We start from the raw sequence: 72,089 nt of genomic DNA on the forward strand, positions 1-72,089 counted from the left end.
AAATGCCCCTTTCCGTGGAAATGAATGAAGACACCATTTGCCCTCGGCTAGTATGAGCCACCATTTTTCCCTTTTTCTTTGCCCTTTCCTACCAGGGCAGCGGGAGCTATGGTAATGGCTGGGACAGTTTTTCTCTTTCCCTTCTTCCTCTTCCAATTTCTGGCCCTCTTGCCTTTCGCGTAAGAGGTCGAACCCTCTCTTACCAATACTACTAGCGCAAATTTGTGGCTCGTTCCCTCGTATTGAACCAGCATATTAATTAACTCATGAATAGACTTCTCAAGTCCATTGATGTTGTAGTTAATAACAAGCGGATCCTAGGATGTAGGAAGTGATTCACGTTGATGTACATGTCACTGTCAAGCCCAGCTTTGAAATCATAAAGCTTCTCCACTAGAGATAGCATCTTGACCCCATGACTTTGAATAGAGGATCCTTCAGTTATCTTGGTCCCAAAGAATGCTTTTGTGGCAGCATATCTAATATGCCTGTCAGGAATCGCATAAACGTCTTTCATGCGAACCATTATTGAGGGAATATCTTCCACCCTATCATATTGCTTTTGCATGTCATTGATTATTGAAACTAATATGATACTGCGTTCTTCGAGCGAGGATTTCTTGGGCAAGGTCGCTAGGAGTAGCTTGTCCAAGACATAGTCCTGGTTCTTGAAATCTAGAACAATTCTAAGATTCCCCAACCAGTCGTTGTAATTCATGTCATTGAATTTGTTAGTCTCCATAATCATGGTTAAAGGGTTCTTACTCATTGTTTTACATAATGAAAATTAAAAGCAGAAATTAGCAAATGATTGCATTATTATAAATAAATTTAAGATATGGTCTTTAGTCTTTAACTCTGCCACTATTCATATGAAGTGGGGTTTCTGGAAATCATTTCCGAGTGGCCTTGGAATCCACAAGAGCATCTTACCATGTCCCACTTTTATGATTCACATGGAAAGAGCCTTGTAGGAGGTGACCTATACCATTGTCATTCTATGAGATTACCAAGATGTTTTTGCCTCACCTCTTCACATAATCCCGATGACTCCAAGCTAATCATGTTACTCAGTGTTAGGCCCAACCCATCAACCAAATCAAACTTCACTTGTTGCCTCCCATGACTCATGAGATAAGAAAACAACGAATGCGTTTCTTTGTTCACAACAATAGTGCAGGTTTCCTCCATTCCAAATGGGCCACGTCTCGTGAGACCACATTTAGGTAGTGGTAGCTTCCTCACCACATTGTTGTGGATGGAAGGCTTGTACAGATTAAAACAATTTTGATCTAAAAACAGTATTGAACTTAATCTAACCAAGTGGGAGTTAGGTTTGAGTGTTTGACCGAAACCTCATCACATAATAACACCGAATGCCAAAACAATAGATACCAAAAGGTGTGCCATTAGTATATTGATTATTTAATCTATATTTCTCCTTTTCGAAGAGTATTTCTAACCCTTTCAGCAAAAAGATGAGGAAGGCCATCTTTGAATTTAGATTTTCAATGAGTGTCATTCGATTTTGAGCATTTCATTACTCTACTAAGGAAGACGTCTTTGTACCATTTAAATGAAGTTAGAGTTTTACATTCTCAACTTTGTAATGAGGTCCTAATGTTTTCACTATTAACAAACTATCTTCCTGTAAAATGTTCAATGATATTTATAGCTAGTGTGTATCTATATTTTTTTCTGAGATATTATTTTTAATTTTTACTGTATTTAAAACCTCATCTTTGTCAAATTGACTAAGATAATTTTCCCACAATCCTTTTAACTGACCAGTGAATCTTGCTATTATCATTTTAGCAATAGCTTTATCAGAATTATTATTTCCTTAACATATAGTGCTATACATTATCATCCTATGTATAGTAAATTTGTCTTTCGATAAATCCATCAATATTTCATTCTTAAATTTATTTTTCATTATAACTATTTTGGTCAATTTTATCTTGTTCTTCATAAAGAACATTTTGGGGCATTTGTCTGGAATAATCAAATTTTGTCTGTACTGAATTTCTAGCAAATTTTATTAATTTGTTTATTTCTTTTGAGAATTTTTCTTTGTAATATCTGGTGGTGGTTGAATAGAAGATCTAGCAATAATTTCTCTTTTTGTTCCATTAATTAGTGTTTTATTAGATTTATCAATTTTATTATTTAATTATAATTTGCTCTCCTATAATATTTAAATATAGATTGGCATAATTTTATTTTTTTAATAATTCATTTATTTGTGTTTCTGTTATAATTAAAGTGTCATCTTCAATTAGTTTGAAAAATAATTTGAAATTAATTTCTATTTCACTTGTAATTCATGTTGAAAGGACGTTGAGGGGCATATACATTATTAAGGACTTTCCCTTTCTCCATAAAGTATTTTCTTTCCAAGACATTTAAATATTGTTTTAAATATTTGGTTGTAAACCAAGGAACAAAAGCAACTTTCTTATTTCATATAACTAATCTTTTATAAAAATAATTTGAAATTCTCTTTTGTTTCTCCAATGGGAAATTTTCATAAAATCATTTTCTAAATGGTTCCATATTTTTTCTGAAAAATCCTCTTTAATTTCTATGCCAAAATCTCTTAAATTTGAGTTATCTAATAATGGGATCCCTGTTTCAGGATCAACTAAATCTATTATGTTCATTTATAAACAAAAGTTTGTTTCTAAAATTAATTCTTTATTTAACTTTGTATCCTTACAAACCCCTTTAATGATATTATTCGATTGTATTCTAATTTTTTTGCCCTAATTATAATTTGAGAAGTTGATGCCATGGATAGGGATATTACTTCCATGAGTGAGAAGTAAGAGCCTGTAGATTATCTTAAAAATTACTCTTTAAAAACTTTGGTTGATTTACACTTAATTAGGCTTTTTTTTTTTTTGAAATTTTTGAAATGGAGCGATGAAATATATTAAAGAAACCAACAAAGAATCCAGTACAAAATTCACTCTGTCTACTACTGACAGTAATGTGAAACCTACTTCTAGATGCCTAAGAATGAAAACAATACCTATTTCGACAACATATAAACTTAGGCACTCATCACATTTCAGCTTCCACGAACTGCTCAACATAGCATTTTGTCACACATTCCATGGGTCTTGAATTTTACCTTCCATAAGCCTCCTGCAACGATGCATCCAAAGTGCCCTGCATAGAGCAAAGAACCATGCCTGCTCCTCTTTGTCCAATTGTCGAATCACATATAAAGTCTATTCTGCAGGACCCCCTAACAAATTTGACATATATCCCCATGCTATATTCAAAAAATTCCATAGCTGTCTACCGAACGAACAATCCCAAAGAACATGTCTTTTATTGATTCCAATGCCACACCACACACTACACAGACTGTATCAATACCCTCAACTCGTGATGCCAATTCCTCCAATGTCAGCAAAGCTTCCATACACATCTTCCACACCCTAACCTTCGAGGGGGCCAACACGGCATACAACCGCCTACAAAGACCCCCGCCTCTTGGTTAAATGTAAATTCAAATAAGCACTTTTGATTGAGAAACATCTCGACCATTCGTAGCGCCATTTCCACGTCCCTTCTTCATCTTGCCAAAACCCTTGTAGCAAAACCTGTCTCGACCGCCATATACCCCGCAATGTTTGTGATGGTCTAGAGCCCACGTCTGCTTCTTCAAATAATGATGTTGGAAAGTATTTAGCCTTTAGAACTTTGCTCAATAAGGACTCCGGCCTAGTTAGAGTTCTCCAACCTTACTTTGCTAATAATGCCACAGTAAAAGCCCACAGTTCGCAAAAACCCAACCCCCCCATCGCGGTAAATGACACAAGTTCCTCTATGCTACCCAGTGTATGCTCCGTTCTCCTCGACTATGCGACCAAAATCCACCATTAATGCCTCAAGCTCACCAATCAACCCTACCGACAACTAAAAGCATGACATTAAATATGCCTGTATAGACAGCAAAATTGCCTTCAAGAGCACCCTTTCCTTGCCTGTGACAACATCTTAGTGTTCCATCCTTCAATCATTTCCCACAGCCGCTAATGAATAGTTTTGAGAAGTACTTGTTGTGAACCCCCCCCCCCCCCCCGCCACAGCCGGTAAACCCAAATACCTGTCACGGACGCCCAACAAAGCACCCAAGAAATACTTCACTGCCTCCAGAACACCCCTGTTGACTGCCATGCTAGACTTTTGCAAGTTAATCTCCTAACTAGACCTCCATGCATACAGTTTAAGAATCTATCCGATCTCACCAATCTACTCTATTGTTGCCTTAGAAAATACCAGGGTATCGTGAGCGAATAGTAGATGGGACACTAGCAGTGCTTGCCTGGCCACCACCACCCCGTTAAGTCGGCCTCGACGTTCGGCATCTTGGATCAAGCACGTGAACGCCTCTACACAGAAAAGAATAGATATGGAGACAACGGATCACCTTGTCAAATTCCCCGCTTTGGTTAAAAGTACCCAAATTGTGTTGCATTAAATGTGAGAGAATAGGAAACAATCGTAACAAACAGCATAACTAAACCCACAAACCTATGATTGAATCTTGATCGAAGCAAAATGCTCCTAAAAGAACGCCCACTCCACCCTATCATAAGCCTTGCCCATATCAAGTTTGAGGGCTACACATCCTCCTTGAGTTTGTCGTGATGACTTAAAATAATGATTTAATTAAAATCTAACAAGACGTTATCAATGATGAGCCTACCAGGAATGAAAACAGACTGAGATTGAGATAGAGTAGAATCAAGCATGGGTCTTGTTGATTAGCTACATACTTAGACGTATGCTTTAATAATAACATTGCATAAACTAATCGGGCATAGCTAATTAACTATTTTCGGCATGGTGCATTTAGGAATCAGAACAATATGAGTGTAATTCATTTTAGTAAGTAAGACATGATCAGTAAAAACCCGAAGGACAATATGAGTAATATCATACCTACAATAGATCAAATCTTTTGAAAAAAGATCAGGGGTATGCTGTCAGGACTATGGGATTTAAGAGGAGACATATTGAATATAGTTGTTTGAGCTCTGCTTCAGTGAATGGAGCTATAAGTTCTTGGTTCATTTCCTAGGTAACACGCGCTGAACTAGCGACTGCACCTCATTTAACTATAAGTATGTATGATTACTAGAAGCGAACATAGCCTGAAATTTTTGAAGGAGAATCCCCTGAATGTCATTGTCCTATTCCCGCCACACCCCCTCCGCATCTCTCAACTGTTAAATACTATTCACTCGACATCTATTAGAAGCCTGATGATGAAAAATCCTTGTTTTGCTATCCCCATCTCTAAGCCATTGAACTTTGCTCAATTCTTCCATTTAATCATTTTCTATGTATGGCACTCTTCAATTTGAGCCCGACATATGCTCTAACTCTACATGTCCCACTTTATCTAACGGACCCCCTTCTAGTCTCACGAATTTCTCCTCCAATTCTTGTAGTATGCGTTTGGCCTTGCAACACACATCCCAATTCTAGTGAATGACTCTAATGTAACATTCTTGTATTTTACGCCATACTAGTTTGTTTGGATTGATACACTCCAGTATTTTTCAAGCTGCTTCCACTACCTTCTTGCATTCCTCTGCCTATAACCATCGTGCATCAAACCTGAATTGCCTCTTACCTTCCCCCTAAGTGTCCCTTCCTCGCTCTGCTGAACATATAACATTACATGGCCCGAATATTGTACTGCTTTGTGTGTGACTACAGTGCTCGAATGCGGTTCGTACCATAAAGTGTTTCCACAAGCTCTATCTGAGTGTGCCTATACCGTCTCCAGAGCCTGACGTCTGGAACACCATGTGTACCTAACACCCCTAAACCCTAGGTCACTGAGATCACAAAGTCTGAGCACCCTCCGAAAATCCTCAGTCTGCCACATGTGTCCCGGAATCCTTGTGTTCTCTTGTTGCCTTAGGATTTCATTAAAATCTCTTGCACATAACCAAGGTGCATGAAACTGTCTGCTTAGCCAAACTAGTTTCTCCCATACCTCTCTTCGACTCTGGTTCCCCGTCGAAACTTGTGAACCTGAAGTTTGTCAGCCCCATCCCATCCATTATATCCGCATCAATGTGATTAGCCGAAAAGAACTGTAACTGAACCACCATGTCCTTACTGCATAGTAAAGCCACTCCTCCCAAATTCCCCCACCAAAGGCACACACACTCTATGAAAGCAAGGAAAAATGCGAGTGGATCGGCCTTGGAACGCGCAAGCAGAAGAGGTAAATAAAAAACTCATAAATTAATATCAAAACGTAGTACCATGATTCCAAGGGGTGTACCCTTGGAGTTCTCAGGCGTTCGATGTAGTTAATAATAATAAAACCAAACGGGGTTCATTGGAAAATTAAAAAAACTGAGGTACAGAAATCGTAAATCACTAATTACCTCTTTGATTGATTTACTTCGAACCTCCTTAGTTTGATTCGTTCACGCTAGACTTAAATATAGAAGCCTCTAAAGATGACCACACCGGAATATGAGATCTACCAATTCAATTTGCTAGAAATGAATTAGGGAGAAAAACACATACGTTTTGAGAGAAGAGCGGTGGCCGACTTTTGTGTTGTGTGTTATGTCTTCATTAGTTATGCCAAATAACTAATATACAGATATATACCTTGTATGGATGTAATAGAATGTGTCTAAGTTCATTCCATAATGCATAAGTAATAAATCCTTTATTCCAAATAAAGAATGACTAACATAGCATTTTTCAAAAGTGAAATTGTTAGCCAATTATTCCATTTTCTAGAATTTTCCAACAACTTTTTTAATTAGGTGCTTTGGCCGATTTTATTAGGAATAAAATACAAGGCCTCATTAATTTTAAATAAATCCAATTTAATTAAAATTACCTAATTAAGACCATTTAAGTGATAAGCAAAACTTTAGTCCTTTATCTTTGTTACAGATTAATTTTGGTCCTCGAACTTTGACAATATTAGTTTTAGTCCTTTAACTTTAAATTTGGCGTAAATCTAGTCCTTCAGCGTATTTTATGAATATTTTACCCTTTCAAAGGAATAGCTTAATAACCCATTTTCATGCTCCTAAGACGGCCCAACATGCTTCTGAAATAAATTAAGATCCCATAAATTCATACCTTGCTTTTACGGCTCTATTTCAGGGTATTCCAAGTCCTCGATTTTATGGACTTCTTCCCACCACACTACCGCAGCAGATGGTTCGCAAGTACTTGGCTCCTTCAATAACAAAACAGCAAAGCCTATTTGGTTTCCTAACTTAGGCGTAAAAGGGACTGCAATACAGGAACTTAATAGAATTTTGGAGAAACAGGTTGAACAGAAGCCTAACCTTTATTAAAAAAATATAGAGAATATTACATAGATATTATTCCTCTGTTGGAGGAGACAACTGTTTAGCCTCTCATATTAGAGGACTTGACTCGTTTGGAAAATTTCCATAAACTGAAATATTAAAATAGTACAAAAGATTGAAAAGACTTAGGATTCTAATGCTCTAAAGAGTAGGAGAAGCTTTTCTAATGATCCCCCTCTACTTCACTGCATCTTTATTTATAGGCGTCCGTGGACATCAAATTTGGACTCCAAGCTTGTTTTTTTATGACGTTATTGCATTCGTCATCATCAGGTCTCTTTTGAATGAAGTCATTGCATTCATCATTGCCTCTTTCTTTCTAGCTGTTGGTCATAATAACTTGCCGACCATGTGATTTCCAGTTGTCTTTCCTACTTTGTTGACTGTAGGCTTTTGTCGTTTTTTGTCGACAGTTTTATCTTTGATTTTTTACATCCTTTAATATTTACTTCTGTTTGTAAATATTTTTCTTTTTCCATTATCCTGGTATGGTTCGGGTTCATTTTGCGTTACTCAAATTTTTATCCCGAATAGGGGCTTTTCTTGTTTTTAACAGCAAGGGCATAAATGGTTATACCATTGCCCAACATGCAACATGTTGCACATCATCATTCTTGTTGTTTCAGTCCGACAACTTATTCTCCAAGATTAACATCCTCCTCTTTTCAAATAAGTTTTCTGCGAACTCACTGCTTTTTCCTGTCATGGAATTTAATAGGAATGATCCATTCACCTTGTTGGAGAAAATTTTGAACGGAGACTTGACTTTGTCCATCTCCGTGAGACGGACCCACAATCCTGAAGATCTTCTGGTAGAGATACTATCTTCATTAATGACTAATACTAGGGGAGCTTCTCTTGAGTTGGCTTTGATTTTGTTGAAAGCCACCATGTATAGCGTTTACAGCTTCATGAAATGAAATGCTGAATGAGACCCTTTTCCTGCAATTTCTGGAGCAACTAATATATATTCTATCTCCAAAATATCGTCTATCTTTAAGTGTGGGTTATTTTGCCACGAATCAAAGACCGCCCCACTAATCCACTCCGAAAGTTTTGAGATTTTCGAAAAACTTGGTGACCTACAATGAACTGAAGCAAGAGCTCCAAAATCATACCATTCTCGAATATCTTCTAGTTTTGAACCTTCTAACATCTAGACCCTATTATATTTTTTGGATTTTCCGATAATGGTCTTGCCTGGGTTCACTCTTTTGCGAGAAAATAATTTTTTCCACATGTGCTAATAGTCCTGCCAAACAGAAGATGATATCAATTTTTTAGTATTAACCTTAGAAGTGTCTGTCATTGCACTAAGGTTAATCTGCCCCTCTTTAACGCCAGACATACTGGGTTGACTTGAACCTACAGGAGTTTGCACTTCCTATGACTCAATTGTTGCCGTTTCACCAGAGTCTGGTGATGGCCTTGTGCAACTGGTACTTGAATCTGATGCTACACGTCTAGACCCCTGTACTCAGAAGGCATGTTTAGGGTCATGCTCCCTCAACTCGTGCGTCATCAGCGAAGGTGATGCCTTCCCAATTGGTTCTCGTAAGTTGTTCCATAGCGATGTGGATGCTTATAAGGAACTTCTTATTGCAACCTGGATTGTGTGTAGATCAGCTCTTTGGTTTTGTCTGGCAACTTGGGCATTAACCTCTAGTTGTCCAAACTTTCTGTCAAGCTCCTCGAGATTTTCCTAAAGGTGGGTGAGTCTCAACACGATGGAGTTTGCTTTATATGCCTGAATCTCTAGTGAGGAAATGTGCAAGAATATTTTCATGAGATTTTATACGACAATATATTACAACAATAATATTGACATTCAACTTGCCATCTGATAATACGAGTTTTCTCTATTTTTTATTCTATTTACATTAAAATTTTAATTTTCATACATGCTGCCCAAGAATGATATCAGAGCCTAGGTTTATTGAATATATGATTATATTATATTTTGATATTATTTATTCACTAATGGAATCCTCTTTGAGTGGAAATAGAATCGAATGAAAGTTCGAGTTACAATTATAACAGGGAATATTTCCAAATTCTTGAAATATAAAGAAGAGAATTTCTTATGAAAATTATTGACAAGTGTTATAATGGTCCCAAGAGGATTGATACAAAACTTCTCATGCCAGAAGAAGAACAAGAATGACTGAGAAATTTTGAAGTTCGACAAGTATTACCAGGAAATGCAATGAGGCTTCTACACTCCACTGAATAAAATGGTAGAATCCCAGCCAAGAGAAGCGGAACGGGTAAATTCCTGCATAATTACAGTTCTAAACATTATGTTTAAAGGAACTTAATGGAAAAAACTCGAGCCGGATACATCAAAGATCTATTAAGATCTGAGGAAGATTCAAAAGACAGTTCAAGACTATGGACATAGGTTAATTCATAGACCCATGAAAATAGAATCTTTGAGCCAAAAGATAGATGACGTTCTTAATATCCTTCTGGATCTACACAAGGATCTTACAGATCTAAAGGCTGAAATTGCAGATCTAAAAAAAAACCACAGGGAGAACCCTGAAATATCAAAATCCAGACAAGAGCGAATCAAGGACGTCCTTGGAATAGTACCTCTTCTACACCAGAAGGGAAAGCCCACGGAGATTCCAAAGCCGAAGTCTAGAGAAGTTCTGATTATGACATCTATCAGATCTATAAAATAATGGAAGTAACAAAAACAAATCTATCAGATCTACAAAAATTGGCAGAATGTTTTTTCCCAACTCGAGATTGTGGATTTAGTCAATATCTAAACAAATTAAATCACTCCAGCAATACCACCGCCGGAGGGACATGTTCTAATGATCCTCCACAGGATCAACCGATGAGAGAAAGTGTGGATTTCCACACTAATACCACTCCACGTTTGTGAGAACTAGGCTAAAGGAAAATCCAGGAAGAAATACAAAGAGAGTGCCAGAAAATACACCTTGGGCAAGGACCATACTCCAGCCCTTATATCCATACGACACTATACTTAACCTGGATATTATCGATTTCCGAAATACTGAGAAATTGATAGATGAATGGGTTGCAGCCATCAAGATAATAGCGACTATCCTTGAGCTCGACAAAAAAAACTTCATAAAGCTTGTTGAGTTGAGCTTGGAGGGATCTGTGAAGAAAAGATGGGATAAAACCCCAAAAGATACCAAGGCCAGCATCCTTGCTAGAGATTCAAAAGGCGCGCTAGCATACCGGCTAGGAACGCTTATCAAGATACACTTCACCGGAGATGGATACTTCGAAGGAAGTAGAGTAGGAAAGGCTAGAGATTATGCACAAGCTCTCTTCAGTATTGAACTAAAAAGTATCTACGTAGTAGATGAATATATCTATTTATTTCGCAAGTATTTGTTCGAGAGTGGAGCAACAACAGAAGTAGCAGCCCCAATGTTCTTCACAAAGATATGCAGTCCATTGAGGAAAATGTTGATCCAGTCATATAAAGTACCTGAACGACAACTAGATTCAGTGGCGCGAAAAATGTCTTTCCTTAAAGACAAACGGAAGGATTAGTGTTATCAAGCATCCATCCAGAAGAACATGGAAAGACTGAGAGGTAAAATCAAACAAACTCCTCTCTGTTGTGATAACAATGATTTTCCAACCATTATAGGAGAATCAAGCAAGCCAAGGAAAAGGATAAAGAAAAATAGTGACTCCTACCCCAGGAGTTCCAGAAGAACCTTTTCCCGATAGAGATCATGGTGGTTCAACTCCAAAGCAAAAACATACAAATTTGGATAGAGAACAAGACCAACAAGGGCTTCATCACAAGGATCTAGACGAACAGATGTAAGATCCACCGTGAACAACCACTACAAGAAGAACTTCCGTACGAGCCCATACCCGGGCCAATGAAAGTTTGAAAGACTGCAATTGCTGGACTTGCAGAGCAAGACAACATATATCTCCCGTTGCTCGCAGAAAAGTGGTGAATTATGAAAAATTGAAGCCATGAATGACATGTTGGATGCAGTCTACTATGGCGATTTGGCACCCATTTACCAATTCGAAGACCTTCCATCAGACGAAAGTGTCTATGAGGAAGAAGTAGAAACAGATATGGATGGATATTCAACCGAGTTAGAATAACTAACGAGGGTGATAGGCTTCAAAGCTCCGAAAGCCTATCAGGATTTTTTTCCAAAATGACAGTGTCCAACAAAACTATGGAAAGAATCATGCAGTAAGATTCCAACCTCAGCCCGTACGACGGATTTAGGATTGGAGGAATTGGGAAATTCCTGAACCACATAGGACTGAATTAAAGAAAGCATCACATAATCTACAAAGTAAGTTCAGGTGAGTTTGCTATATCTATGGAAGTAGTTGTTACTATGAAATGAATCCACATAGGAACTATTGAAGTAGTAATAAGAGCAACTTTTAAAGAAGGAATTGATTTGAAAATACATTTATCGAAAATGGATAGAAGAATCAATTACATAAGAGATGGTTGTCTTGGGACAATAATAGGTAATTTTTATGCAGAAAAATTGATGTTTGACATTCATCCAAGGATTGCATACTACCTAGCAGATCAGGATTTCAGTAGAGTCTTAACCCTTCATCAAGATTTTAAAAGAAAAGATCTAATGAAAGAAGGTAATAAACCATATTCTATAACTTATAGAATAGCTTATGCCCTTTCCAACACACATCATTCAAATCTGTTTCTTAGGAAAGAGTATATCGAGAATCCTAGAATATTCAAAGAATTTGGTATGGTGATGACACAAGATCCGATTAGGATACCTAGAATAGGTGGTGTCGATATTGCTATAAAAGATCACCCAGTTTTAGATCGAACACTTAGCTCTAGAACTGAGTTCAGTAGCAGGATGTCCTTTCTAGAAGATAGGATTACATGCTACAAAGCGAAAGAAAAAAGAGTTATTAAAAGCTTTAACTCCTAGATAACCTAAAAATTAGATGCCCTGAAGGTGGAAAGAAATACACAAGTTATATTTGACATCACCAAGAAAGAAAATTTTTTCCTTTGTGATGACTTATATCATTTGCAGCAACTTGTTATCAGTAGATATGAAGGCATGTTAGAAATAGTAGGCCATGAAATTCTAGTTGTAGGTGTTGTGGGACGAGAAAATGGGAGTATGACTTTGGGCTTAAATTTCATCGAAGATCATAAACCATGGGGATTTTTGCAGGAAGGGATTTTCCATAAAAAATCCTAATACTCAATAAGGGTATACGAGAAGCCAAGATCATGATCGGAGGAGCATTCGGATCGCCCTGGTTTAGGGTAATAACACCTCGTATTTATTTTAATGATAAAGGTGCCGATATCTTGATAGGTAACAATTTCATTTAAACATTTGCAAGATATATGCTAGATAATCAAAGGAATCTATTAATCTTTACTACTAACTGTGGTAGTGAAATACAGGTGTTGCAAAGAAAAAAAAATTTAACAGGATAATGCCAATAAATTTTCGCAGCAAATGTGGTGATTTTGATGCCAGATTAACTCATCAAAAAATGAAGGATAAGAGAAATTTGGAAAAGTCCTTTTGTCTTTCAGGTAACAGGGACTCATACACAGCGATAACTTCTATAAGGAATCCGAGGAGGATATTATGAACCTTAAAGAAGCGCTACTGGAAATTAAATTGATAGATATCAACTAGGAAAGCAGGCTTTCTTTGGAGAATGTCAAGAGGCTCATCCAAGGAACTTCAGTGAAAACCCTCTGGCATGGTGGGATAGGAACAAGATCGAAGCTACTCTGAAGGTCAAGGAAGAATGCCAGTACGAGTACGTTCGATACAAATCTATCCAGATGAACATGGAAGACAAGAAAGATATGCAGATGATCATCAAAGAGCATATCAATCTTGGACTCATCCAGCCTGGAATCTCTACCTACAGCAGCCCTGGGTTTCTGGTTAGAAACCATGGTGAAATTAAGAGAGGTAAACCCAAGTTGGTAATTAACTATCAAGGTATAAATAAAATATTAGAATTTGATGGTTATTACATTCCTAGCAGAGAACACTTAATTGATTGCATTAATAGAGCAAAAGTATTTTCTAAATTTGATTGCAAATCTGATTATTATCAGATTAAGATGGAGAGTAAATCAAATAAAATTGCTGCATTCTCCACACCCCAAGGACAATATATTTGGAATGTGCTTCCAATGGATTTAACTAATGCACCACAGATATTTCAAAGAAAAATAGATAATCTTTTTAAATATTATTTTAGGTTCATGTTCGTCTATATTGATGACATATTGATTGCATCTAAAAGTATGAAAGTACATATTAAACATTTTGAAATATTTTCCTATACATGCCATAAAAAAAGTTTAGTACTTTCTGAGAAGAAAGCTACTATTGGTTAATAGAATTGAATTTCTTGGAGTTCTTATTTACGAAACAAGAATTGAGTTATAGGACCATATTATGGAGAAAATTCATAATTTTCCAAATATGCTCAAAGACAAGAAGCATTTATAGAGCTTCTTGGGAGTTGTTAATTTTACAAGAATCTTCATCAAGGATCTTGCAAGATACAAGAAGGATTTTCGACCACTTCTAAAAGAAACAGATAGTTCAAAGTGGAAATGGGAAGAAATCCACACAAAAGGGATTCGTGAGCAGAAACAGGTTTGCAGTAACCTGTCGAAGCTTGTTATACCATAAGACGAGTATGAATTGGTGGTCTACATAGATGCCAATGACTACAGATGGGCAGTAGAGCTCATGAAGAAGACAACTACAGATGCCAATGACTACTAATGTCAAGATTTAAAATAAATTAGGACTAAAATAGCTCTTTAAAATCTGTCCGAGGGTAATAATATCCGAAAATCCATCTGTGGTCCCAATTTAAGCCATTTTGAAAGTTACAGGATTAAATTAAAAATGTGCAAACTTAAAGGACTAAAATTAATCGCATGGAAACTTCAAGGACCAAAATGATATTTTTCCCTATTTAATCCAATTAAATATATGAGCCCAACAAGCCTTTAATCCAATTACTTATGAAATTAATTCTCAATCAATTCCTCGTCCCTTCTCAATGATTTGTGTGACTCTTTAGGTTCACCTTTCAGCTAGACTTGGGCTAGTGTGAAACACAATTAAAAATTTTTGATTAACCCTTGATCAAAAAAGCCTGTTGCCATGGGTGACCCTCTAGCAGCAGTCCATGGCACTAGAGATTAGGAAAAAATTCATGTGAACTTTTAGGCTCTCAAGTCCATACGGGTACAGTCCTTCCATCTACTGTCCCCCAGCTTAGTCTAGGACATGAAATTGAGTGTCGGCTCCCATCCTAGATTAGGTGTCTATGTTTAGTACTTGAGATCATGTTACGCCAAATTGCTCAACGTAAGAACCTCTTTTTTCTATTCAACCAATGACTGTGGCCACAGTTTTATAGAGCATTAACGCATCTCCAAGTGAATAAGAGATACCTCTCTCAGATATTGATAGGGGACGGATCCTATTCATGGAACTCAACGTCCTCACTACACACTCCAACTGCACTGGATAAGGCTTATGATGATCGTGTCTGTGAAATAATCACCTCTAGCACAGACCTAAGATACGGTCATCATATGCACGTGACTATCGTGATTCCTCAAGTCAGGGGACTACTCCCGTACTATCGGAGCCGGGAACTCAAATCATACCGACCAAGCCTCTAAGGCTTACATATGACGATCCCCGCGAGTCAGTTCAGTCACTTGACCACCTTGTCAACTCATCCATTCAAATTGCATAGACGTCCAACGTCTGTCGCTAATGAAATGCGGCACTCATCCAATGAATGCAATACTCGATGCAAGTTTCAATCTCGATACCCAGTCCAGGCCCTTACTCCCGGATACACTCTCCGAGTTTCTAAACTGTCGAGGCGGACCCTAATCCCCAACAGTTCCAAGCTAAAGTACTTAATGTTCTCATAGGGCTATCCCATAGCCTCCTCCGATACTACATATTGATCATCACTATTTCTCAATGAACTCTTCTTGAGTGGTCGCTCTCCCACCCCCGCTCTTCTCTTCTGCTTCCAATCACCTTCACCTCCCAATATGCCACCTCTCCTCCAATTCCCTATACCTCTCCGTCCCCCCCCCCCCCCCAAGTCCACAACTCCTTGCCATAAAAACCACTGGTACTGACACTAATTATTTCCTCTATATCCCTCCATTAGCATGTCCTCCCTGGTTTCAATTGAAGGTAGTTCATCACCATGAGAAAGAAGAAAACTTTCTAAATTAGAATCCTTACCTAGAGACTTACTCATTTGAGAATTGGGTTGAGGTAAATATTTGTTAATCCACCTACTTTGAGCGTTTGTTTCCCTCTCGGAGAACCAGGTTGAAGTCCCATATCAGTCAAAGAAGGTATCTATGAACTTGGGTATGTCGCTTGAAGCGATCGCATGAAATTCAACGATGCAGTGCTAGTTCCTTTCTATACTAGTCTACTTGGGTTGATCCTATTTCCTACAACGGAGTTAGAGACCTTGTCTATATCAGGCCTCTTTAAAGAAGAGCATCACTTGACTTAAGTCCAATTAAGAATTCCGGGCCTGTATTGTAGTTTCAAGGACTACGCCTATCCGAGCCCTTATAGAATCGCTACTCTCCTGTCATCATTCGCAATTTTCGGACAATTTTACCCATATGTAATTTTTTATAGGCAGTTTTAGCCTATATACACTCATAGGGATAAAATTGTTCGAAAATCTGTCAGATGACTAAAAGTAAACAATTTTGTAAGTTACTAGACCTAAACAAAAATGGACATAGTTATCGGATTAAAATTAAAATTAGACATACTTAACGGACTAAAATAATACTTTTTCCTTCAAAAAATATACTCCTAGGAATTTTAAATTCTTCATAATAATTTTCTTTTTCGGATTTAATTGAATATTCTTATATTACAAAGTCTCTTAGAAAATTAGACTATTATTTTGAACTATATTTTGAGAAATATTAATAAATTTCAATTTCGTTTGATACATTATCATGAAATTTTTCTTCAAATCCTTATAAATATATTGTTGGTTATGCTATACGTGGCAATTTGATTAGAAAATTGTTGACTTGTATTACGTACGGCAATAGATTTTACGGATATATAGCTCCTTTGTTTTTTCAATATTGTGTTCCATAAGACTATATTTGAATTGATAAATTTTTATCTGATGAAAAAATTTCAAATAATTTTATATTAAAACATTTCAATCCATTAATATTTAATAAAAATAATTCAATTTAAACTTGAGAATTTGAATTTTTTTAAATTTAAAATTATTTAAATAAATTCAAATAATTTTTTATTAGAAATTTGAAATTTATGACTTCAAATCTATGAATATATGCGAAAACCCAAGAGAACAAAACGGAAAAAAAAAAAGAAAAAAACACATGTAGTTGTCTTTTGTGATAATTAATTTGGCCAGATTACTATTTGCTTATACAATAGCAATTGATTCTGTGGACAATATGGTATGGATTGGAGTTCAATAAGTGCCCTAAATTTTAGGATAAAATACATTTTGCCCTCTAAATTATATGTCATGTAATAATTATTTTCTTATACTAATAAATATAACATTTATCCCTTACAATTAAATTTTTAGATAATTTTACCCTTATATATATTTAGTTCAAAGAATTTCTTTTTGTCTAGTAATTTTGTATTTTAAGTTTTATTAATTTTTTTTAATTGGAAAAAATATCTATATAATTAATGAGCTAAATAGTTCAAATTTTATTTTTTTTTACAGACACAAAGTTAACTAAAAAATGAGTACAATAAATACACAAAAAAATTCATAAAAATATTTTCTTAATTTAGTTACAAAATTAAGTTACTAACTATTTATTCTTTTATATAAAAATGAATAATTACATATCTATTTTTTTAACATATTTTTTTAAGAAATTATGGTAAAATATATTTATTTATGTTTTTCTAAAAATGTTTAACTTTTGGTTAAGCATATATATTGATGTATACAAGTTCAAGGAATTCCGGCCCAAGAAAGAAAAACAAAGCCTGGGGGCCTCCTGCGTCAATCCGACAACCCATGAAGGAAACAACATTCCAAGAGACCTACAGATCTAGCCCAAGAATGTGGCCAAATAAGAGATGGTGGGACCAGGGCTCATGTCCAGTCATCCCCACGTGGCATACACTTGGACTGCCAAGTGTTCCACTTAACCAACATGCAGAATACGAGGCAAGAGAGGTTCCCCCAAAACCTTGGACTCCTAGATGAGAAGGACTCCTTGTTGATTAAGAGTCCTCGTCAATAAAGAATCTTTCTCAACGTGGAGATAGACTTGCATTAACAAGATCAGCAGGAGGTAAGAGTAGGTTATGACATATCCTAATAGCCTTCAACCACTTTTCCCGAAAATAGAGGGAACGTGCAGAAGCCCACTGAAGGAAGACACACCCCCTATAAATACAGGTTTGGTTTCCAAGCGGGGATACCTTACAGACTCAGAACTATTGCTATCAATTCTTACTTTGCACTCCATTTGCACTTTTAACACAAAAACTCTCACGAATTTCATCATCATATCTCGATTTCACATTTTGATTTTCTTTTTGTAATTATTTTCTCTTAAATTCGATATTAACTTGAGTATCTGAATGCTAATGTGTTGTTTGCAGGGCCCAAGTCCACCAATGTCCAAGCTTGTTGAACTCATGCTATTTTCGCGCACATCATATATATTTGTTAATTTCTTTTAAGAAGCATATATGAATTATTGGTTATATTATATCTATTGTTTATCAACTGTATATATATACTCCACTTTTAATTTAAATTCTTCACTTATGAAAAAAATTTGATGATGATTTAATGTGCGAAATATTAAAATATATCAAAAATAATATAATTGTTCAAGGCATAAGGGGCATTTTTGTCCAACCAAAAGAGTAGGTGATACATATGTTAGTTTAAGGGGGTAAATATTACATGGCGAATAGTTCAGAGGGACAAAGTGTATTTTACCCTAAATTTTATTCTAAAAAAATACCTCACAAATGAGAAAAGGCCTCAAAATTTATAAGCCACATAAATGTCCCATCCACTATTGATGGGGTTTAATTCTCTGTCTTTTTTATAATGTTGCAAATGTGTAAATTATCCTCCTACCAAAAAGTAATATGAAGGTAAATTGCTTGATTTTGAAAAACACTCGGAGATAAATTATTTTATCTTGAAGAACACAAGAGGCAATTGTTGCATATTTAGAAACATGAAAAAATAAATTGCTAAACCTTTTATCAAAAAAGAATAATTTGCTCATTTTAAATTGGTTGCATTTTTCCCGTTTGGAATAAGAGTCAGCAATACGCAGCATCAATGGACGAACCTCACGGGCAAAACTTGAGTTGGGATACAACAAAAATTTAAAAATTTAAGTTGCATTGTTGCTAACTTTTAACTAGTTTTTTGTCCAATAATTAAGCTGTGAACACAAGTTTCATGCAGCACCATATGTATTTTTTATTAGGAATAATTATATCCTATAAGCTATAATTTATTTATACACATCACTCTTATCTTTTAAAATATTATACATACATCTACTAAAAACGCCGACATTATTTTCACAAATCCCCCACTTCTTTTAAAAAATTACATATACACCCCAAAAACGTCAATATTAAAATATATTTGCTTTTTGGCTATTTAGAATAGTTTCCATAATCACGCAAAAGATAAAGATGATTTGTTTAAATATACCATAAATCATAAGATGTAAATACAATTATTCCTATTATTTTTTAATGTCAAATACAAAATATCTTCTATATATATTACTGATTGCGAAAACCATCGTCACTTTTCATTTGAACAGCAAAGGCTCATGAATGGTATTTGGCGTTCTGAAATGTATAGTTCCCAAGCATTTCAACTTACACTTTAACAAGTTTTTATATATTCAATGCCAATTCTTTTCTCCATAACATTGTTTGTTTTCTTACACTTATTCTACACAAAGAGGGTGTCTTCATCAATGGCTTCTTCAGCTCCCGAGCCCTTTCAAGCCTAGTGACACTGTGATGTAAGTTTTTCTTCTTCTTCTTCTTCTTCTTCTTCTTCTTTTTTTTTTTCTTTTTTTTACTTTCTTTAATTTCCTTTATTTCGGGGGCGATGGTAAGCTTCAACGACGGCAGACTTTTGAATGGTGCTGGACGGGTAAATTGGATTTTTCTTATTTTGGGCTCAATATGTTTTTCATCTCATTAGTTATTCTTGTTTAGGTCCTATAATTTACAAAAATTACATTTAATTTTTGAGTCTTCATCAGATTTTATTAGTATTTTGATGGAAACACCATGTGCATTATCGAGAAGACAGAAGAGTTAACAACCACGTATTTGGTGAGAAAGGCAGAAAAATTAATGAAAATTTCGTTTCTAATGGGACGAATATGTATCGGACCATATATGGGAGGAAAAATGCAATTTTCCCTGGTACTTGATGAGGGCTCTTGGAGGAATGATTTTAATGTGAGATTTTGGACTTTTAAGTTGATGTAGTGTGAGAAATTTTATTGGATATTGGACAGTTATGTTAATTTACACTATGTATAATTTCATTATATTTTTAGAGTATGATCAAAATTCTGAATATTGTAGTGGCATGCATGATTGATCAAAGTGCACCATATATATGCATCTTGGATTCAAATGTCAGCCAATCATATCATGATAAGTAAGTGATATATTTATTTATTGGATCAATTACACTTACACCCTATTTAAAAATACGAAATTACGCTTTCTCCTGAAGAAGCTCAAAATTATATTTTCACCCCTCAAGAAATTTACTGTTTACATAGGACCCTCTCTCGTTAGGATTTGGACGAAAAATATTAATATTAGCAAAAAAAATATATTGATAAGAAAAAAATGTAATGATATTAACCTCACTTCATAAATAGATCTTACATTTATCCCTTGTGTAAAAAAATATATATAGAATATTAAATGACGGATAAAATTAAAAATTTATATAATTTTATTTTCTAACACCAGTATTTTCCGTCCAAATCTAACGAAAGTGGATTAGGTATAAATGAAGAATTTTTTATAGGGATGTAAATATAATCTCAAAACTTTTGTGGGGAAAATATGACTATGTGTAATTAATCCACATTTATATGAAATTAAATAATAAAGAGATTGATGATATTACATATATTCTCGCTACAAAGTGTATGAGGATTCGACTCATTCAAAGAGGAACAGACAGTAATGTCAATATTTAGAGGCGTTAAAATTCATAAATTTTTAATTTAAAATTATAACATTTAATTCAAAATTACGAAATTTACCTCGAACAAATATTAAAATGTAGATTACACTAGCAAGCTTGCCTTCAAATTATCAAATTCCACAAATTAATTCTTGTGTTTGAACAATAATCATACTTAAAGATTGTACTCTAAATGCTTTGTTAAATTAATATATTTCAACATTTTTTGCAATAGTTTTGTGTTTAGAATTTTAGACATGAAATTTTATGTGTACAAATGTATAATTGCCTTTGTTATAATAATTACGATTTAGGAATCTTGATAAATAAATATTATCTATCAATGATACTAACAAAATCAATTTAAAAGTTTATGTTCGCCAAAGATTAATCAACACTTGTCATACAAAGCTCCCCTCAAGATGATAACTTTGATGAGTAGTATTTTGGTGGATCAAAAGTCTCTTTTTACTTTGCAGCAACATTATTTGGGTAACTCTCACGTAATTCATGTTTCTTTTCCAGGGCTTACAAGCTTTTAGCGACATATTTGGGTTACTCAAAGATGGAGTTGGTCTTTATTTAAGATTATTACCAAGGCTTTGGGTTTGATATTCTGTAAAGCTACTCCTTCCATTTCCTTGTTTAGAAAATATGTTGTACTTCTCTAACTTATGCTTATATATTGAGATGATAGGGGACCCAGAAAAATTCTCCTACCCTACCAGGGTAGTTTTCGGCTAAAAGAAAAAAAAAATACTTGTCTAATTTTAGCTATATTTAATATTTTGGTCTTGTTTATCAAAATAAATGAATAATAATCGTTGGACAGTCGTGGTAAATGATTTGCCAGAATTTTTTAAATAATAATTATAATTGTTGACCATGATAAAAATTCTTGAATATTTCTTCTCCTAAAAATAGAACATCTAACCGAATAATTAACAAGAAATGAAGAAGATAAGGGGGGCGCATGACAACTTAGATCACTTGAGTGCTTAGAAATCAATACAAAAGTATATAGATAATTTAGATTAAAGCATACATGCTCAAGCATTTAAGAGCCTAAACATTTAATAATACTGCTAGATTCCGCCTTCAACTATTTAAATTCCTAAAATGCTATTGGATAGGCAAAAACTATCTAAACTTTTTTGGTACGGACTTCTCAAGTGCTATGTTTTTCTTTTTCTTTTTCTTTTTCCTTTTTTTTTTTGTATCAATCTCTAATTTTGTGTTTGATTTTATGGTTTTTCTTTTTTTAATATCTGATTCCATCTCCAATTTAATAGCTAAAGACATTTTTTTTTTTTTTGAAAAAAAGCAAACAACCTATGTGATATTGTAAATGAACAAATTATCTTTTTATGAAAAAAAAAAACAACAATTTATTCTCTTGTATTTTTTAAAATGCATTGTTTACCCCCCTGTGCTTTTTAAAATGAAGCAGTTTACCTCTTTAAAGAGGAACGTAAATTGCTTCATTTTAAAAAGCATAGAAAAATAAATTGTGATTTATTTTTTCATAAAGAATAATTTGTTCATTTATAATATTATAGATATAAATTGTATTAAATCGAGTTTTCTTTTTTTGTCTTCCTGACCAAATAGTGATTTGTTCCAACATTCAACGACTAGAGTGCATATGATAATTAACTTTATTATTTTTGTTCATTTCTTTCTGTTTTGTTTGTCTTCTAATTTACTAAAGAAAGAGTGTTAAAATAGATGAGACGACATGAATTTGAAGAAGGGAACTTATTAGAGTAAAGTTTGCAGGGAAGAGAAGATTGTATTTCATCTGTCTGCACTTGAGCACAAAGGTGCTATATATATACATATCAAGTCCTAACAGAATTACCTAACTACTAAGTTGCTAAACAATTCAACCTGTCACTAATAAAAACGTGTTTTAACAAATGTGACTTAAAGGAATAGAAATAAGATAAAGCATGAACAGGCTCTGTTCTTCTTCTTCGTGGCTGGAGCTACACTCTTGTTACCCTGTATCCTTCAATCCTTTTAAATCTTGTATCTTATCACCCCCCTTGCAAGTTGGACTTGGGACGAGGTTGACCAAGGCCAACTTGGACCTTAGTTGTAGAAAAAAGCTACAGGGTAGTGACTTTGTGAAGACATCAACAATTTGTTGTTTTGAAATCACGTATGTAGGTTGTATCACTCCTTCTTTGAACTTATTTCTCACTACGTGACAGTCTGTTTCAAGGTATTTTGTCCTCTCATGGAATATGGGATTGGCCGTTATATGCAATGCTGCCTTGTTATTGCAAAAGAATGGTACTGGGAATTTGATTTCAACATCCAAAGTCTGCAAGAGGTAGATTAACCATACTACCTCACAAGTGGTACTAGCCATACTACGTTACTCAGCTTCAGCCGATGATATTGCCACCGTAGTTTGTTTTTTTGTTTTCCAGGATATAGGGCAGTGTCCCTAGAAGATGCAAAAACCAGTTAGTAATTTTTTTGTCAATTGACATGCAGCCCAATCTGAATCACAGAAGACTCGAAGCGAGAAATTAGTATTCGAAGGAAAAAACAAACCTGAAGAAGCACTTCCCTTTATATATCTGACAACGTGCATTGCAGCATCCCAGTGTTTCTCACAAGGATGCTGAAGGTGCTGGCTCAGCTGTTGGACTGCGTAGCAGAAACCAGGCCTTATGAATCCCAAGTATAGCAGCCTCCTAACAAGTCTTTTGTACCTGGATGATTCAGTAAGGACAGCTCCTGTGTCTGTAGAGAGCTTCAAACCTGGGGCCAGAGGTATAGTTGTATGTTTTGCCTTGCTCATCCCAACATCTTTTATGATGTCTTGGGCATATTTGTGTTGTGTAACAACTAAGCCATCATCAGAGTGAGCTAATTCAAGTCCAAGGATATATTTAGCACATCCTAGATGTTTTATAGTGAAGAGTTCATCTAAATAAACCTTGACCTCCATTATGTTTCTTCAAAAGCTGAAGTATTGAGTATGTCATCAACATACACAAGTAAAGCTATTAAGTTTACACCAGTGCCTTTTGTGAACAAGCAATCATCATGGTTACATTGTTCAAAGCCAAAAATTCTCATTTTATTGGTGAATTCTTCATTCCATTTTCTAGAAGCTTGTTTTAGCCCATACAAGAATTTTTCCAGTTTGCATACTTTTCCTAATGGAACTTCATAACCTTGTGGGGGTTTCATATATATATCTTCATCAAGAGATCCATGTAAGAAGGCATTGTTTACATCAAGGTGATGCAATGGCCATCCCCTTCCTACAGCCACAGCTCAGAAGAGTCTTACAGTGACTGTCTTTGCAACAGGTGCAAAGCAGTCATTGTAATCTTCTCCCACAACTTGGCTATAACCCTTAGCCACTAACTTGGCTTTATGCCTTTCAATAGTACCATTAGGATTAAGCTTCACCTTGTATAGCCATTTGCAACCAATGGTTTTCTTATTCGGAGGTAATTCTGTCAGTCTCGATGTCTTGTTCTTTTCCAAGGCACTGATTTCTTGTTTATGGCTTCTCTCCATTCTGGTTGTTTTTGAGCCTCAATGTAATCCTTGGGTTCCTGCATGTTACACAGTTTTTCTACAAAATAGTTGTGTGCAAGTGTCATATGATAGTCTGCAGTCTCTTCACCACTGTAACATTCATACTGTTGCATCTATCTAGGCCTATTTGAAAGTTTGTTTGATCTCCTAGGCAGTAGGTCCTCAATTTCTTGTTCTTGGTTAGGTCCAGGAAGTGTTAAGGTAGGTTCTTTTTCATCTTCTACTTCATCTATGTCAGTGATAATGGGAAGAGGGCAAACTGTATGTCTGTTATCTTCTATAACATTTTTGAAGGGAAAAGTTTCTTCATGGAAGACTATGTCCCTACTAACATGCATTTTTCTAGTGTTTCAATCCATGACTTTATACCCTTTTATGCCATGTACATAGCCAAGGAGTATACATTTTCAATGCTCTTGGTTCAAATTTCCCTTTAAAAGGCAATACATTAGTAATAAAGCAAAGACAACCAAACACTTTAATGTGATCATATGAAGGTTTTCTTTTATAGAGTAGTTCATATGGAGTTTTCCAGTTTAATCCTTGAGCAGGAAGCCTATTAACAAGATAAGTGGCTATTAACATAGCTTCAGTCCAAACTTTTAGAGGCAAACTAGCATGAAACAACATGATCTTGCAATCTGCAAAAGGTGTTGGTGTTTCCTCTCGACAACACCATTCTGTTGTGGAGTGTGAATGCATGTTCTTTAGTGTATTATTCCTTTATTGTGAAGGAAATCTTGGCACTCTTTAGAGAAAAGTATCATTTTAGTCCACTAAGTATGCCTAATTTTAATTTTAGTTCGATAACTGCGCCCATACTTGTTTAGGTCCAGTAACTTGCGAAATTGCTTACTTTTAGTCCTCCGGTAGATTTTTGGACAATTTTACCCCTATGCAACTTTTGAAAGGCAGTTTTAGTTCATATGCACTCATAGGGGTAAAATTGTCCGAAAATCTGCCAGAGGACTAAAAGTAAGCAATTTCATAAGTTACTGGACCTAAACAAAAATCGACATAGTTATCGAATTAAAATTAAAATTAAGCATACTTAACGGACTAAAATAATACTTTTTCCCACTCTTTATAAATAAATTCAGTCCCATTATCAGTCCTTATCTGTTTTATTTTTACTTCAAATTGGATCAGCACCATATTATAGAATTGTTTTAGCTTGGACTGAGTTTGTGATTTGTGTAGCATAAGATACGCGCAGGTGCTTCTACTAAAATCGTCAACAATGGTGAGCATATATTCAAAGTTGTTAATAGAGTAATTTCTATATGGACCTCATATGTCTACATGAATCAACTCAAATACAGACTTGGTTTTGGATTCACTTAAGGAGAATGGCATTCTATGTTGTTTTGCCAAAGGACACACTTCACATTTGATTTTATTAATAGCATTGTCAGTACAAAGTTTCATGTGATTCAGAATATTTAAGCTTGGATGTCCTAGCCTATTGTGCCAAAGCATTTCATCTCATTTATCATTACACTTGTTCAAATTGCACATAGCAGCAGGTATATTTTCTTTACATGGGATAGTCAAGTTAGGGCCATTTTGCATGTGAGCTGGTGGTTTCTTCTCTAACGCATATAGTCTCCCTTGTTGCCTACCTATAGCCATCACTTTTCTAGTCAGAGGGTCCTGCACAATGCAAGTATGATTTATAAAATGCACACTATAATGATCATCTTCACATAACTTGCTTACTGAAAGTAAGGTATGTTTGAATGCAGGTACATATAAAACATGTTTTAATATAAAGTTTTGACTTCTATGAACATCTCCTACAATTTTAACTTGTTGGTTAGATCCATTAGGCAACTTGATAGAGACTTCGTTGTTAAGAGCATAGAAAGTTTTGAAAGCCTTTATGGAGGCACACATGTGGGCTAAAGCCCCACTATCAATAATCTATAAATCAGTAGTGATAGGAATTGTACCTACATAGCCTTGAAAATCAGAGAATTTTGAACATAGGTGGCTGTTGCTTTGGTCTTGTGTGACCTTCAGTATCGCCTTTTTGACAAACCTTGAAAATCTTCTGTCCTCATCCAAGTTGAGAGTTGTGCTTCTTGCTCTGTTATTCCATTTATAGTTCTGAAATTCAAGGGTCTGCCACCAATTTTCCCTTTGTCTGTAATACCTTTATACCAATCTGGAAAACCTATCAATTCAAAGCATCCTTCCTTCAGGTGGCCCCTCTTCTTGCAGTGTTCACACAGCAACTGTTTCTTGTCTATAGGAGCTTTCTTGAAATTTCCTCTTGTGTTCACTTGCCTTCTTGGTTCAAGAACTTGCGCAGCCATTACTCCTTTCTTTTCAATATCATTAATTCCAGAGTTGACATCTCTCTGTTTCTCCACTCTATGCCTTTGCAGCAGTGGGCAAAGGATCCATGAGTAAAATCTGGTTCCTCACATGATCGTAGGTGTTGCTAAGGTCCATGAGAAACTGGATTAATTGATAAGAGGCCATTTTATCAGATACTTTCTTGCTTGCTCCACAAGAGCACACGGATAATGGGTCAAGTGATCCCCATTCATCCCAAAGCCTTTTAAGTCTTGTGAAATACACTGCCACATTCATGTTCTTTTGTGATATAGAAGTAATGTCTCTCTGTATCTGGTAGAGTAGAGGACCATTACTTTCGCCAAATCGCATTTCGAGTTCTACCCACAAGTCCCTAGCCGAATCTGCATACAGAAAATCTTCTGTAATTTCTTTTGTAATGGAGTTCAAAATCCAGGATACGACCATGTAGTCGTTCTTCCTCCACTGCTCTACGGCTTCCTTATCTTCTGTTGGTTTTTGACATGTTCCATTAATGTAGCCTAACTTCTGTCTTGCTCCAATGGAAATCTTGATTGATCTTGCCCAAGAAAGATAATTGCTCCCGTTTAATGGTCTTCATATGAGAGCTATCCCAAAGTTATCACTCCCTTGGTTTTTCATGTTGTTGAATTCACCAGAGGTTCTTTCTTCCATGGTGTTTTGACATTCCGTTTTCTTTATTCAAGAAAGTGGCACTAACAGTGCAGAGGCTTGGTGAGATTTGTTGTATCAGAGCTTAACCTGCTCTGATGCCATGTTAAAATAGAGGAGACGGGATGAATTTGAAGGGAATTTATCAGAGTAAAGTTTACAGGGAAGAGAAGATTGTATTTCATCTGTCTGCACTTGAGCACGAAGGGGCTGTATATATACATATCAAGTTCTAACAAATTTACCTAACTACTAAGTTGCTAAACAATTCAACCTGTCACTAGTAAAAATGTGTTTTTAAAATTTGACTTAAAGGAATAGAAATAAGACAAAGCATGAACAGGCTTTGTTCTTCTTCTTCGTGGTTGGAGCTACACTGTTGTTTCCCTATATCCTTCTGTCCTTTTAAATCTTGTATCTTCTCAAAGAGTTTCTTACAAATTATCAAAAGATTTGTTAGGTTGCAACACAACCGGGATTTTAAGTGGAAATGGGATTTTTGGGAGATGGAGAAGAATAATAAACTATATATCTATTTTTTCTATATTTAAATTTGATTGTAATTGTATACTTGAGACGAAATTCATTTTTATTTGCCTACTTTCACAAAAGAGAGATCTTACGATTTTATGTTGTTGATAGAGACCTATTAATTAGTTATCAAGAATCTAGGTGAAAAAAATTAGAAACGGAGAGTTATCCACAATTTTTTATTCTTTCTACAATTAGATCTTAGGTCACCAAAGAAAACTCCATTCTTATCTTCTTTGATTTGAATAAGCTAACTACTTATTTGCTATAATTGAACTTAGTGTGCTCTACTTGAATTTGACTTCAAAATAAAGAAAGCGTGGAATTAAATAACCCACTCATAATACTTTCTAAAAGATTATGTGGTACGATTATGTCAAATAAGCCCTTCTTGAATAAATATTCAGCCGCTTGTGAACTTTCAAATACTGTTTGATTCAATGTTTACTCAATTACTCTTTACCAGCAGATGCAATGTACGAATTGAGTTCATCATAATGATATCTCCCAACATACCAGAACTAGTAGTTACCCTACCAGTAGTAGAAGATGTAAGGATTGGTACATAAAATAACTTTTTATTTGATTGATAAGAATATAAGCCAAAAGAATATTTAGCCATTTGCATCAAGCGAAAATTTCCTTCTTACACGCACCCCTCTCCCAAGCGCACACTACAATAAGAGGTAGAAACTGATTGAAAGCATACCCAATCAAACGGGTAATTTTCTCGCCTTCTATGGGTCCCATACTACCCCCCATAAACTCAAAATCCATAACTTCAATTGCTATGGAAATTTCATTTAGTTGACCTACGCCTGTTTGAACAACCTCACTTAATCCTGTCTTACTTTGATAAGTATCACTATGAACTTTATAAGGCTCCTTCTCCGAATGAAATTCATTGGTATCGAGAGAGACATATCTTCATCCATAAGATCCCAAATATCAGGATCGATCAAAACTTCGATTCTTTCTGAACTACTCATTTTCAAATGATATCCACATTGTTCACAAGTATTCATTTTTATTTAATTTTTTTATATAATTTAATCTATAAAAAATTTCACATTGAATCCACAAAGTCCTGTAATTTTGAGTTGCGTCGAGATCATTAGTCCTTTCTCCTAGAGTTAAATCACTACTCTTCACGTGGGTTTCTACATTGGACCTTCCACTTTCACTACTAGTCGATTCTCCATTTATAAATAGCGGACCTAGAAATTTAACTATCACTTACAATGGACGTATCAATAGAGATTTGAGAATGAAGACAACTGTCAATGCACCTAGTAATGTGATTATTCCTACAAGATTGAGTATCGTACATGTAACGATTATATAAGGAATCGTCACTCGAAGATCCATTATTCATAGAGTTAGAATTGCAATAACTAAAAGAAGAGTTCACTCAGTAAAGAATGATTGTTGTCAATCTAAAAAATATGATTTTCAAAACAAAAATAAATAGAATAATAGTCTCCATTACTATCCCTAACTAAAAAAGTATAATCAAAGTTGAAATTCCGAATGTCTTTGACGCCAAATAAATGATCGGCATTACTATAGCTCAAATTGTCACGACTCCTCCAACTATGAATGTTTTTAGCCCTACCTCTTCTACTCGGATCTTCACTTACACTAGTAGGACCAAGATTGTCCTTTGATTTCTTTATCTCATACTAGCGTTCGAACTCCTTCTTAACTGTCAAGAATGTCCAGTTTGTGGAGATGGAGACTACCACTGCTACTGAGTTGCAAAACGAAGATGTTGAGGAAGATGATGACGTTATGTTTTTTTTGTATTTGAGGCGGGGCAACGAAGTCATGTTTTTGGTTACAAATTTTTCCTTGTTTTCTCTGGTTATTTAATAGCAACTTCAGAGAGATTAGAACTTTGTGGCGTACGGTTGAAGGTGGAGCAATTGTGGGAAAAGTGTTCTTTGTGAACAACCATTTTTGTGTTTGGGTTGTGGGATATGGCTAAAACTGAGCTTACTTCTACAGATTTGTGATTTTTAAGATTTGTTCTCATTACTTTCTTATTATCATTAATTTTGAGTAATATCGATTTGTATTAAGGAGTTTTGTACTCCAATCATTGGTACACTGGTCAATTAGGATCCTGAGGTTGTCACTCTATAGTGGTATCAGAGCCTCGTCTCTGAATCCGGCTCCTGGTGGTGGTAACGATTCTCTAATCCCTCCTATTTTATTTCCGCAATTTTTTCCTTGTCGATACTACTGCTATTAAATACGGTAGAGATAGCGTGAACCTTGCTATTGTTGTGAATGGACTAAAAAGCAAAGAGATTAACCAAAAAATCAATAAACCTAGCGACAACCCATATGATGTTAATTCTGTTTGAGGAAAATCTAGGTATAGAAATTTCTTTCATAAAAGACATAGAAAAGAGAGGAATAAAAAACACAATAGTTCTAAGTCCAGTGATAACGAAGAAGAAACGAATGATAAAGATAGAAGATGCTACAATTGTGGGAAAAAAGGGTCATTTTATAAAAGATTGCAAAAGACCAAAACGGTTTAATAAAAAGGAAGAACCAAACGTAGTGATTGAAGAAGAAGAATCAATAGTTTATTGATTTTGTATTAATTCATATTTTGTGTGTTTGCTTTGTTCTAAGTGCAATGTTCCCTTGTAAATACCATAAGACTTTGTATCTTGAGCCTAAGTGCCTATGTGGTTATGTGATTGTGCTTTTGTAGCCTGTTGAGTTCTCTGTGTGCCTTGATGACGTGAATTTGCCTAAGTGGCTAAATTGAGTCTTCGTGTAATATGACCGGTTGAACCTAAGTGGTTTGCTGAGCCTTTTGTGGCTAGAAGATTCTTTGTGAATGAACCTAGGTGGCAATATGCTATAGCCTTTTGTTTGATTTTAACTTAGTGTTAATTGCTGTAAAAGTGCTTGTGCTCTGTGCTTTAGATATCCTGTTACTAACATCTTTTTCAGGTACACTGAAGCGGGTCCCCAGACATTGATGAAATAGCCAATCCCTATTAATAAAAGACTCTTGCTCAATGACCTTGTATCTTTGGTCCAAGGTGGAGCATGTTAATATTGGTGGCCCAAAGACCATTTAATTCTTTAGCCCATTTGGAGGCCCACTACTTCAACCCACCCGGCTGGCCCATGACCCGCCCCAAGTCATCTCTCTCTCTCATATACATATACTTCCACCTAATCCCAATCTTCTCATTTCTTTCATGAATCAACTGCAATCCTCTCTTTCCCTCTTTTGTGATTTTCTTGCCTTTTCTCTTCACTGAAAATAATGGTGAGTTTCCTTGGTCAATTTCAATAGTTTTTGGAAAGCCACTATCAGCTTCCTTATACACTTCACCCCGACTCCTTTAAAAGGAGGATTCATCTTCTCGGTTTAAACACGAAGCTGAAAATCCCTTCTCTTGTCTATCTCGAAGAAAATCTTTGTGATCATATACACATTTGTGGGTCTTTGTGAGAAAGTCATCTTGAATGTTCAGAAAGATTAGAACTTTGTGGCGAGGGTTGAAGGTGGAGAAATCGTGGGAAAAGTGTTCTTTGTGAACGGCCATTTTCGTGTTCGGGTTGTGGGATCTGACGAAAACTGAGCCTACTTCTACAGATTTGTGATTCTTAAGATTTGTTCTCATTACTTTCTTATTATCATTAATTTTGAGTAATATCGATTTGTATTAATGAGTTTTGTACTCCAATCGTTGGTTCACTGGTCAATTAGGATTGTGAGGTTGTCACTTTACAGTGGTATTAGAACCTCATCTCTGAAATCCGGCTCCTAGTGGTGGTAGCGATTCTCTAACCCCTCTTATTTTATTTCCGCAATTTTTTCCTTGTCGATACTACTGTTATTATTTAGCCACGGTAAATCCCCCTAAACTCCCATTTGGCTGGTCCCCTGAGGATGTCGGGTATCTGGTCGGGACATAGGCGGGAAGCCTCAGTCTTCTTGATATCTCTTGCGAGTATATCTCTGTCATTGTTATTTTCTGCGATTTGTTCGATTACTATATCTTTGTGATATTATTATATCTTTGGGATACCTGTTTTGGCGATTTGTTCGCCTTCGGAATTCAAGTTATATTTAGTTATCCGCTGCAAATTTATCTGATATATTGCAATCTGTGTGATTTAAATATTTATGATATTTCCTATATGTTTTGGTATTTGAGTGATTATTGTGATAATTGAGATTATTGTGATTATTTATCTTTAAATCAAAGCATTGTCATTACTGTGAATCATTTTGTGATATTTTCGACTTTGGGCCGTTTTCTGTGATAATTCTTAAAGACATTTCTAAGACATTTTCTATCCTTTTTTAATTTCGTGAATTTTTTTTCAAAAAGAATCGTGCCAAAAATCAGTGTGAATTTTCGTTAAAAACCGTTCTATAAAATCTTTTTAATTGGCCGGTTATAATCTCCAAATTTTTTATGGAAAAAGTGATTTTTCAATTTGGCAACAGAAAATGAAAGGGATTTTGATCTAACAAAAATTTTTCAAGGCCATAGATAGCATATGTTCTGATAACATTTCTGAAGAAAAAATGTTCGAAAATGATGAGTATGCATATACTTCGATTATATTGAATTTATCTTATTATGTGCTTAGAAAAGTTGGTAAACAAAATTCTGCAAGAGATTTATGGGAAAAATTAGAACAGCTTTACACTGAGACATCCCTCTCGAGTAAATTGTTTTTGCTTGAGAAATTTTTTAGATACAAGCTTGATTAGTTAAAGACATTGATGAGAATTTGGGCCATTTTCTGTGATAATTCTTAAATACATTTCTAAGACATTTTCTATCCTTTTTTAATTTCGTGAATTTTGTTTCTAAAAGAATTGTGCCAAAAATTAGTGTGTTATATTTCTTCTTGACAATTCAAAATTTTTGTTAAAAACCGTTCTCTATAATCTTTTTAAATGGCCGGTTATAACCTCCAACTTTTCGATTGAAAAAGTGATTTTTCGATTTAGCAACAGAAAATGAAAGGGATTTTGATCCAACAAAAAGTTTTCAAGGCCATAGATAGCATATATTCTAATAACATTTATGAAGAAAAAATGTTGGAAAATGATGAGTATGCGTATTCTTCGATTAGAAAAGCTTTACATTGAGACATTCCTCCCGAGTAAATTGTTTTTGCTCGAGAAATTTTTTAGATACAAGCTTGATTTGTCTAAAGATATTGATGAGAATTTGGAATATTTTACTAAATTGGTTCAAGATATTAAGTTGACTAGTGATAAAAGTATTGATGAGTGCTCTCCTATTATGCTTTTGAATGCTATACCTGATACTTATTCTGATGTCAAATATGCTATTAAATACGGTAGAGATAGCGTGAACCTTGATACTCTTGTGATAGGACTAAAAAGCAAAGAGATTGACCTAAAAATGAATAGACCTAGCAGCAACCAATATGAGGTTAATTCTGTTAATGGAAAATCTAGGTATAGAAATTCCTTTCATAAAAGACATAGCAAAGAGAGAAATAAAAAACACAATAGTTCTTAGTCCAGTGGTAACGAAGAAGAAGTGAAGAATATAAATAGGTGATGCTACAATTGTGGGAAAAAGGGTCATTTTATAAAAAATTGAAAAAGACCCAAACGGTTTAATAAAAAGAAAGAAACAAACATAGTGATTGAAGAAGAAGAATCAATAGTTTATTGATTTTGTATCAATTCATATTTCTTGTGTTTGCTTTGTGCTATGTGCAATGTTCCCTTGTGAATACCGTAAGACTTCGTATCTTGAGCCTAAGTGGCAAAGTGTTTTAATTTTGCCTATGTGGTTATGTGATTGTGCTTTTGAGGCCTGTTGACTTCTCTGTGTGCCTTGATGGCGTGAATTTGCCTAAGTGGCTAGATTGAGTCTTCGTGTAATATGACCAGTTGAACCTGAGTGGTTTGTTGAGCCTTTTGTGGCTAGAAGATTCGTTGTGCATGAGCCTAGGTAGCAATATGCTATAACCTTTTGTTTGATTTTAACTTAGTGTTAATTGCTGTAAATTGTTAATTGTGCTTAATGCTAATCGAGCTGTGTGCTATGCTCTGTGCTTTAGAAATCCTGTTACTAACATTTTTTTCAGGTACACTGGAGCGGGTCCCCAGACAATGATGAAATAGCCAATCCCTATTAATAAAAGACTCCTGCCTAATGACCTTGTGTCTTTGATCCAAGGTTGAGCATGTTAATATTGGTGGCCCAAAGTCCACTTAATTCTTTATCCCACCTGGAGACCCACTACTTCAACCGACCCGGCCAGCCCATGACCCGCCCCAAGTCATCTCTCTCTCTCTCTCATATACGTATCCTTTCACCTAATCCCAATCTTCTCATTTCTCTCATGAGTCGACTACAATCCTCTCTTTCCCTCTTTTCTGATTTTCTTGCCTTTTCTCCTCAACGAGAATAATGGTGAGTTTCCTTAGTCAATTTCAATGGTTTTTGGAAAGCTATTATCACCTTCCTTATGCACTTCACCCCTACTCCTTTAAAAGGGAGATTCCTCTTGTCGGTTTAAACACGAAGCTGAAAATCCCTTCTCTTGTCTCTCTCGAACAAAAGCTGTGTGATCATATACACCTTTGTAGGTCTTTGTGACAAAGTAATCTTGAAACTTCAGAGAGATTAGAACTTTGTGGCGTAGGGTTGAAGGTGGAGTAATCGTGGGAAAAGTGTTCTTTGTGAACGGCCATTTTTGTGTTCGGGTTGTGGGATCTGGCGAAAACTGAGCCTACTTCTACAGATTTGTGATTCTTAAGATTTGTTCTCATTACTTTCTTATTATCATTAATTTTGAGAAATACCGATTTGTGTTGAGGAGTTTCGTACTCCGATCGTTGGTACACTGGTCAATTAGGATCGTGAGGTTTTCACTCTATAGTGGTATCAGAACCTCGTCTCTGAAATCCGGCTCCTGGTGGTGGTAACGATTCTCTAATCCCTTGTATTTTATTTCCGTAATTTTTTCCTTGTCGATATTACTGTTATTATTTAGCCACGGTAAATCACCCTAAACTCCCACTTGGCCGGTCCCCTGAGCATGTCGGGTATCTGGTCGGGACTTAGGCTGGAAGCCTCGGTCTTCTTGATATCTCTTGCGAGTATATCTCTGTGATTGTTATTTTCTGCGATTTGTTCGATTACTATATCTTTGTGATACCTGTTTCTGCGATTTGTTCGCCTTCGGAATTCAAGTTATATTTAGTTATCCGCAGCAAATTTATCTGAGATATTGCAATCTGTGTGATTTAAATATATCTGATATTTCCTATATTTTTTGGTATTTGAGTGATTATTGTGATAATTGAGATTATAGTGATTATTAATCTTTAAATCAAAGCATTGTCATTACTGTGAATCATTTTGTGATATTTTCGACTTTGGGCCGTTTTCTGTGATAATTCTTAAAGACATTTCTAAGACATTTTCTATCCTTTTTTAATTTCATGAATTTTGTTTAGTGTGAATTTTCGTTAAAAACCGTTCTATAAAATCTTTTTAATTGGCCGGTTATAATCTCCAACTTTTTTATGGAAAAAGTGATTTTTCGATTTGGCAACAGAAAATGAAAGGGATTTTGATCCAACAAAAATTTTTCAAGGCCATAGATAGCATATGTTCTGATAATATTTCTGAAGAAAAAATGTTCGAAAATGATGAGTATGCATATACTTCGATTATATTGAATTTGTCTTATTCTGTGCTTAAAAAAGTTGGTAAACAAAATTCTGCAAGAGATTTATGGGAAAAATTAGAACAGCTTTACACTGAGACATACCTCTCGAGTAAATTGTTTTTGCTTGGGAAATTTTTTAGATACAAGCTTGATTAGTTAAAGACATTGATGAGAATTTGGATGATTATACTAAATTGGTTCAAGATATTTAGTTGACTGGTAATAAAAATATTGATGAGTACTCTCATATTATGCTTTTGAATGCTATACCTGATATTTATTCTGATGTGAAAGCTGCTATTAAATACGGTAGAGATAGCGTGAACCTTGATACTGTTGTGAATGGACTAAAAAGCAAAGAGATTGACCTAAAAAAGAATAGACCTAGTAGCAATCAATATGAGGTTAAATCTGTTAGAGGAATCTCTAGGTATAGAAATTCCTTTCATAAAAGACATAGCAAAGAGAGGAATAAAAAACACAATAGTTCTAAGTCCAGTGATAACGAAGAAGAAGTGAAGGCTAAAGATAGGAGATGCTACAATTGTGGGAAAAAGGGTCATTTTATAAAAGATTCCAAAAGTCCAAAGCGGTTTAATAAAAAGAAAGAAACAAACGTAGTGATTGAAAAAGAAGAATCAATAGTTTATTGATTTTGTATCAACTCATATTTGTTGTATTTGCTTTGTGCTACGTGCAATGTTTCCTTGTGAATACCGTAAGACTTTGTATCTTGAGCCTAAGTGGCCAAGTGTTCTAATTTTGCCTATATGGTTATGTGATTGTGCTTTTGAGGCCCGTCGAGTTCTCTGTGTGCCTTAATGGCGTGAATTTGCCTAAGTGGCTAAATTGAGTCTTCGTGTAATATGACCGGTTGAACCTAAGTGCTTTGTTGAGCCTTTTTTGGCTAGAAGATTCTTTGTGAATGAGCTTAGGTGGCAATATGTTATAGCCTTTTGTTTGATATTAACTTAGTGTTAATTGCTGTAAATTGTTAACAGTGCCTAATGCTAATCGAGCTGTGTGCTATGCTCTGTGCTTTAGATATCTTGTTACGAACATCTTTTTCAGGTACACTGGACCGTGTCCCCAAACAATGATGCAATAGCCAATCCCTATTAATAAAGGACCCCTGCCCAATGACCTTGTGTCTTTGGTCCAAGGTGGTGCATGTTAATATTGGTGGCCCAAAGTCCACTTAATTCTTTAGCCCACTTGGAGGCCCACTACTTCAACCCACCCGGCTGGCCTATGACCCGCCGCAAGTCATCTCTCTCTCTCATATACATATACTTCCAGGTAATCCCAATCTTCTCATTTATCTCAAGAATCGACTGTAATCCTCTCTTTCCCTCATTTGTGATTTTCTTGCCTATTCTCCTCACGGAGAATAATGATGAGTTTCCTTGGTCAATTTCAATGGTTTTTGGAAAGCCATTATCACCTTCCTTATACTCTTCACCCCTACTTCTTTAAAAGAGGGATTCTTCTTCTCGGTTTAAACACGAAGCTGAAAATCCCTTCTCTTGTCTCTCTCTAACAAAATTTGTGTGATCATATACACTTTTGTGGGTCTTTGTGACAAAGTCATCTTGAAACTTCAGAGAGATTAGAACTTTGTGGCGTAGGGTTGAAGGTGGAGCATTCGTGGGAAAAGTGTTCTTTGTGAACGTCCATTTTTGTGTTTGGGTTGTGGGATCTAGCGAAAACTGAGCCTACTTCTACATATTTGTGATTCTTAAGATTTGCTCTCATTACATTCTTATTATCATTAATTTTGAGTAATATCGATTTGTATTAAGGAGTTTCGTACTACAATCGTTGGTACACTGGTCAATTAGGATCGTGAGGTTGTCACTTTACAGTCGTATCAGAGCCTCGTCTCTGAAATCCGGCTCCTGGTGGTGGTAACGATTCTCTAATCCCTCCTATTTTATTTTCATAATTTTTTCCTTGTCCATATTACTGTTATTATTTAGCCACGGTAAATCCCCCTAAACTCCCACTTGGCCGGTCCCCTGAGGATGTTGGGTATCCGGTTGGGACTTAGGCTAGAAGCCTCGGTCTTCTTGATATCTTTTGCAAGTATATCTCTGTGATTGTTATTTTCTGCGATTTGTTCGATTACTATATCTTTGTGATACTTGTTTCTGCGATTTGTTCGCCTTCGGAATCCAAGTTATATTTAGTTATCCGCTGCAAATTTATCTGAGACATTGCAATCTGTGTGATTTAAATATTTTTGATATTTCCTATATTTTTTGGTATTTGAGTGATTATTGTGATAATTGACATTATTGTGATTATTAATCTTTAAATCAAAGCATTGTCATTACTGTGAATCATTTTGTGATATTTTCGAATTTAGGCCATTTTCTGTGATAATTCTTAAAGACATTTCTAAGACATTTTGTATCCTTTTTTAATTTCGTGAATTTTGTTTCTAAAAGAATTGTGCCAAAAATCAGTATGTTATATTTCTTCTTGAAAATTCAAATTTTTTGTTAAAAACCGTTCCGTAAAATCTTTTTAAATGACCGGTTATAATCTCCAACTTTTCAATGGAAAAACTGATTTTTTGATTTGGCAGCAGAAAATGCAAGGAATTTTGATGCAACAAAAAGTTTTCAAGGCTATAGATAGCAAATATTCTAATAACATTTTTCAAGAAAAAATGTTGGAAAATGATGAGTATGCGTATTCTTCAATTATATTTAATTTGTCTGATTTTGTGCTTAGAAAAGTTGGTAAACAAAATTTTGCAAGAGATTTATGGGAAAAATTAGACATCTTTCACTGAGACATCCCGAGTAAATTGTTTTTGCTTGAGTAATTTTTAAGATACAAGCTTGATTTGTCTAAAGACATTGATGAGAATTTGGATGATTTTTACTAAATTGGTTCAGGATATTAAGTTGACTGGTGATAAAAATATTGATGAGTACTCTCCTATCGTGCTTTTGAATGCTATACCTGATACTTCTTCTGTTGTGAAAGCTGCTATTAAATACAGTAGAGATAGCATGAACCATGATACTGTTGTGAATGGACGAAAAAGCAAAGAGATTGACCTAAAAATGAATAGACCTAGCAGCAACCAATATGAGGTTAATTCTGTTAGAGGAAAATCTAAGTATAGAAATAACAAGAGATAAATAAAAAACACAATAGTTCTAAGTCCAGTGATAACGAAGAAGAAGTGAAGGATAAAGAAAGGAGATGCTACAGTTGTGGGAAAAAGGGTCATTTTATAAAAGATTGTAAAAGACCAAAACGGTTTAATAAAAAGGAAGAAACAAACACAGTGATTGAAGAAGAAGAATCAATAGTTTATTGATTTTCTATCAATTCATATTTCTTGTGTTTGCTTTGTGCTAAGTTCAATGTTTCCTTGTGAATACCGTAAGACTTCGTATCTTGAGCCTAAGTGGCCAAGTGTTTTAATTTTGCCTATGTCGTTATGTGATTGTGCTTTTGAGGCCCGTTGAGTTCTCTGTGTGCATTGATGGCGTGAATTTGCCTAAGTGGCTAAATTGAGTCTTCGTGTAATATGACCGGTTGAACCTAAGTGGTTTGTTAAGCCTTTTGTGGCTAGAAGATTCTTTGTGCACGAGCCTAGGTAGCAATATGCTATACCCTTTTGTTTGATTTTAACTTAGTGTTAATTGTTGTATATTGTTAATAGTGCTTAATGCTAATCGAGTTGTGTGCTATGCTCTGTGCTTTAGATATCCTGTTACGAACATCTTTTTCAGGTACATTGGAGTGGGTCCCCAGACAATGATGAAATAGCCAATCCCTATTAATAAAAGACCCCTGCCCAATGACCTTGTGTCTTTGGTTCAAGGTGGAGCATGTAAATATTGGTGGCCCAAAGTCCACTTAATTCTTTAGCCCGCCTGGAGGCCCATGACCCGCCCCAAGTCATCTCTCTCTCTCATATACATATACTTCCACGTAATTCCAATCTTCTCATTTCTCTCAAGAATCGACTGCAATCCTCCCTTTCCCTCTTTTGTGATTTTCTTGCCTTTTCTCCTCACCGAGAATAATGGTGAGTTTCCTTGGTCAATTTCAATGATTTTTGGAAAGCCATTATCACCTTCCCTATACTCTTCACCCCTACTCCTTTAAAAGGGGGATTCCTCTTCTCGGTTTGAACACGAAGCTGAAAATCCCTTCTCTTGTCTCTCTCGAACAAAATCTGTGTGATCATATACACATTTGTCGGCCTTTGTGACAAATTCATATTGAAACTTCAGAGAGATTAGAAGTTCGTGGCGTAGGGTTGAAGGTGGAGCATTCGTGGGAAAAGTGTTCTTTGTGAACGTCCATTTTTGTGTTCGGGTTGTGCGATCTGGCGAAAACTGAGCCTACTTCTACAGATTTGTGATTCTTAAGATTTGTTCTCATTACTTTCTTATTATCATTAATTTTGAGTAATATCGATTTGTATTAAGGAGTTTCGTACTCCAATCGTTGGTACACTGGTCAATTAGGATCGTGAGGTTGTCACTTTACAGTGGTATCAGAGCCTCGTCTCTGAAATTCGGCTCCTGGTGGTGGTTACGATTCTCTAATCCCCCCTATATTATTTCCGTAATTTTTTCGTTGTCGATATTACTGTTATTATTTAGCCACGGTAAATCCCCATAAACTCCCACTTGGCCGGTCCCCTGAGAATGTTGGGTATCTGGTTGGGACTTAGGCTGGAATCCTCGGTCTTCTTGATATCTCTTGCAAGTATATCTCTGTGATTGTTATTTTCTGCGATTTGTTCGAATACTATATCTTTGTGATACCTGTTTCTGCGATTTGTTCGCCTTCGGAATTCAAGTTATATTTAGTTATCCGCTGCAAATTTATTTGAGACATTGCAATATAGTGTGATTTAAATATTTCTGATATTTCCTATATTTTTTGGTATTTGAGTGATTATTGTGATAATTGAGATTATTGTGATTATTAATCTTTAAATCAAAGCATTGTCATTACTGTCAATCATTTAGTGATATTTTCGAATTTGGGCCATTTTCTGTGATAATTCTTAAAGACATTTCTAAGACATTTTCTATCCTTTTTTAATTTCGTGAATCTTGTTTGTAAAAGAATTGTGCCAAAAATCAGTGTGTTATATTTCTTCTTGAACATTCAAATTTTTTGTTAAAAACTGTTCCCTAAAATCTTTTTAAATGGCCGGTTATAATCTCCAACTTTTCGATGGAAAAAGTGATTTTTCGATTTGGCAACTGAAAATGAAAGGGATTTTGATCCAACAAAAAGTTTTCAAGGCCATAGATAGCAAATGTTCTAAAAACATTTCTGCAGAAAAAATGTTGAAAATTGATGAGTATGCGTATTCTTCGATTCTATTGAATTTTTCTGATTCTGTGCTTAGAAAAGTTGATAAACAAAATTCTGCAAGAGATTTATTGGAAAAATTAGAAAAGCTTTACAATGAGAAATCCCTCCCGAGTAAATTGATTTTGCTTGAGAAATTTTTTAGATACAAGCTTGATTTGTCTAAAGACATTAATGAGAATTTGGATGATTTTACTAAATTGGTTCACGATATTATGTTGACTGGTGATAAAAATATTTGATGAGTACTCTCCTATTGTGCTTTTGAATGCTATACCTGATACTTATTCTGTTGCGAAAGCTGCTATTAAATACAGTAGAGATAGCGTGAACCTCGATACTGTTGTGAATGGACAAAAAAGCAAAGAGATTGACCTAAAAATGAATAGACTTAGCAGCAACCAATATGAGGTTAATTCTGTTAGAGGAAAATCTAGGTATAGAAATAGCAAAGAGATGAATAAAAAACACAATAGTTCTAAGTCCAGTGATAACAAAGAAGAAGTGAAGGATAAAGATAGGAGATGCTACAATTGTGGGAAAAATGGTCATTTTATAAATGATTGTAAAAGACCAAAACGGTTTAATAAAAAGGAAGAAACAAACATAGTGATTGAAGAACAAAGAATCAATAGTTTATTGATTTTGTATCAATTCATATTTCTTGTGTTTGCTTTGTGCTAAGTGCAATGTTCCCTTGTGAATACCGCAAGACTTCGTATCTTGAGCCTAAGTGGCTAAGTGTTTTAATTTTGCCTATGTGGTTTTGTGATTGTGCTTTTGAGGCCCGTTGAGTTCGCTGTGTGCCTTGATGGCTTGAATTTGTCCTAAGTGGCTAAATTGTGTCTTCGTGTAATATGATCGGTTGAACCTAAGTGGTTTGTTGAGCCTTTTGTGGCTAGAAGATTCTTTGTGCATGAGCCTAGGTAGCAATATGCTATACCCTTTTGTTTGATTTTAACTTAGTGTTAATTGCTGTAAATTGTTAATAGTGCTTAATGCTAATCGAGTTGTGTGCTATGCTCTGTGCGTTAGATATCCGGTTACAAACATCTTTTTTAGGTACACTGGAGCGGTCCCCAGACAATGATGAAATAGCCAATCCCTATTAATAAAAGACGCCTGCCCAATGACCTTGTGTCATGGTCCAAGGTGGAGCAAGTTAATATTGGTGGCCCAAAGTCCACTTAATACTTCAACCCACCTAGCTGGCCCATGACCCGCCCCAAGTCATCTCTATCTCTCATATACATATACTTCCACGCAATCCGAATCTTCTCTTTTCACTTAAGAATCGACTGCAATCCTCCCTTTCCCTCTTTTGTGATTTTCTTGCCTTTTCTCTTCACCGAGAATAATGGTGAGTTTCCTAGGTCAATTTCAATGGTTTTTGGAAAGCCATTATCACCTTCCTTATACTCTTCACCCCTACTCCTTTAAAAGGGGGATTCATCTTCTCGGTTTGAACACGAAGCTGAAAATCCCTTCTCTTGTCTCTCTCGAACAAAATCTGTGTGATCATATACACCTTTGTGGGTCTTTGTGAAAAATTCATCTTGGAACTTCAGAGAGATTAGAACTTTGTGGCGTAGGGTTGAAGGTGGAGCAATCATGGGAAAAGTCTTCTTTGTGAACGGCCATTTTTGTGTTCGGGTTGTGGGATCTGGTGAAAACTGAGCCTACTTCTATAGATTTGTGATTCTTAAGATTTGTTCTCATTACTTTCTTATTATCATTAATTTTGAGTAATATCGATTTGTATTAAGGACTTTCGTAGTTCTATCGTTGGTACACTGGTCAATTAGGTTGTCACTTTACAGTGGTATCAGAGCCTCGTCTCTGAAATCCGGCTCTTGGTAGTGGTAACCATTCTCTAATCCCTCCTATTTTATTTCCGTAATTTTTTCCTTGTCGATATTACTGTTATTATTTAGCCACAGTAAATCCCCCTAAACTCCCACTTGGCCGGTCCGCTAAGGATGTCGGGTATCTGGTCTGGACTTAGGCTGGAAGCCTCGGTCTTCTTGATATCTCTTGCAAGTATATCTCTGTGATTGTTATTTTCTACGATTTGTTGGATTACAATATCTTTGTGATATTATTATATCTTTGTGATACCTGTTTCTGTGATTTGTACGCCTTCGGAATTCAAGTTATATTTAGTTATCCGCTGCAAATCCTATATTTTTTGGTATTTGTGGGGTTATTGTGATAATTGAGATTATTGTGATTATTAATCTTTAAATCAAAGCACTGTCATTACTGTGAATCATATTGTGATATTTTCGAATTTGGGCCATTTTCTGTGATAATTCTTAAAGACAATTCTAAGACATTTTCTATCCTTTTTAAATTTCGTGAATTTTGATTCTAAAAGAATTATGACAAAAATCAGTATGTTATATTTCTTCTTGAAAATTCAAAACTTTTGTTAAAAACCGTTCTCTAGAATCTTTTTAAATGGTCGGTTATGGTCTTTAACTTTTCGATGGAAAAAGTGATTTGTCGATTTCGCAACAGAAAATGAAAGGGATTTTGATCCAACAAAATGTTTTCAAGGCCATAGATAGCAAATATTCTGATAACATTTCTAAAGAAAAAATGGTGGAAAATGATCAGTATGCGTATTCTTCGGTTATATTGAATTTATCTGATTCTGTGCTTAGAAAAGTTGGTAAACAAAATTCTACAAGAGAAATTAGAAGAGCTTTACATTGAGACATCCCTCTCGAGTAAATTTTTTATGCTTGAGAAATTTTTTAGATAGAAGCTTGATTTGTCTAAAGACATTGATGAGAATTTGGATGATTTTAAAATTGGTTCAAGATATTAAGTTGACTTGTGATAAAAATATTGATGAGTACTCTCCTATTGCGCTATACCTAATACTTATTCTGATGTGAAAGCTGTTATTAAATACGGTAGAGATAGTGTGAACCTTGATACTGTTGTGAATGGACTAAAAAGCAAAGAGATTGACCTAAAAATGAATAGACCTAGCAGCAACCAATATGAGGTTAATTCTGTTAGAGGAAAATCTAGGTATAGAAATTCCTTTCATAAAAGGCATAGCAAAGAGAGGAATAAAAAACACAATTGTTCTTAGTCCAGTGATAACGAAGAAGAAGTGAAGGATAAAGATAGAACATGCTAAAATTGTGGGAAAAAAGGTCATTTTATAAAAGATTGCAAAAGACCAAAACGGTTTAATAAAAAGGAAGAAACAAACATATTGATTGAAGAAGAAGCATCCATAGTTTATTGATTTTGTATCAAATCATATTTCTTGTGTTTGCTTTGTGCCAAGGGCAATGTTCTCTTGTGAATACCTTAAGACTTTGTATCTTGAGCCTAAGTGGCTAAGCGTTTTAATTTTGCCAATGTAGTTATGTGATTGTGATTTTGTGGGCCGTTGAGTTCTCTGTGTGGCTTGATGGTGTGAATTTGCCTAATTGGCTAAATTGAGCCTTCGTGTAATATGACCGGTTGAACCTAAGTGGTTTGTTGAGCCTTTTGTGGCTAGAAGAGTCTTTGTGAATGAGCCTAAGTGGTAATATGCTATAGCCTTTTGTTCGATTTTAACTTAGTGTTAATTGCTGTACATTGTTAAAAATGCTTAATGCTAATCCAACTGTCTGCTATGCTCTATGCTTTAGATATCTTGTTACTAATATCTTTTTCAGGTACACTGGAGCGGGTCCCCAGGCAATGATGAAATAGCCAATCCCTATTAACAAAAGACTCCTGCCCAATGACCTTGTGTCTTTGGTCCAAGGTGGAGCATGTTAATATTGGTGGCCCAAAGTCCACTTATTTCTTTAGCCTACCTGGAGGCCCACTACTTCAACCCACCCGGCTGGCACATGACCTGCCCCGAGTCATCTCTCTCTCTCATATACATATACTTCCACATAATCCCAATCTTCTCATTTCTCTCAAGAATCGACTGCAATCCTCTCTTTCCCTCTTTTGTGATTTTCTTGCCTTTTCTCCTCACCGAGAATAATGGTGAGTTTCCTTGGTCAATTTCAATGGTTTTTGTAAAGCCATTATCACCTTCCTTATACACTTCACCCCTACTCCTTTAAAAGGGGGATTCTTCTTCTCGTTTTAAACACGAAGCTGAAAATCCCTTGTCTTGTCTCTCTCGAACAAAATCTGTATGATCATATACATCTTTGTGGGTCTTTGTCACAAAGTCATCTTCAAACTTCAGAGAGATTAGAACTTTGTAGGCGTAGGGTTGAAGGTGGAGCAATCGTGGGAAAAGTGTTCTTTGTGAACGGCCATTTTTGTGTTAGGATTGTGGGATCTGGCCAAAACTGAGGCTACTTCTACATATTTGTGATTCTTAAGATTTATTCTCATTACTTTCTTATTATCATTAATTTTGAGTAATATCGATTTGTATTAAGGAGTTTCGTACTCCAATCGTTGGTACACCTAGTCAATTAGGATCGTGAGGTTGTCACCCTACAGTGGTATCAGAGCCTTGTCTCTGAAATTCGGCTCCTAGTGGTGGTAACGATTCTCTAATACCTCCTATTTTATTTCCGCAACTTTTTCCTTGTTGATATTACTGTTATTATTTAGCCACGGTAAATCCCCCTAAACTCCAACTTGGCCGGTCCCCTGAGGATGTCGGGTATCTGGTCGAGACTTAGGCTAGAAGCCGCGGTCCTCTTGATATCTCATGCGGGTATATCTCTGTGATTGTTATTTTCTGCGATTTGTTCGATTACTATATCTTTGTGATACCTGTTTCTGCGATTTGTTCGCCTTCGGAATTCATGTTATATTTAGTTATCTAAATGGCCGGTCATAATCTCCCACTTTTTGATAGAAAAAGTGATTTTTCGAATTGGCAACAGAAAGTGAAAGTGATTTTGATCCAACAAAAAGGTTTCAAGGCCATGGATGGCAAATATTCTGATAACATTTCTGAAGAAGAACTTTTGGAAAATGATGAGTATGTGTATTCGTCGATTATATTCAATTTGTCTGATTCTGTGCTTAGAAAAGTTGTTTAACAAAATTCTGCAAGAGATTTATGGGAAAAATTAGAACAGCTTTACATTGAGACATCCCTCCTGAGTAAATTGTTTTTGCTTGAGATATTTTTTAGATACAAGCTTGATTTGTCTAAAGACATTGATGAGAATTTGGATGATTTTGCTAAATTGGTTCAAGATATTAAGTTGACTGGTGATAAAAATATTGATGAGTACTCTCCTATTGTACTTTTGAATGCTATATCTGATACTTATTCTAGTGTGAAATCTGCTATTAAATACGATAGAGATAGCATGAACCTTGATACTGTTGTAAATGGACTAAAAAGCAAAGAGATTGACCTAAAAATGAATAGACCTAGCAGCAACCAATATGAGGTTAATTCTGTTAATAAAATCTAGGTATAGAAATTCCTTTCATAAAAGACATAACAAAGAGAGGAATAAAAAATACAATAGTTCTTAGTCAAGTGATAACGAAGAAGAAGGGAAGGATAAAGATAGGAGATGCTACAATTGTGGGAAAAAAGGTCATTTTATTAAAGATTGCAAAAGACCAAAACGGTTTAATAAAAAGGAAGAAATAAACGTAGTGATTGAAGAAGAAGAATCAATAGATTATTGATTTTGTATCAATTCATATTTCTTGTGTTTGCTTTGTGCTAAGTGCAATGTTCCCTTGTGAATAACGTAAGACATTGTATCTTGAGCCTAAGTGGCTAAGTGTTTTAATTTTGCCTATGTGGTTATGTGATTGTGCTTTTGTGGCCCGTTGAGTTCTCTATGCCTTGATGGCGTGAATTTGCCTAATTGGTTAAATTGAGTCTTCGTGTAATATGACGGGCTGAACCTAAGTGGTTTGTTGAGCCTTTTGTGGCTAGAAGATTCTTTGTGAATGAGCCTAGGTGGTAATATGCTATAGCCTTTTGTTCGATTTTAACTTAGTGTTAATTGCTGTACATTGTTAAAAATGCTTAATGCTAATCCAACTGTCTGCTATGCTCTATGCTTTAGATATCTTGTTACTAATATCTTTTTCAGGTACACTGGAGCGGGTCCCCAGGCAATGATGAAATAGCCAATCCCTATTAACAAAAGACTCCTGCCCAATGACCTTGTGTCTTTGGTCCAAGGTGGAGCATGTTAATATTGGTGGCCCAAAGTCCACTTATTTCTTTAGCCTACCTGGAGGCCCACTACTTCAACCCACCCGGCTGGCACATGACCTGCCCCGAGTCATCTCTCTCTCTCATATACATATACTTCCACATAATCCCAATCTTATCATTTCTCTCAAGAATCGACTGCAATCCTCTCTTTCCCTCTTTTGTGATTTTCTTGCCTTTTCTCCTCACCGAGAATAATGGTGAGTTTCCTTGGTCAATTTCAATGGTTTTTGTAAAGCCATTATCACCTTCCTTATACACTTCACCCCTACTCCTTTAAAATGGGGATTCTTCTTCTCGTTTTAAACACGAAGCTGAAAATCCCTTGTCTTGTCTCTCTCGAACAAAATCTGTATGATCATATACACCTTTGTGGGTCTTTGTCACAAAGTCATCTTCAAACTTCAGAGAGATTAGAACTTTGTAGGCGTAGGGTTGAAGGTGGAGCAATCGTGGGAAAACTGTTCTTTGTGAACGGCCATTTTTGTGTTAGGATTGTGGGATCTGGCCAAAACTGAGGCTACTTCTACAGATTTGTGATTCTTAAGATTTATTCTCATTACTTTCTTATTATCATTAATTTTGAGTAATATCGATTTGTATTAAGGAGTTTCGTACTCCAATCGTTGGTACACCTAGTCAATTAGGATCGTGAGGTTGTCACCCTATAGTGGTATCAGAGCCTTGTCTCTGAAATTCGGCTCCTAGTGGTGGTAACGATTCTCTAATACCTCCTATTTTATTTCCGCAACTTTTTCCTTGTTGATATTACTGTTATTATTTAGCCACGGTAAATCCCCCTAAACTCCAACTTGGCCGGTCCCCTGAGGATGTCGGGTATCTGGTCGAGACTTAGGCTAGAAGCCGCGGTCCTCTTGATATCTCATGCGGGTATATCTCTGTGATTGTTATTTTCTGCGATTTGTTCGATTACTATATCTTTGTGATACCTGTTTCTGCGATTTGTTCGCCTTCGGAATTCATGTTATATTTAGTTATCTAAATGGCCGGTCATAATCTCCCACTTTTTGATAGAAAAAGTGATTTTTCGAATTGGCAACAGAAAGTGAAAGTGATTTTGATCCAACAAAAAGGTTTCAAGGCCATGGATGGCAAATATTCTGATAACATTTCTGAAGAAGAACTTTTGGAAAATGATGAGTATGTGTATTCGTCGATTATATTCAATTTGTCTGATTCTGTGCTTAGAAAAGTTGTTTAACAAAATTCTGCAAGAGATTTATGGGAAAAATTAGAACAGCTTTACATTGAGACATCCCTCCTGAGTAAATTGTTTTTGCTTGAGATATTTTTTAGATACAAGCTTGATTTGTCTAAAGACATTGATGAGAATTTGGATGATTTTGCTAAATTGGTTCAAGATATTAAGTTGACTGGTGATAAAAATATTGATGAGTACTCTCCTATTGTACTTTTGAATGCTATATCTGATACTTATTCTAGTGTGAAATCTGCTATTAAATACGATAGAGATAGCATGAACCTTGATACTGTTGTAAATGGACTAAAAAGCAAAGAGATTGACCTAAAAATGAATAGACCTAGCAGCAACCAATATGAGGTTAATTCTGTTAATAAAATCTAGGTATAGAAATTCCTTTCATAAAAGACATAACAAAGAGAGGAATAAAAAATACAATAGTTCTTAGTCAAGTGATAACGAAGAAGAAGGGAAGGATAAAGATAGGAGATGCTACAATTGTGGGAAAAAAGGTCATTTTATTAAAGATTGCAAAAGACCAAAACGGTTTAATAAAAAGGAAGAAATAAACGTAGTGATTGAAGAAGAAGAATCAATAGTTTATTGATTTTGTATCAATTCATATTTCTTGTGTTTGCTTTGTGCTAAGTGCAATGTTCCCTTGTGAATAACGTAAGACATTGTATCTTGAGCCTAAGTGGCTAAGTGTTTTAATTTTGCCTATGTGGTTATGTGATTGTGCTTTTGTGGCCCGTTGAGTTCTCTATGCCTTGATGGCGTGAATTTGCCTAAGTGGTTAAATTGAGTCTTCGTGTAATATGACGGGCTGAACCTAAGTGGTTTGTTGAGCCTTTTGTGGCTAGAAGATTCTTTGTGAATGAGCCTAGGTGGTAATATGCTATAGCCTTTTGTTCGATTTTAACTTAGTGTTAATTGCTGTACATTGTTAAAAATGCTTAATGCTAATCCAACTGTCTGCTATGCTCTATGCTTTAGATATCTTGTTACTAATATCTTTTTCAGGTACACTGGAGCGGGTCCCCAGGCAATGATGAAATAGCCAATCCCTATTAACAAAAGACTCCTGTCCAATGACCTTGTGTCTTTGGTCCAAGGTGGAGCATGTTAATATTGGTGGCCCAAAGTCCATTTATTTCTTTAGCCTACCTGGAGGCCCACTACTTCAACCCACCCGGCTGGCACATGACCTGCACCGAGTCATCTCTCTCTCTCATATACATATACTTCCACATAATCCCAATCTTCTCATTTCTCTCAAGAATCGACTGCAATCCTCTCTTTCCCTCTTTTGTGATTTTCTTGCCTTTTCTCCTCACCGAGAATAATGGTGAGTTTCCTTGGTCAATTTCAATGGTTTTGGTAAAGCCATTATCACCTTCCTTATACACTTCACCCCTACTCCTTTAAAAGGGGGATTCTTCTTCTCGTTTTAAACACGAAGCTGAAAATCCCTTGTCTTGTCTCTCTCGAACAAAATCTGTATGATCATATACACCTTTGTGGGTCTTTGTCACAAAGTCATCTTCAAACTTCAGAGAGATTAGAACTTTGTAGGCGTAGGGTTGAAGGTGGAGCAATCGTGGGAAAAGTGTTCTTTGTGAACGGCCATTTTTGTGTTAGGATTGTGGGATCTGGCCAAAACTGAGGCTACTTCTACAGATTTGTGATTCTTAAGATTTATTCTCATTACTTTCTTATTATCATTAATTTTGAGTAATATCGATTTGTATTAAGGAGTTTCGTACTCCAATCGTTGGTACACCTAGTCAATTAGGATCGTGAGGTTGTCACCCTACAGTGGTATCAGAGCCTTGTCTCTGAAATTCGGCTCCTAGTGGTGGTAACGATTCTCTAATACCTCCTATTTTATTTCCGCAACTTTTTCCTTGTTGATATTACTGTTATTATTTAGCCACGGTAAATCCCCCTAAACTCCCACTTGGCCGGTCCCCTGAGGATGTCGGGTATCTGGTCGAGACTTAGGCTAGAAGCCGCGGTCCTCTTGATATCTCATGCGGGTATATCTCTGTGATTGTTATTTTCTGCGATTTGTTCGATTACTATATCTTTGTGATACCTGTTTCTGCGATTTGTTCGCCTTCGGAATTCATGTTATATTTAGTTATCTAAATGGCCGGTCATAATCTCCCACTTTTTGATAGAAAAAGTGATTTTTCGAATTGGCAACAGAAAGTGAAAGTGATTTTGATCCAACAAAAAGGTTTCAAGGCCATGGATGGCAAATATTCTGATAACATTTCTGAAGAAGAACTTTTGGAAAATGATGAGTATGTGTATTCGTCGATTATATTCAATTTGTCTGATTCTGTGCTTAGAAAAGTTGTTTAACAAAATTCTGCAAGAGATTTATGGGAAAAATTAGAAAAGCTTTACATTGAGACATCCCTCCTGAGTAAATTGTTTTTGCTTGAGATATTTTTTAGATACAAGCTTGATTTGTCTAAAGACATTGATGAGAATTTGGATGATTTTGCTAAATTGGTTCAAGATATTAAGTTGACTGGTGATAAAAATATTGATGAGTACTCTCCTATTGTGCTTTTGAATGCTATATCTGATACTTATTCTAATGTGAAATCTGCTATTAAATACGGTAGAGATAGCATGAACCTTGATACTGTTGTAAATGGACTAAAAAGCAAAGAGATTGACCTAAAAATGAATAGACCTAGCAGCAACCAATATGAGGTTAATTCTGTTAATAAAATCTAGGTATAGAAATTCCTTTCATAAAAGACATAACAAAGAGAGGAATAAAAAACACAATAGTTCTTAGTCAAATGATAACGAAGAAGAAGGGAAGGATAAAGATAGGAGATGCTACAATTGTGGGAAAAAAGGTCATTTTATAAAAGATTGCAAAAGACCAAAACGGGTTAATAAAAAGGAAGAAACAAACGTAGTGATTGAAGAAGAAGAATCAATAGTTTATTGATTTTGTATCAAGTCATATTTCTTGTGTTTGCTTTGTGCTAAGTGCAATGTTCGCTTGTGAATAACGTAAGACATTGTATCTTGAGCCTAAGTGGCTAAGTGTTTTAATTTTGCCTATGTGGTTATGTGATTGTGCTTTTGTGGCCCGTTGAGTTCTCTATGTCTTGATGGCGTGAATTTGCCTAAGTGGTTAAATTGAGTCTTCGTGTAATATGACGGGCTGAACCTAAGTGGTTTGTTGAGCCTTTTGTGGCTAGAAGATTCTTTGTGAATGAGCCTAGGTGGTAATATGCTATAGCCTTTTGTTCGATTTTAACTTAGTGTTAATTGCTGTACATTGTTAAAAATGCTTAATGCTAATCCAACTGTCTGCTATGCTCTATGCTTTAGATATCTTGTTACTAATATCTTTTTCAGGTACACTGGAGCGGGTCCCCAGGCAATGATGAAATAGCCAATCCCTATTAACAAAAGACTCCTGCCCAATGACCTTGTGTCTTTGGTCCAAGGTGGAGCATGTTAATATTGGTGGCCCAAAGTCCACTTATTTCTTTAGCCTACCTGGAGGCCCACTACTTCAACCCACCCGGCTGGCACATGACCTGCCCCGAGTCATCTCTCTCTCTCATATACATATACTTCCACATAATCCCAATCTTCTCATTTCTCTCAAGAATCGACTGCAATCCTCTCTTTCCCTCTTTTGTGATTTTCTTGCCTTTTCTCCTCACCGACAATAATGGTGAGTTTCCTTGGTCAATTTCAATGGTTTTTGTAAAGCCATTATCACCTTCCTTATACACTTCACCCCTACTCCTTTAAAAGGGGGATTCTTCTTCTCGTTTTAAACACGAAGCTGAAAATCCCTTGTCTTGTCTCTCTCGAGCAAAATCTGTATGATCATATACACCTTTGTGGGTCTTTGTCACAAAGTCATCTTCAAACTTCAGAGAGATTAGAACTTTGTAGGCGTAGGGTTGAAGGTGGAGCAATCGTGGGAAAAGTGTTCTTTGTGAACGGCCATTTTTGTGTTAGGATTGTGGGATCTGGCCAAAACTGAGGCTACTTCTACAGATTTGTGATTCTTAAGATTTATTCTCATTACTTTCTTATTATCATTAATTTTGAGTAATATCGATTTGTATTAAGGAGTTTCGTACTCCAATCGTTGGTACACCTAGTCAATTAGGATCGTGAGGTTGTCACCCTACAGTGGTATCAGAGCCTTGTCTCTGAAATTCGGCTCCTAGTGGTGGTAACGATTCTCTAATACCTCCTATTTTATTTCCGCAACTTTTTCCTTGTTGATATTACTGTTATTATTTAGCCACGGTAAATCCCCCTAAACTCCCACTTGGCCGGTCCCCTGAGGATGTCGGGTATCTGGTCGAGACTTAGGCTAGAAGCCGCGGTCCTCTTGATATCTCATGCGGGTATATCTCTGTGATTGTTATTTTCTGCGATTTGTTCGATTACTATATCTTTGTGATACCTGTTTCTGCGATTTGTTCGCCTTCGGAATTCATGTTATATTTAGTTATCTAAATGGCCGGTCATAATCTCCCACTTTTTGATAGAAAAAGTGATTTTTCGAATTGGCAACAGAAAGTGAAAGGGATTTTGATCCAACAAAAAGGTTTCAAGGCCATGGATGGCAAATATTCTGATAACATTTCTGAAGAAGAACTTTTGGAAAATGATGAGTATGTGTATTCGTCGATTATATTGAATTTGTCTGATTCTGTGCTTAGAAAAGTTGTTTAACAAAATTCTGCAAGAGATTTATGGGAAAAATTAGAACAGCTTTACATTGAGACATCCCTCCCGAGTAAATTGTTTTTGCTTGAGATATTTTTTAGATACAAGCTTGATTTGTCTAAAGACATTGATGAGAATTTGGATGATTTTGCTAAATTGGTTCAAGATATTAAGTTGACTGGTGATAAAAATATTGATGAGTACTCTCCTATTGTGCTTTTGAATGCTATATCTGATACTTATTCTAATGTGAAATCTGCTATTAAATACGATAGAGATAGCATGAACCTTGATACTGTTGTAAATGGACTAAAAAGCAAAGAGATTGACCTAAAAATGAATAGACCTAGCAGCAACCAATATGAGGTTAATTCTGTTAATGGAAAATCTAGGTATAGAAATTCCTTTCATAAAAGACATAGCAAAGAGAGGAATAAAAAAAACAATAGTTCTTAGTCCAGTGATAACGAAGAAGAAGGGAAGGATAAAGATAGGAGATGCTACAATTGTGGGAAAAAAGGTCATTTTATAAAAGATTGCAAAAGACCAAAACGGTTTAATAAAAAGGAAGAAACAAACGTAGTGATTGAAGAAGAAGAATCAATAGTTTATTGATTTTGTATCAATTCATATTTCTTGTGTTTGCTTTGTGCTAAGTGCAATGTTCCCTTGTGAATAACGTAAGACATTGTATCTTGAGCCTAAGTGGCTAAGTGTTTTAATTTTGCCTATGTGGTTATGTGATTGTGCTTTTGTGGCCCGTTGAGTTCTCTATGTCTTGATGGCGTGAATTTGCCTAAGTGGTTAAATTGAGTCTTCGTGTAATATGACGGGCTGAACCTAAGTGGTTTGTTGAGCCTTTTGTGGCTAGAAGATTCTTTGTGAATGAGCCTAGGTGGTAATATGCTATAGCCTTTTTTTTATTTTAACTTAGTGTTAATTGCTGTACATTGTTAAAAATGCTTAATGCTAATCCAACTGTCTGCTATGCTCTGTGCTTTAGATATCTTGTTACTAATATCTTTTTCAGGTACACTGGAGCGGGTCCCCAGACAACGATGAAATAGCCAATCCCTATTAACAAAAGACTCCTGCCCAATGACCTTGTGTCTTTGGTCCAAGGTGGAGCATGTTAATATTGGTGGCCCAAAGTCCACTTATTTCTTTAGCCTACCTGGAGGCCCACTACTTCAACCCACCCGGCTGGCACATGACCTGCCCCGAGTCATCTCTCTCTCTCATATACATATACTTCCACATAATCCCAATCTTCTCATTTCTCTCAAGAATCGACTGCAATCCTCTCTTTCCCTCTTTTGTGATTTTCTTGCCTTTTCTCCTCACCGAGAATAATGGTGAGTTTCCTTGGTCAATTTCAATGGTTTTTGTAAAGCCATTATCACCTTCCTTATACACTTCACCCCTACTCCTTTAAAAGGGGGATTCTTCTTCTCGTTTTAAACACGAAGCTGAAAATCCCTTGTCTTGTCTCTCTCGAACAAAATCTGTATGATCATATACACCTTTGTGGGTCTTTGTCACAAAGTCATCTTCAAACTTCAGAGAGATTAGAACTTTGTAGGCGTAGGGTTGAAGGTGGAGCAATCGTGGGAAAACTGTTCTTTGTGAACGGCCATTTTTGTGTTAGGATTGTGGGATCTGGCCAAAACTGAGGCTACTTCTACAGATTTGTGATTCTTAAGATTTATTCTCATTACTTTCTTCTTATCATTAATTTCGAGTAATATCGATTTGTATTAAGGAGTTTCGTACTCCAATCGTTGGTACACCTAGTCAATTAGGATCGTGAGGTTGTCACCCTACAGTGGTATCAGAGCCTTGTCTCTGAAATTCGGCTCCTAGTGGTGGTAACGATTCTCTAATACCTCCTATTTTATTTCCGCAACTTTTTCCTTGTTGATATTACTGTTATTATTTAGCCACGGTAAATCCCCCTAAACTCCCACTTGGCCGGTCCCCTGAGGATGTCGGGTATCTGGTCGAGACTTAGGCTTGAAGCCGCGGTCCTCTTGATATCTCATGCGGGTATATCTCTGTGATTGTTATTTTCTGCGATTTGTTCGATTACTATATCTTTGTGATACCTGTTTCTGCGATTTGTTCGCCTTCGGAATTCATGTTATATTTAGTTATCTAAATGGCCGGTCATAATCTCCCACTTTTTGATAGAAAAAGTGATTTTTCGAATTGGCAACAGAAAGTGAAAGGGATTTTGATCCAACAAAAAGGTTTCAAGGCCATGGATGGCAAATATTCTGATAACATTTCTGAAGAAGAACTTTTGGAAAATGATGAGTATGTGTATTCGTCGATTATATTGAATTTGTCTGATTCTGTGCTTAGAAAAGTTGTTTAACAAAATTCTGCAAGAGATTTATGGGAAAAATTAGAACAGCTTTACATTGAGACATCCCTCCCGAGTAAATTGTTTTTGCTTGAGATATTTTTTAGATACAAGCTTGATTTGTCTAAAGACATTGATGAGAATTTGGATGATTTTGCTAAATTGGTTCAAGATATTAAGTTGACTGGTGATAAAAATATTGATGAGTACTCTCCTATTGTGCTTTTGAATGCTATATCTGATACTTATTCTAATGTGAAATCTGCTATTAAATACGGTAGAGATAGCATGAACCTTGATACTGTTGTAAATGGACTAAAAAGCAAAGAGATTGACCTAAAAATGAATAGACCTAGCAGCAACCAATATGAGGTTAATTCTGTTAATGGAAAATCTAGGTATAGAAATTCCTTTCATAAAAGACATAGCAAAGAGAGGAATAAAAAAAACAATAGTTCTTAGTCCAGTGATAACGAAGAAGAAGGGAAGGATAAAGATAGGAGATGCTACAATTGTGGGAAAAAAGGTCATTTTATAAAAGATTGCAAAAGACCAAAACGGTTTAATAAAAAGGAAGAAACAAACGTAGTGATTGAAGAAGAAGAATCAATAGTTTATTGATTTTGTATCAATTCATATTTCTTGTGTTTGCTTTGTGCTAAGTGCAATGTTCCCTTGTGAATAACGTAAGACATTGTATCTTGAGCCTAAGTGGCTAAGTGTTTTAATTTTGCCTATGTGGTTATGTGATTGTGCTTTTGTGGCCCGTTGAGTTCTCTATGTCTTGATGGCGTGAATTTGCCTAAGTGGTTAAATTGAGTCTTCGTGTAATATGACGGGCTGAACCTAAGTGGTTTGTTGAGCCTTTTGTGGCTAGAAGATTCTTTGTGAATGAGCCTAGGTGGTAATATGCTATAGCCTTTTTTTTATTTTAACTTAGTGTTAATTGCTGTACATTGTTAAAAATGCTTAATGCTAATCCAACTGTCTGCTATGCTCTGTGCTTTAGATATCTTGTTACTAATATCTTTTTTAGGTACACTGGAGCGGGTCCCCAGACAACGATGAAATAGCCAATCCCTATTAACAAAAGACTCCTGCCCAATGACCTTGTGTCTTTGGTCCAAGGTGGAGCATGTTAATATTGGTGGCCCAAAGTCCACTTATTTCTTTAGCCTACCTGGAGGCCCACTACTTCAACCCACCCGGCTGGCACATGACCTGCCCCGAGTCATCTCTCTCTCTCATATACATATACTTCCACATAATCCCAATCTTCTCATTTCTCTCAAGAATCGACTGCAATCCTCTCTTTCCCTCTTTTGTGATTTTCTTGCCTTTTCTCCTCACCGAGAATAATGGTGAGTTTCCTTGGTCAATTTCAATGGTTTTTGTAAAGCCATTATCACCTTCCTTATACACTTCACCCCTACTCCTTTAAAAGGGGGATTCTTCTTCTCGTTTTAAACACGAAGCTGAAAATCCCTTGTCTTGTCTCTCTCGAACAAAATCTGTATGATCATATACACCTTTGTGGGTCTTTGTCACAAAGTCATCTTCAAACTTCAGAGAGATTAGAACTTTGTAGGCGTAGGGTTGAAGGTGGAGCAATCGTGGGAAAACTGTTCTTTGTGAACGGCCATTTTTGTGTTAGGATTGTGGGATCTGGCCAAAACTGAGGCTACTTCTACAGATTTGTGATTCTTAAGATTTATTCTCATTACTTTCTTCTTATCATTAATTTCGAGTAATATCGATTTGTATTAAGGAGTTTCGTACTCCAATCGTTGGTACACCTAGTCAATTAGGATCGTGAGGTTGTCACCCTACAGTGGTATCAGAGCCTTGTCTCTGAAATTCGGCTCCTAGTGGTGGTAACGATTCTCTAATACCTCCTATTTTATTTCCGCAACTTTTTCCTTGTTGATATTACTGTTATTATTTAGCCACGGTAAATCCCCCTAAACTCCCACTTGGCCGGTCCCCTGAGGATGTCGGGTATCTGGTCGAGACTTAGGCTTGAAGCCGCGGTCCTCTTGATATCTCATGCGGGTATATCTCTGTGATTGTTATTTTCTGCGATTTGTTCGATTACTATATCTTTGTGATACCTGTTTCTGCGATTTGTTCGCCTTCGGAATTCATGTTATATTTAGTTATCTAAATGGCCGGTCATAATCTCCCACTTTTTGATAGAAAAAGTGATTTTTCGATTTGGCAACAGAAAGTGAAAGGGATTTTGATCCAACAAAAAGGTTTCAAGGCCATGGATGGCAAATATTCTGATAACATTTCTGAAGAAGAACTTTTGGAAAATGATGAGTATGTGTATTCGTCGATTATATTGAATTTGTCTGATTCTGTGCTTAGAAAAGTTGTTTAACAAAATTCTGCAAGAGATTTATGGGAAAAATTAGAACAGCTTTACATTGAGACATCCCTCCCGAGTAAATTGTTTTTGCTTGAGATATTTTTTAGATACAAGCTTGATTTGTCTAAAGACATTGATGAGAATTTGGATGATTTTGCTAAATTGGTTCAAGATATTAAGTTGACTGGTGATAAAAATATTGATGAGTACTCTCCTATTGTGCTTTTGAATGCTATATCTGATACTTATTCTAATGTGAAATCTGCTATTAAATACGGTAGAGATAGCATGAACCTTGATACTGTTGTAAATGGACTAAAAAGCAAAGAGATTGACCTAAAAATGAATAGACCTAGCAGCAACCAATATGAGGTTAATTCTGTTAATGGAAAATCTAGGTATAGAAATTCCTTTCATAAAAGACATAGCAAAGAGAGGAATAAAAAAAACAATAGTTCTTAGTCCAGTGATAACGAAGAAGAAGGGAAGGATAAAGATAGGAGATGCTACAATTGTGGGAAAAAAGGTCATTTTATAAAAGATTGCAAAAGACCAAAACGGTTTAATAAAAAGGAAGAAACAAACGTAGTGATTGAAGAAGAAGAATCAATAGTTTATTGATTTTGTATCAATTCATATTTCTTGTGTTTGCTTTGTGCTAAGTGCAATGTTCCCTTGTGAATAACGTAAGACATTGTATCTTGAGCCTAAGTGGCTAAGTGTTTTAATTTTGCCTATGTGGTTATGTGATTGTGCTTTTGTGGCCCGTTGAGTTCTCTGTGCCATGATGGCGTGAATTTGCCTAAGTGGTTAAATTGAGTCTTCGTGTAATATGACGGGCTGAACCTAAGTGGTTTGTTGAGCCTTTTGTGGCAAGAAGATTCTTTGTGAATGAGCCTAGGTGGCAATATGCTATAGCCTTTTTTTTATTTTAACTTAGTGTTAATTGCTGTAAATTTTTAAAAGTGTTTAATGTCAATCGAGCTGTGCTATGCTCTGTGCTTTAGATATCCTGTTACTAACATCTTTTTCAGGTACACTGGAGCGGGTCCCCAGACAACGATGAAATAGCCAATCCCTATTAATAAAAGACTCCTGCCCAATGACCTTGTGTCTTTGGTCCAAGGTGGAGTATGTTAATATTGGTGGCCCAAAGTTCACTTAATTCTTTAGCCCACCCGGAGGCCCACTACTTCAACCCACCCGGCTGGCCCATGACCCGCCACAAGTCATCTCTTTCTCTCATATACATATACTTCCACCTAATCCCAATCTTCTCATTCCTCTCAAGAATCGACTGCAATTCTCTCTTTCCCTCTTTTGTGATTTTCTTGCCTTTTCTCCTCACCGAGAATAATGGTGGGTTTCCTTGGTCAATTTCAATCGTTTTTGGAAATCCGTTATCACCTTCCTTATACACTTCACCCCTACTCCTTTAAAAGGGGGATATTCCTCTTCTCGATTTAAACACAAAGCTAAAAATCCCTTCTCTTGTCTCTCTCGAACAAAATCTGTGTGATCATATACACCTTTGTGGGTCTTTGTGACAGAATCATCTTGCAACTTCAAAGAGATTAGAACTTTAAGGCGTAGGGTTGAAGGTGGAGAAATTGTGGGAAAAGTGTTCTTTGTGAATGGCATTTTTTGTGTTCGAGTTGTGGCATCTGGCGAAAACTGAGCCTACTTCTACAGATTTGTGATTCTTAAGATTTGTTCTCATTACATTCTTATTATCATTAATTTTGAGTAATATCGTTTCATATTAAGGAGTTTCGTACTCCAATCATTGGTACACTGGTTAATTAAGATCGTGAGCGTATCACTCTATAGTGGTATTAGAGCGTCGTCTCTGAAATCCGGCTCCTGGTGGTCGTAATGATTCTCTAATCCCTCCTATTTTATTTCCATAATTTTTCCTTGTGGATATTATTGTTATTATTTTGCCACGGTAAATCCCCCTAAACTCCCACTTGGCCGGTCGCCTGAGGATGTCGGGTATCTAGGACTTAGGCTGGAAGCCTCAGTCTTCTTGATATCTCTTGCGAGTATATCTCTATAATTGTTATATTCTGTGATTTGTTCGATTAATATATCTTTGTGATATAATTATATCTTTGTGATACCTGTTTCTGCGATTTGTTCGCCTTAAGAATTCAAGTTATATTTAGTTATCCGCTGCAAATTTATCTGAGATATTGCAATCTGTGTGATTTAAATATTTCTGATACTTCCTATATTTATTGGTATTTGAGTGATTATTGTGATTATTAATCTTTAAATCAAAGCATTATCATTACTGCGAATCATTTTGTGTTATTTTGAAATTTGGGCCATTTTCTATTATAATTCTTAAAGACAATGCTAAGACATTTTCTATCCTTCTTTAATTTCATGAATTTTGTTTCTAAAAGAATTGTGCCAAAAATCAGTGTGTTATATTTCTTCTTGAAAATTCAAAATTTTTGTTAAAAATCGTTCTCTAAAATCTTTTTAAATGGCAGGTTATAATCTCCAACTTTTCGATGAAAAAAGTGATTTTTCGATTTGGCAACAGAAAATGAAATGAATTTTGATCCAATAAAAAGTTTTCAAGGCCATAGATGGCAAATATTCTGATAACATTTCTGAAGAAAAAATTTTAGAAAAAGATGAGTATGTGTATCCGTCGATTATATTGAATTTGTCTGATTCTGTGCTTAGAAAAGTTGGTTAACAAAATTCTGCAAGAGATTTATGGAAAAAATTAGAACAACTTTACACTGAGACATCCCCCCAAGTAAATTGATTTTGCTTGAGAAATTTTTTAGATACAAGCTTGATTTGTCTAAGGACATTGATGAGAATTTGGATGATTTTGCTAAATTGGTTCAAGATATTAAGTTGACTGGTGATAAAAATATTGATGAGTACTCTCCCATTGTGCTTTTGAATGCTATACCTGATACTTATTCTAATGTGAAATCTGCTATTAAATACGGTAGAGATAGCGTGAACCTTGATACTGTTGTAAATGGACTAAAAAGCAAAGAGATTGACCTAAAAATGAATAGACCTAGCAGCAACCAATATGAGGTTAATTCTGTTAATGAAAAATCTAGGTATAGAAATTCCTTTTAATAAAAGACATAGCAAAGAGAGGAATAAAAAACACAATAGTTCTTAGTCCAATGATAACGAAGAAGAAGGGAAGGATAAAGATAGGAGATGCTACAATTGTGGGAAAAAAGGTCATTTTATAAAAGATTACAAAAGACCAAAACGGTTTAATAAAAAGGAAGAAACAAACGTAGTGATTGAAGAAGAAGAATCAATAGTTTATTGATTTTGTATCAATTCATATTTCTTGTGTTTGCTTTGTGCTAAGTGCAATGTTCCCTTGTGAATAACGTAAGACATTGTATCTTGAGCCTAAGTGGCTAAGTGTTTTAATTTTACCTATGTGGTTATGTGATTATGCTTTTTTGGCCCGTTGAGTTCTCTGAGTGCCTTGATGGCTTGAATTTGCCTAAGTGGTCAAATTGAGTCTTCGTGTAACATGACGGGCTGAACCTAAGTGGTTTGTTGAGCCTTTTGTGGCAAGAAGATTCTTTGTGAATGAGCCTAGGTGGCAATATGCTATAGCCTTTTTTTTATTTTAACTTAGTGTTAATTGCTGTAAATTTTTAAAAGTGTTTAATGCTAATCGAGCTGTGTGCTATGCTCTGTGCTTTAGATATCCTGTTACTAACATCTTTTTCAGGTACACTGGAGCGGGTCCCCAGACAACGATGAAATAGCCAATCCCAATTAGCAAAAGACTCCTGCCCAATGACCTTGTGTCTTTGGTCCAAGGTGGAGTATGTTAATATTGGTGGCCCAAAGTCCACTTAATTCTTTAGCCCACCCGGAGGCCCACTACTTCAACCCACCCGGCTGGCCCATGACCCGCCACAAGTCATCTCTCTCTCTCATGTACATATACTTCCACCTAATCCCAATCTTCTCATTCCTCTCAAGAATCGACTGCAATTCTCTCTTTCCCTCTTTTGTGATTTTCTTGCCTTTTCTCCTCACCGAGAATAATGGTGGGTTTCCTTGGTCAATTTCAATCGTTTTTGGAAATCCGTTATCACCTTCCCTATACACTTCACCCTTACTCCTTTAAAAGGGGGATATTCCTCTTCTCGATTTAAACACAAAGCTAAAAATCCCTTCTCTTGTCTCTCTCGAACAAAATCTGTGTGATCATATACACCTTTGTGGGTCTTTGTGACAGAATCATCTTGCAACTTCAGAGAGATTAGAACTTTATGGCGTAGGGTTGAAGGTGGAGAATTGTGGGAAAAGTGTTCTTTGTGAATGGCCATTTTTGTGTTCGGGTTGTGGGATCTGGCGAAAACTGAGCCTACTTCTACAGATTTGTGATTCTTAAGATTTGTTCTCATTACATTCTTATTATCATTAATTTTGAGTAATATCGATTCGTATTAAGGAGTTTCGTACTCCAATCATTAGTATACTGGTTAATTAAGATCGTGAGCGTATCACTCTATAGTGGTATTAGAGCGTCGTATCTGAAATCCGGCTCCTGGTGGTCGTAAGGATTTTCTAGAAACTAGGTGAATGACTATGTGAACATTTAGGCTCTCGAGTCCATACGAGTACGTAGACATCTCTCGGTCATAGTCTAGGGCATATAATTTGGCGCCGGTTCCCATCCTGGACTAGGCATCCATGCTTTACTACTTGGAACCGCGTTACGCTTAATTGATCGACATAGGAACCTCTTTTTCTATTCGATCAACTACTGTGGCCACAGGTTCATAAAGTTTGACTGCGTCTCTAAGTGCATAGGAGATACCTCCATCATATGTTGATAGGGGACTAATCCTCTTCTTGGAACTCACTTGCTACATACTCTGATTGTGGTAGACGAGGCTTATGATGATTATGTTTGTGACACAATCACCTCTCACGCACATCCAAGATACAACCATACAACCATTGCATGCATGTGACTTCTATGATTCCTCAAGTCCGAGGACTACTCCTGTACTATCGGAGCAGGAGATCCAAGTCCTCAAGGCTTTGTATGACGACCCCGCGAGTTAATTATGTCGATTTGGCCTAGCCAATTAACCCACTAAGATCATATAGACGCACCTCATCTGTCACCGATGAAATACGACACTTATCTAATGAATGCGACTGTTAGTGCAAGTCTCTATAGGACACTCGATGCCCAATCTTGAGATCCTTGACTTGGAATATTTCAGACCTAACCTCTTGGTAGTTGATTTCATTACCGCCATCCAATGCGCAATCCAACTATGTGGTTGTTGAAGTGGTCTGCGGGCTTTGTTGTAATATTCAAGCAGATATAAACATGCATAATGAACACAACAAATAAAGAAGCCAATTAAGTGTATACACAATTTATTCACTAAATAATATTGCATAATAAAAAGTATTGTCAGAATAGGTTACATTCAGGCCACTCTAATTGGCTTTTTGATCATCTATCCTAACAATCTCTCAGTTGACCTAAAGCCAATCATCCGTTGACCTCAAATCCATCTTATCAAGATGTTGAGTATGAGCAATTTGCAACACTAGCTTGGTAAGTGGATCTGCTGTGTTTTCTGCTGAGCCGACTTGTTCCATTCAAACGTCATATCTGCTCACCATTTCTTTAAGTAGATTGCAGCGTCTAAGAATGTGTTTGGAACAGTGATGGGATCTGGATTTTCATTTGTGATATCGCTCCATTGTTACTATAGAGGATAACTACCGGTTCAGCAATGTTAGGCACCACACCCAATTCTTGGATGTAGTTTCTCATCCAAACCGCTTCCTTAGCTACTTCTGAAGCTACTAAATATTTAGGTTTTGTGGTGGAGTCTGCTGTGGTAGTCTGCATGGAACTCTTCCAAGTAACCACACCACTATTCAGCTTGAATATAAAACCTGATTGAGACTTGGCATCATCATCATCCGACTGGAATGTAGCGTTGTTGTAGCCTTCCAGTATCAATTCTGCACCACCGTAGATCAAAAATATCTCATTAGTCCTTGTTAGGTATTTAACTATGGTTTTGACTGCACTCCAGTGTGCCTCCTCAACACACACCTGATATCTGGAATGTAGCGTTGTTGTAGCCTTCCAGTATCAATTCTGCACCACCGTAGATCAAAAATATCTCTTTAGTCCTTGTTAGGTATTTAAGTATGATTTTGACTGCACTCCAGTGTGCCTGCTCAACACACACCTGATATCTGCTCATTACACTCAAAGCCTATGCGACATCTGGCCTAGTACACTGAACAATATACTGAATCCTGCCTACTGCCAAAGCATAGGGGATGTCCGACATCCTTTTAAATTTCTCATCAGACTTGGGAGACTTCTTCTTGGACAACTTAATTCCATGCCTCATTAGAAGGAATCCTCATTTTGAGTTTTTCATATTGAATCTCTTTAAGACTTTCTCAATATACAAGGATTGGTTCAATCCTAACATCCTTTTAGATCTATCCCTATAGATCTTGATGCAAAGGATGTTGGAAGTTTAACTATATCCTTCATGGAAAATTGAGAGGACAAGCATGCTTTTATGTCTACCAACATCTTGACATCATTTTCAATGAGCAAGATATCATCGACATAAAGCACAAGGTACGCAACTGAGCTCCCACTGATCTTCTTGTATATACAAAGATCGAATTCGTTTTTGATGAAGTCATACCCTCATATAACTTCATCGAATCGCGTATTCTAGCTTCAGGAAGCTTGTTTGAGGTCATAGATAGACTTTTGGAGATGAAAAACCTTCTGCTCTTTTCCAACAGAGGTGAAACCCTCCAGCTGATCCATGTAATCTCTTCCTCGATTAAGCCATTGAGGAAGGCCGTTTTTACGTCCATCTGCCAAAAATGGTTAGAATTGCACTTTTCAGAAAATATAATTTGCTAGATATTTATTTCCTTCCACAAAATTTTTCATAGGCTCAAAATTAGTGGGCTTGGCCGATTTTTACCTATAAAAAATCACAGGCACAATGAATTTTTATTTAAATCCAAATTTTATTTAATTGAGCCCAACTTGTATTTAATCTAATTAAATACATAAGCCCAAATGATCCTTAATATATAATAAGATCCAACTCATTAAATTATAAGGACAAGCCAAATATAAATTAATGCCATTAATTTATTTTTGGGCTCTTTTTCATCCAATGAATCTCTCTTTGTAAGTAATCCCATTACTTGTGGAATTAATTCCAAATTCGTTCCTTGTTCCTTTCTGGAGATTTTTATGTGATTCTTTAAGTTCACCTTTTAGGTAGACTTGGCCTAGTGTCTAACACTATTATTAATTAAGTCTAATTTAAATAATAATTCTAGATTAACCTTTAATGAAGAATGCCCGTTACCATGGGTGGCCGTCTAGCAACGGTCCATGACACTAGTGACTAGGTGAGTTACCATGTGAACATTTAGGCTCTCGAGTCCATACGGGTACAGTCCTTCCATTTACCATCTCTTGGCCATAGTTTAGTGCATGGAATTAGGTGTTGGATCCCATAATGGACTAGACATCAATGCTTAATACTTGAGACCGCATTACGGCAAGTTTCTCGACATAGGAACCTCCTTTTCCTATTCGATCAACGACTATGGCCACAGATTCATAAAGCATGAACACATCTCCAAGTGCATAGGCTATACCTCTGTCACATACTGACAGGGAACGGATCAATATTCTTGGAACTCACCGTCCTCGGTACATCCTCTGACTGTACTGGAGAAGGCTTATGTTGATCATGTCTATGACACAATCACCTCTTGTACAGATCCAAGATACAATCATCTTATGAATGTAATTGCCGTGATTCGTCAAGTCTGAAGACTACTCTGATAAAATTGGACCGGGGACTCAAGTCATATCGACCAGGCCTCCAAAGCTTCCATATGATGATCCCCGCGAGTCAGTTCAGTCAGTTGACCACATTATCGACTAAATCATTGAATTTGCATAGACGTCCAATGTTTGTCGCTGATGAAATGCAACACTCCTCAATTGAATGCAATTCTCAGTGTAAGTCTCAGTAGGACTCTCAATACCCAGTCTCGAGTTCCTCGACTTGAAACATTTCATATGCGCCCTCAAAGTTGGTTTCATACTCACCATCCAATGCACAACCTAAATAAATGGGTTATAAGTGGTCTGTGGGCATCTGTTGTGACGTCAAAGCAATGCTTGATGTAATCTGGTAAGCACAATAGATACATGTGCCAAAGATCAATCCTAACCGTTTTTCAATATAACTTTTAAAGTTTTCATGTATTCAATTTTCCATGATGAAATTCCTTATGGTGTTCCACTTGGAACCTTTCAGATATTACCACATTATCATAAACCTTGAATGCATGCTCGTTTTGAGATTCATTATTCATATGATACTGGAAGCTATTATCACTATAGCTTTACAGAATCAATTCTCCACTAATGTGCTTCAAGAGCTCTTCTTTAATCCATATTCAGGTATTAAAGATTTTCCTTGAACAACTATATGTTGCCTCTTCGTTGCACACTCGATATCCGTTGTTATGCTTAGAAAACATAAGCAACATCGAGTTCAGTGCACCAAAGACATAGGGGATGTCAAGCATCTAAGCTTCCTCATCAATCTAGCACCACCGAATGTTGGATAGCTTATCACTAGACAGGAATCATTCCTATATGGAGAATTTTGTGAACAATTTTCATGTTTTTAGACTTTTAAGACGTCTTTCTATCATTCCGAATGATCGAGATGTTCTTTTAACATCTAAAACACTTGGAACACAATTGAACACCCACTGACCTTCTACCTTATTCTTGACCGAGTCATGAATCTCATGAATTTATCAAAACAAGTATGTAGGACGTTTAAACCTAGTTTGAACACCATAGCAGATTTTATGGCTCCATGCCATTTATCCGGATCGATGTCCTACATCATTTCTCCTTGTTCGATTTCAGAAACTCGTACCTTTTAGGTAAGTGGACTCTTTTTATCGTCCTTTGGAGAACTTAGACATGGTCAGTTAAGTTTTCATTACATATGATTTTTTTATTATTCCATAACAAACCTGTATAAATCAGATTCCGAGTCTAATTTGCCTCCGACTAGTCCGTTGAGTTATGCAGGACCATTCCTCATATTCAAAACTTTTGCAAGACACAGGTTTTATAATCCATATCAAATATGGTGCCTAGATTGTGACTTTAAGAAAACACCATATTTTTTTCAAATTGACGATTTACGAAAGTCCTCGTCTTGATGGGCCGGCAAATTTAGTGAACACCAATCGAACAACATCCAAGCAAGGTTCGACTTCTTCCTCATAGACACAGTTCAACATCGTATCTTCCAGAAGAATTTCACTGAATGAAAATTTTATTCTTATTTGGATATTTCAAGAACTCCCACTAAATACACACCATATCGATCCTATCGAAAGGTCTGTCTCCATAATCAGTTTGGTTCTCCACCTCAAGTCTAATTTATCCGATCATTCCAGAAGTTCTAAAAGTTGTAAACCCTCTACTGGTATTTGCGTATGTAGTGACTTATAGATGTCTATTTTGTATCTAATCCAATAGTCATTTTTGACAAGCATTCTTTGTCCGTAAAGTGCTTTCATGGCTTTGTTCCTTCTCAGGAAGGATTTATAAGTTAGTAAACTCAAATAATCTATTGCTAGACTCCTTGAATCTACCAACCTACTCGTTCTAACTAGAGGGATATAGCCTAGCTCATGCATGCCATTTTCTGTAAGTTATGTTCTTGACTATCTGTTTTTAGTCATTTGTTTTGAGCATGCATAATCCAATTATATAGTACGACAATTTAATAACTTGGCAGACTTAAAAAATCTTTTATTGATTAAGTTTGTAGTCTAATTTTTCCAAAAATTGACTAATAACTTGATAATGCTGGGTTACATGATTGTATACTATTTTTTATATGATAACTAATAACTAAGTATACTTAGTTTTATTACTTCTGCAGTAATGGCTTAGGTATCCCCTAGCTTTAAAATTATAGTCTTAGCATTCTATTTCTTTTTATTTCTGCAAACCATTTGCATAAATGTGCTTTGAGAGCAAGTTTCCAACACTTTGGAATAGTAATCATGTTTGCTCAACAAATGTCATAGCTCGGGTGAAGGGGAGTTCAACGATACTCTCTCTTCTAATGCACTTTGGAAATTTTCTGCAAGCATCATATGTGAATTTTGATTGTAGAATCATTTTTCCATTTCCCTTTTACCCATGCCCATTAAGGCGACAAGAGCGCTCAAAGCGCTTGCAGCGGTTGAATTCACCTTCATCCTTCTTTCTCATTAGCGTTCGGCACCTTTGCCTTTCGCTCTTGAGGTTGAAGCTTCCAAATTCAATACCGACGGTGCAGATTCTTCAATCCTTGTCCCGTATTCGTCCAACTATTTTTATCAACTCATGAAATGCTCTTCTCATGCCCATTTAGAGTTTATGATAAATAGGTCGAAGGAGGGATGAAGGGACTTGAGGGATTACATCAATGTACTTCTCCTTTTAAGATCAACATTGGGGTCTTAGAACTCCATAAGAGATTGCACCTTAACCCCAATGTTTATGTACAGACGACCTTCAGTCATCTTGGCTTTAAGAAATGCTTTCAACGCGACACATCCAATATGCCGGTTTGGTGCGGTATGAATTTGATTTATGTGGAGCATTTATTGAACCAACAACGTCCAGCATGTCATACTGCTCATGGATGACAGAAGCAAGTATGACGATGCGGACATTGTGATTGTCCTTATGCTTTAATCCCGAACGTCAAACATTTCATAAGCAAGGAAACATTTCACAAGTTCGATGGAAGTGGGTTTTCATGACATAAGCCTAGGTTAAGAAATTGAGGACAATCTTTCGAATTTCGCGGTCAAATTTATTGATTGTATTCAATTAAATAAATCTAAAAAATAAAGAAAAATTAGAAAACAATATCTAAGATATGCATTCGAAATGCAAAGCAGAAAATAAGTAGATTATTCCAATTTTGTTTTGAGTTAAGACTCGGTCTTTTAATCGTTAACTTCTCCCACTATTTCTAGAAAATTCCACCAATCTCAAGTGGGGTTCCGGAAAATCCTTTCCTTGTGGGCTTGAAACCACAAGAATAATTTATCATGCACCGATTTTACGATTCATATGGAAAAAGCCTTGTGGGAGGCAACCAATACCATTCTCATTCCATGAGATTGTCAAGATATTTTGCTTTACCTTTTCACATGATCTCGAGGACTCCAAGAAAACTATGCTACTTGGTATTAAGCCCGACCCATCAATCAAATCACATCTCAATTGTTAGCCCCCACGACTCGTGAGATAGGGAAACAACAGGTGTGTTTCTATGTTCATAATAATAACGCAGCTGCCTTCTATTCCAAATGTGCCACAGCTCGTGAGACCACATCTGGATAGCGGTAGCTTCCTCATAATATTGTTATGGATGAAGGCCTGGACAGATCGAAATACCATTTCGATCCGAGTCCATTATGGGTTTAATATTTAATTAGTATAGGGCCCAACCCATCAACCATATCACACCTCAATTGTTGCCTCCCATAATTCGTGAGATAGGAAAACAGTGAGTGTCTTCCTTTATTCATAATAATGGTGTAGCTTGCATCTATTCTAAATATGCCACGACTCATGAAACCACACTTGGATAGTGGCAGCTTCCTCACAATATTACTGTGGATGGAAACCTTGAACAGATCAAATCATTTTTATCTAACTCCATTTTGGGCCCTAACACAGCAACTTGGTCCAACCAAGTGGGAGTTAATTTTGAGTCATTTCACCGTGATCTCATTACAAAAATTTTGTTGCATGCATAACATTAAATGCTAAAGCAATAAATAAATCATCACATGTAACATAGTGAAACACACCTTTGTGGGATGACCACGAGCCCAACCTATGCGACCCACTGAGCCCGTAGTGAATCTATGGTCAGTATAAGGTGGCGCTATGCTATAACAAAATATCTTCATGGCCGCCTTCTCCGTGGGCTTCCTCCTCCGTGGACCTTCTACTCCATCGACTATTTTCTCCATGTCCTTGCTTAAAATAAAACCTCACAAAAACTTCTTATACTACTTTCATTACAATTTAAAAAAAATCCCAATCAAAAGTCAGGGGAGTACATTAGTAGGGAGACAACAATCCTTTTTATCCAAGGCAAACAATGAGAAGGAGGGAGATACTATTCCAACCATAAATATAAACATACAAAAGGTCATGGGATTTGCGATCATCCATCAATACGTTCCATGTAATGTACATCCCATGTAAGACAATAATTCATGATATTCAATATCACATAATAAGTTATACAAAGAAAACACAGGTTCATAATTTGCAATTAAAGGATAATCATAAACATGTGCACCCAATGCTCATAATAAATCTAATTAATTATGCAATTTTAATTTTAAAAAAATCTAATTTTATCAAAAAATTAAAAACAACATAATTAATAATGAACAAAAATCCAAAAATTCACATTTTCAAAAAATGGCCTAGTCGTCGGCCAGCGTCCCTGCAATGCATGCTGTCATCGCTGCATGCACTGCAGGGCATGTGCGCGCAGGCCTGCCCGTGTGGAGGTACACGTGCGGGCAAGGGCTACTGTCCGTGCACAGGCATCCGCCCGTGCGTAGGGTGCGGGTGCCAGCGCGCGCGCGCTATGTACCAGCAGCAACAATTTTGCTACGATTTTTCCTTTTTTTTGTTGTGTTCAATCATGAAACAATAAGAATAAAGCATAAACCCAAAAACATTCCCAATTTTTCGTATGCTTTAATCCATAAATTGAAAAAAACAAACGAGCCATTTTTATCATATAACTAATAAAGAAAGCGGTAAAATATACTTCAAAATGCCGTAAAAGCACGTTAATCACATAACCATCAGCTGCTACATCGAATCCGGCTCTGGTACCACATGAAGGATCATGTGGTACGGCATGGGAACGCACATACGGAAGCGATAAAATAAAACGCGCAGTAATGAAAAATAAACGCCATAATTAAACGAATCCAATGGGTGTACGCTTGGAGTTCCTGGGTCATCGATGTAATAAAATGAATACGAACATGGTGCTGATGTAATATTACTAAAACCGAAAAATACAAGGGTGAAAAACGATACCTTTCATTTTTCACTGTCGGTTGGATGTCCTTAACTTGAGGCTCCATCGTAGCAGTCCTCTAATTTGTTGACACTACAGCAAAGTTGGGACCTCTACATCCTCTTTGCTAGAAAAGAAGGAGAGAAAAAAATTACACCTTGTTCAAGAAAGAGAGGGGGCGGCCGATTGCTAGAGGATGAGGAGGGCGAATTTTTTTGTTGTGTAATTGTGTTTACAATTATTTCCCAAACAATTTCATACACATATATATATCTTATTTGATAATTGAGAATATTTATAAATACATTCTATTATCTAAAAGGTAAATTTCTCTTTATTCCAAATAAAGAGATCCCTAAAAATAGTTAGAATTGCACTTTTCAAAATATACAATTTGCTCGCCATTTATTGGCTGCCATGGAATTTTTTATGTGCTCAAAATTAGTGGGTTTGACAGATTGTTATCTTTAAAAAGTCACAAGCCCAATGAATTTTTATTTAAATCTTATTCAATAAAAAATCCATTTAATTAAGTCAAACTTGTATTTAATCTAATAAAATACATAACCCCAAATTATCCTTAATATTTAATAAGATCCAACTTATAAAATTATAATGATAAGCTCAAATATAAATTAATGCCATTAATTTATTCTTGGACTCTTTTTCGTCCAATGGATATCGTTTTTCCATTGAATTACTTGTGGAATTAATTCCAAATTAATTCCTTGTTCCTCTCCAGTGATTTTGTGTGTGACTCTTTAGGTTCACCTTGCAGCTAGACTTGACTAGTGTCTAACACTATCATTAATTAAATTTAATTTAATTAATAATTATTGATTAACTTTTAATCAAGAAAGCCAGTCACCATGGTTGCCCATCTAGCAACGGTCCATGGCATTAGAGACTAGGTGAATTACCGTCTGAACATTTAGGCTCTCAAGTCCTACGGGTATAGTCCTTCCGTCTACCGTCTCCTAGCCATAGTCTAGGGCATTGAATTATGTGTCAGTTCCCATCATTGATTAGACGTCTGTGCTGAATACTTGAGATCGCGTTACACAACCTTACGCAACCTTCTGCTTCTTTCCAGCACCTACAAGTCATTGCAGATCTGAGCTCCACAGTAGGTATCCAGTATTGCAGAAGCAGAATTAGTTA

At 36.0% G+C, this 72,089-nt stretch overlaps 1 protein-coding gene and 1 long non-coding RNA gene across 2 annotated transcripts; one reads left to right on the forward strand and one right to left on the reverse strand.

The window, feature by feature from the left end:
* Positions 1–19,278: 19,278 nt before the first annotated feature.
* Positions 19,279–20,027, forward strand: LOC148787824 (uncharacterized). The gene is made up of 2 exons (XR_016066165.1): positions 19,279–19,485; positions 19,583–20,027. It is a non-coding gene; the product is annotated as an uncharacterized LOC148787824 (long non-coding RNA).
* Positions 20,028–26,624: 6,597 nt separating this feature from the next.
* LOC148787825 (uncharacterized) lies at positions 26,625–27,017 on the reverse strand. The gene has a single exon (XM_088881392.1). It carries the CDS (start codon positions 27,015–27,017, stop codon positions 26,625–26,627), a length of 393 nt encoding a protein of 130 aa, XP_088737518.1.
* Positions 27,018–72,089: the final 45,072 nt, after the last annotated feature.

This window comes from Sesamum indicum, linkage group LG6 (genome assembly GCF_026168435.1).
Source record: "Sesamum indicum cultivar Baizhima isolate 11 linkage group LG6, ASM2616843v1, whole genome shotgun sequence".
Lineage (NCBI taxonomy): Eukaryota > Viridiplantae > Streptophyta > Magnoliopsida > Lamiales > Pedaliaceae > Sesamum > Sesamum indicum.

Excerpts from the sequence above, each read along its gene's own strand:
- LOC148787825 (XM_088881392.1), bottom strand. The coding sequence starts at position 27,017 with ATGGTCGTATCCTGGATTTTGAACTCCATTACAAAAGAAATTACAGAA.